This window comes from Ylistrum balloti, unplaced genomic scaffold, assembly GCF_031769215.1.
Source record: "Ylistrum balloti isolate Yb309-2 unplaced genomic scaffold, AGI_CSIRO_Ybal_v1 Utg370714, whole genome shotgun sequence".
NCBI classification, from domain to species: domain Eukaryota; kingdom Metazoa; phylum Mollusca; class Bivalvia; order Pectinida; family Pectinidae; genus Ylistrum; species Ylistrum balloti.
Window position 1 is genome coordinate 460,390 of NW_026782426.1, and position 72,089 is coordinate 532,478.

Below are 72,089 nucleotides of genomic sequence, written 5' to 3' on the forward strand. Positions count from 1 at the left end.
CAACTTTAACACAATATGCTTGAAATTTCTATGGGAAGAAATTACAGATTACTGATAGTTCTTCCCATCCAAAAGTAATGAACAGAGAAAGTCAGACAAAATACTGACAGGAGAATCGTTATACCAGAGAAATAGAATATATCAATAGTTTCTAAAAGTATCTAAATTCCGTTATGAAAACAAACCAAACGTCACATTAAATATAAAAAAAAAATAATTTAAAAGAATATTACATATTGAAACACTAAAAATACAAAATACATGAGATCTACAAAGTAGCTAGGTTCTCTACAGTAAAACACACAAATCTCGGGAGACAACTCACTAAGGTTTACCCTCTATAGGGCTTAACGATAAGTTAACAGCAACAGATATTGATATAAACCTCCTAGGATCTGAGAGACTAGTGCCAATGTGAATGATGGAACAATAAGTTTCCTATGAAACAACTCCTTAATGCTTGTTTATTTGAACATTTTGTATAATCTTAGAGATTAGACAGGTTCTACTGTTCCCATGTGATAAGGTAGAGGATTTGGATTTGATCATTAAGATTTATCGACAAGCATTTCTTTTATATTAAGTAAAATCAACAAGTATAATAACATTATGCTCTGAAGCGGATGTAACTTTAAGGCAAACGATGTCCTTAACACTTATTTTTCTGTTTGGCTGTCTGAAAGTGAGTGTATACTTAGTATAAATAAAATTTCTGTTAAAAGTAAATGGTAACATTGTCCTTCATAAATGATGTTAAGTCATGAATCTCATAAAATCATCCCCCACACATATAACTACATTTACTACAGAGCTACAATACAGATAAGCGCACTTCATCTAAATATGTTAAAACACGTTAAAAAAAGGCTGATCTTTTGGGGTACAATATGTTCTACCAAATAAGAAAAAAAAAATCATTTTATAAATGCAGAACTGACATCACAACTTTCAGATCAGAAATTATGATGACAAGACAATGTTCATGTGTGTTCATTAAAATACTTTTCAAAATTAAAAACAATGTACAACTTAAGCTATTTGGATCATTATACTATAACTCTGGGTAAGTGCACTTCATTTAAAAATCAACCTCAAGTAACATTATTCTATTAAACTTTGTATTTGAAAACCATTAGATTCTATGAAAAAACAAATGCTTTTTCTTTCAACACAAAAGTGGAGAGGTAAAGTTTACAGATTCAAACTGTTGTTCTTCACTATTGCACATCTGTAATTTAATATATAGAACCTTTCAGTGACTGGGCTGCTATTAAAATAAAGGAATGATATGCATAAAAATTTTACCCAAATTTTGTCTGTAGTGGAGCACTGCCACTTCCTATATACCTATCAGCATTATCTGACATTACATAAACTGTATTATATCTCACATGCCATCCACTATCACAGTAACTACAGATTTTAACACAGTGAGCTGTATTAAAAACCGTACAAATAGGCAATTAACATCACTAGTTTTAAATGATAACAATTAGATATATTGAACTATGTTCAATTAAATGAAAAAGTGTATTTGTCATTAACCCTGGTAAAATAATAACTGTAATATACTGTTAAGCTAGAGAGAACTTCTCTTTAGCTCAGCTGATGGAGTGTAAGACTGGTAAAACAGGTGTCCCAGGTTCAAGTCCTTGCAGAGGCATTGAAATAAATAATCACCTCCTTTACAGTCAGAAAAAATGAAGTTATCTAGATATTTTTTTAAGGCTGTGATCAAACTAGCATGTTTACAAATGTTTACACACATACTCCAAACACACATAACTCATAGTAAGTTACACACATACTCCAAACACACATAACTCATAGTAAGTTACACACATACTCCAAACACACATAACTCATAGTAAGTTACACACATACCCTAAACATGCGTAACTTAGTAAGTTACACACATACCCTAAACAAACACACCTAACTCATAGTAAGTTACACACATACCCTCAACACACATAGGTCATAGTAAGTTACACACATACCCTCAACACACATAGGTCATAGTAAGTTACACACATACCCTCAACACACATAGGTCATAGTAAGTTACACACATACCCTCAACACACATAGGTCATAGTAAGTTACACACATACCCTCAACACACATAGTAAGTTACACACATACCCTCAACACACATAGGTCATAGTAAGTTACACACATACCCTCAACACACATAGGTCATAGTAAGTTACACACATACTCTAAACACACCTAACTCATAGTAAGTTACACACATACTCTAAACACATATATCTCATAGTAAGTTAAATGCAATAAAATCTTAAAAACAAACAGATAATTATCACTAAATGATCTACAAAAAAACTTGTTTCAAAATGAGACATTTAAAGTAAAAATAGCTCTGTTTAATATTTAAACTGAAAGATAAATAATTATTTTCACATAATGAATTAGACAATCTGACCTAAATTTGATCTTAAAGCTTTAGAGATTGTAACTGGCTCAAACAATACTGGGATATATTAATATTTTTTTATATATATGTTGTTCACATGGCAATACAACTAGTTTTCTGATTATATACACAATTAGTCAATTATTTTTTTTTAAAATTGATCAAGTTTAACATCTTGATATTTGATTAAAAGATGATAATGGAAGTTTTCTAAGACTTCTTTGCACTAAACTTTATCAAAAATCACCAACAAAGGGAATTTTACTTGAATTTATCAAAAAACATGTCCTTGTTCAACCTAGCCTGACCTAAATATGGTTTACACCACATGAAATTTTGATATGTTGTTGTCAGTTTTTATACAACACAGCACACATACATAGGTAAATTGCTTAGACATTACAAAAAACACATGCAAATGCCCTCAGGATTGAATTATTCATAGTGCTAAATCAATTTTTAATTTTCAACAATATTCAACCAAATCAAATCTATTTTGAAAATGCAAACTAATTCAAAAATCTAACATATTTGTTAAACACTGTGTAAACTTGGAAACAGACAGGGACCGGTCTAAAGCCAATGCTGAAAAAATTACCTCATTCCCACCACCTTTCCTCCGTCAATGGGTGGAATGAAATACACTTCTAGGTGCACTCTGTTTACGTGGTAATAAGTTTTCAAGGAAAACACAAATATGTAACAGAAAATTCTGCTTTCATAAAAACTTCACAAAACAGTCAAAATATAACTTTTCTTAATCATCTACAAATTTGTGTCTAATTTTCCTTGCCGAGTGACTCATCATATGACATGGAGCCTTTCCAGATGCATTCCAGTTCTCCAATGAGCGTCTCATACCGATATGCAACGCGAATGTCTGCCACATTTGTCCGACTGACGTCATTTCCTGCCACGCCTTCCTTTGTATAGTTTAAGCCCAGCCAGTGTTTCTTCACCTGTAAACAGTTCAAACCTTAATGCTTGAACAATATAATATTAGAAATTTGGTACTATTTTGAACTTTGGGTGACTTAATTCAGTACAACTGTATCAAGATATCTTAATGGTTTAAAATATGTGGACAAGAAGAGACTGAAAACAAACTGGTATTAATCACTGAACAACATATGGGAGGCCCACAGCAGGCATCATGGAAGGACAACTGTGACAGTACAATCAGTGAATTCAGCTTCCTCAAGAACACAAACCATGTTGAGTAAGAATCCTCATAACAGACACCTCTAACTTAATCCTCAACTGAGGTTGCAAAGAGTACCCCTCCCCAATCCCTTGAAAAAATTTCCCACCTGAACTTCATTGGGAGGAGGAAGGGCATAATATGATGAAAACAGATTGTCACTAATTAATAATTCTTTAATTTTGTGGGACACTTATTGTTATGATACCATTGTATCGACTGTTAAATCCACATTTTTAACAAAACAAGTTTGGAGGAAAAGAAAGATAAATTTTAAGGTATCATGTCACTATAATTGTTCCATTACAGATATCACAATACTATTTGTGTTACATTCCAATGGAGTACCACTATAAGCATAATGCAATATGATAATTCACAACAGTCGAATATGACAAGACAAAGAAATCTCAGCTGTCTCCTCCCCACCTCCTGGTCAGTGTAATGACTTACATCATGTCCAAACCCACTCATCTGGACACTGTTTTTGGCTATCTCACACATATCACAAGAACTAAGTTTCCACACCTGGGCAGCAATACTGTACTCTTCCATCAATGCTTCCTGAAATGAAAAAAAAACATCAAGATACATATAACACTCAAAAATACATTGCTACAGGATATGGGGAAAATTATCTGACCAATTTTAAACAGGAATGGAGAAAATGGGAAAGACTACTTCAGACTCTGTAGTGAAATTTTAAATAATTTTTGGATTATTTTCTTTTTTAACTTTGTTAGCTGAATGTATCAAAAATGAAATAAAATAATAAAGCCCCTGTCAGATCCTACCGGCACCATACTCATCCTCTCCCTCCCTCTCCTTCTTCATCTCTCTTACTGCTACTTTGCTCATTTTTTCCCTTTTCTCTAAAAACGGTACACTATAACATAGCACTTACTTTAGCATCAATTTTAATGTCAGGCTTTCATTTTTTACTCTATTTACATTCCTTTGTACCTAAGTGAAAATGGCCAAGTTAGAGTGGAATGTTTGATGTGTTATGTTTCATGTATTGTTGAAAATCTTCAAAAATTAAAAAATTATATATAAAAAAAAAAAAAAAAATTTGGCAAGTAAGCCAATAGGATTCTTACAGAACACATCCCCAAGGTTTCAAGGAGATCTCTTCAGCAGCGTTAAGAACATTGCTGTAACTAAGACAAGAGGTCCGTAGGCCTTAAAGGTCATCTGACTATAACAACTTCTATATATAACAACAGCAGTATTAGTAACAATAATTACTGAATTATTACAAAAGTTCAGAATATTTAAGCAAATAGCAAAAAGCCGTTCCTCTTTTGAGATGACGTTGAAAATGTGTTTTTCAGACAGCAGCCATATTGGATTTCAGACTGACCGAATCATCTCAGAATCATTTCAGTTCCAAGTTTAAGCTCAATCCAACTGGCAGAACATGAGAAGTTTGAAATAGTTGTTGTTTGCCGAAACTATAATAGCACAATCATGATTCAAAATGACTTGTCATAATCACAATATTGAACTTTTGAAGGGGGAAAAAAAATACTTTATCAGCTTTCTTTTCTTAACATCTCACCAATTTTCATCTCATTGGCACTAGGACAACTTGAAAAGAAGTTTGAATGTGTTTTTCAAGATGGAAGCCATATTGAAATATTGACTAGAAAGATAATAACACTTTGTCAGGACCATCTCAGGTAGAGATAAATTTCATGTGGAGCTTGTGAAATAGAATAAAATTTTTTCTTGGAAAAGATGAACGTAAGAATGGATCAGTGACAAAAGAATGAACGAATGGACCATTATCTAAGAAACCAGTTTTTACCGTAAAGCAGATGTAAGTTACCTTTGTGAAGTGGAACTGCAGTGGGTCATCAGTGGACAGGGAGACATTGAGTCCACGGGCAAAATATTCCGGAAGTGGGTTACGATGGTAGTTCAGGAAAAGAGAGTTGTTGCTAAGCGGTGACATGGCAATGCCTATCTGAGCAAGATAGTAAAGGTACTGCAGCACAGGTACCTGTTAATGTATAGAGATTGTCAGTACTCGGTAATCAAATGTCAACATATAGAGATTGTCAGTACTCAGTAATCTACTGTCAACATATAGAGATTGTCAGTACTCCGTAATCTACTGTCAACATATAGAGATTGTCAGTACCTGGTAATCTACTGTCAACATATAGAGATTGTCAGTACCTGGTAATCTACTGTCAACATATAGAGATTGTCAGTACCTGGTAATCTACTGTCAACATATAGATATTGTCAGTACTCGGTAATCTACTGTCAACATATAGAGATTGTCAGTACTCGGTAATCTACAGTCAACATATAGAGATTGTCAGTACTCTGTAATCTACTGTTAACATATAGAGAATGTCAGTACCTGGTAATCTACTGTCAATATATGGAGATTGTCAGTACTCAGTAATCAACTGTCAACATATAGAGATTGTCAGTATTCAGTAATCAACTGTCAACATATAGAGATTGTCAGTACCTGGTAATCAAATGTCAACATATAGAGATTGTCAGTACTCAGTAATCAAATGTCAACATATACAGAGATTGTCAGTACTCGGTAATCTACAGTCAACATATAGAGATTGTCAGTACTCTGTAATCTACTGTTAACATATAGAGATTGTCAGTACCTGGTAATCTACTGTCAATATATAGAGATTGTCAGTACTCAGTAATCAACTGTCAACATATAGAGATTGTCAGTATTCAGTAATCAACTGTCAACATATAGAGATTGTCAGTATTCAGTAATCAACTGTCAACATATAGAGATTGTCAGTACCTGGTAATCAAATGTCAACATATACAGATTGTCAGTACTCAGTAATCTACTGTCAACATATAGAGATTGTCAGTACCTGGTAATCAAATGTCAACATTTACAGATTGTCAGTACCTGGTAATCAAATGTCAACATACAGAGATTGTCAGTACTCAGTAATCTACTGTCAACATATAGAGATTGTTAGTATTCAGTAATCAAATGTCAACATATAGAGATTGTCAGTACTCCGTGATCTACTGTCAACATATACAGAGATTGTCAGTACTCAGTAATCTACTGTCAACATATACAGATTGTCAGTACTCGGTAATCAAATGTCAACATATAGAGATTGTCAGTGCTCGGTAATCAAATGTCAACATATAGTGATTGTCAGTACTTGGTAATCAAATGTCATCATATAGGGATTGTCAGTACTCAGTAATTAACTGTCAACATATAGAGATTGTTAGTATCTGGTAATCTACTGTCAACAGATAGAGATTGTCAGTGCTCAGTAATCAAATGTCAACATATAGAGATTGTCAGTACTCGGTAATCAAATGTCAACATATAGAGATTGTCAGTACCTGGTAATCAAATGTCAACATTTACAGATTGTCAGTACTCGGTAATCAAATGTCAACATATAGAGATTGTGGTAATCAAATGTCAACATTTACAGATTGTCAGTACTCGGTAATCAAATGTCAACATATAGAGATTGTCAGTACTCAGTAATCAAATGTCATCATATAGAGATTGTCAGTACTCAGTAATCAAATGTCAACATACAGAGATTGTCAGTACCTGGTAATCAAATGTCAACATTTACAGATTGTCAGTACTCTGTATCTCCTGTCAACATATACAGAGATTGTCAGTACCTGGTGAACAATCCTCAACACTAGTCAATAGTACACTGTAAGTACACTAGTAGTCTGATTCAGTACATACTTTTTCTTACATGAGTCACAAAAGACAAAAAGCAATATTTCCTTTGATCAAATCTTATTCGTATCTGTTGTACCTTTCTGAGCATGAGACCATGAGAGATGTTCTCAGCCAACATAAATCCCGAAACAAGATGTGTGATGTTGCCTGCCTCTCCACAGTGAGGTCTCAGGTGAAACATGCTCATTCCACGCGATCTGGATCAAGAAAGATACACTTAATATGAAGGAAACAACTTCAAAATATCATAATATAATTTCTTACGACTTTTCATGTCATTTTCAAAAGACTCTATATGACCAATATTCAAACGGAGCATAATATATATATATATATCATATTCATTTAGAAAAAAAATCATTAATTTACTTTAATCGTTACTGGGTACTTTTGTCATTTGGTAAAGAAACACTCTTAAAACATTAAAAGTCTATTTAGGTAAGCAAATAAAACTATTTACTCTAAGTCTATTTCCTATGTATATCTAAATCTGTTTGTGACATAACTATCGTCTTTTAGTTCAAAATCTGATTTACTTACTTATATATTTTGATTGAAAAATTTCATGATATTCTTATCAGAAAAAAAAAAAGTATTGAAGTACTTTTGAAGAGGAACCTGATTACCAATTGTTACATATCCGACAACAAGCCCAGATAACCTCCGAATAAAATCGGACACATGGGCTTATTACAGGACAATAATGATTACCTTGGTATTTCTACAGAACTGGAATATGTGATTACCAGATCATCAGACACAAGTTTATTGCTGGATAAATAGGGGGAAAATACTATATGGGCAGTGATTATGCTTCTAAATAACTTTTAGAGAATAGGATTTTGTGATTGGAGTATAAACCTTTATCTGGTGGTCGGGTGGCGCAGTGATAACGCACTCGCCTTTCACCTAGTCGACCGGGGATCGATTCCCGGAACGGACGTGAAAAGTAGGGGGTCACCTTCCCGACCACGTGGGTTTTCCCCGGGTACTCCGGTTTCCTCCTAAATTAAGACCCCTTGCACGCTTAAATCCAGGCCAACAAGTTGACATAACTTGTTTTGCAATTGTTGTTAATAAATAAAGTTTATATAAACCTTTATCTTAATATGTGTTGTAAGAGAAAGAAACAAACCTGCGAAACTGATTGAGCACGGTAATGTTAGCATACATAAAAAAGAGATAATAATTGTATGGGGGATTATCCTTTTGTGTCCAGTCCTCGGGCAGTGGGGTGTCAGGGTCAAATTTAATGTGTTCTGCCTTCGATTCATCATCTACCGAGTCAAATCCAGATACCTATGAATAAAAAAAATATTTATTTTTCTCAACTTTCATATCTTGATGAACATACATATAAACAGCATGATTAATATATGGAAATTTCTGTTTGCCTAGTGCATTGATTTAAGCACTAAAAGTATAAAAAATAAAAATATTTAAACATATTTAGGAAGTCATCTTTGAATTTCAAAGTATTTTATAACCATGAATAATTTTTGTTTGTTCAGACATACAATGAGCATTGAAGGATATAAAAGTTCACAATAAACTTATTTGTTCATTACTGAATGACAGAAAATGTTACACATACTGGTACTATGTTATTAAACTGAAGCTAAAAAAACTGACAATACTTCCTTAGTGCTGAAGTGTATTCTGAATTATCCAATCAATTTGCTGTAATCATGGTTCTTATAGAAGAAGACTTAATCTGTTCCTAATTGAGGCTACTCACGTGATGAAGGAAGGCAAACAACTCTGGATGTGAGGCTGGGTCGTTTGTCACCTCAAACAACGGCATGAAGATGTTGTTAAGGATATCTTGGAAGTTCTGTACCAGGTTGTTGCTTCTGTACACGTCACTGTTAACACACAATCAGCATGCATTAGGATAAATTACATGTCATACAAATCTTATTTCTTATAGGATGAATCCTGCTGTTAACCAACACACTAACATCAGCATGGAAGTATGGGGTGGGCTTATTACAGGACCCCAGGGGGCCAACATACTACTTCAGCATAGAAGTATGGGGTGGGCTTATTACAGGACCCCGGTGGGGGGGGGGGGGGGGGGGGGGGGGGGGCAACACAATACTTTAGCATGGAGGTAGGGGTGGGCTTATAGCAGGACCCCTGGGGGCCAACATACTAATTTAGCATGGAGGTAGGGGTAAGCTTATTTCAGAACCCCAGGGGGCCAACACACTACTATAGCATGGAGGTAGGGGTGGGCTTATAGCAGGACCCCAGAGGGCCAACACACATGGAGGTAGGGGTAAGCTTATTTCAGAACCCCAGGGGGCCAACACACTACTATAGCATGGAGGTAGGGGTGGGCTTATAGCAGGACCCCAGAGGGCCAACACACTACTTTAGCATAGAGGTAGGGGTGGGGGACAAGGTGAGGGGGGCCCAAACATATTATCTGAGCAATGAAACAAAGCTTATTATAAGGCAATGATATAAATTTTTTTGGCATTAATTACTAGACTACAAGAGATGGATGGGAGTTTTTACCTGGCTGGGCTAGATATCAGATAAATGTATTCTGTTACCTTAAACAAGGTATAAAGTAACTTGCTAAAACAGACAAGAATGAAATCCTAAAGCTCACCATCCCAATTCATCAATTTGTTTTGTGTTACTTACTACAGTCGAGGGACTTGAATGAGCCACCTGACGTTGTCCGAGTACACTTTGTGTTCCACAGCCCACTTGGCTAACTTGTCCCATTCGTCCCTAGAACGCCCATATATGGACAGCCTATACTCAGCATTCTGATACTTGCTTTCCTCTAGGTCTTCCATTACTTCCTGTACATATAAAATGGACACTCCAAAACTTTAGATAATTAATCTATAAAATGTTAAAATCTGATGATAACAATATCTGGTATACATTCCAAAAAGGACTCTTTATCGTAAGTGACATATTTTCAAGTCCTTTTTTGTTACTATTATTTCAGGCTAACTGCCAAATATCAAGCTGACAGTCAGACACTTGTTTTGGATTATGTGTCATAAAGGTAATGATGAAATCTAGAAAGGATCTTTGACGGATAGACAGACAGATGGATGGACAGACAGATAGATAAATGGAAAAACAGACAGATGGACAGACAGACAGAAAGATGAAAAGACAGATAGATAGACAGACAAACAGATGGATGGACAGACAGATAGATAAACAGACGGATGGACAGACAGATAGATAAACAGACGGACGGACGAGCAGATGGATGGATGGATGGATGGACGGACATGGATGGACAGACACATATAGACAGACAGATAAATGGACAGATAAATAGATAAACAGACAATAGATAAACAGGCAGATAGTTATAAAGACAGATAGATGGACAGACAAAGAGATTTTATCCCCCTTTGTTATACCATTGTATCACATGTAAAAGCTAATTGATGATATACCTTTATGACATGTGCAAAGTATTTCCCATTAATATAGTTGTCAGTCTTGATGAAGATTTCACGCAGACGGCTCTGCCCGATTGGGTTGTACTTGGCATTGAATTTGTCAAATCTGTGGAAAGTGTTCCTGTCCTAGAGAGAAAAAAAACAGAAAAATTTTGATTTTCAAGGACAGGTCATAGGCCACAATTTGAATGTAAGTGTGAACAGCAGTATAAAAGTTTTAAACAATGGTAGTTCTGATATCAACTCAAATCTTCGTAATTACAGCAGAATATGATATCTTTATTAACTTGAATGTTTAACGATTATCAAAACTTCTATAACTACACTCCATTATACATATAAACATCAGTACCACTTAGGTTTTCTGGTGTTTGTTCATAAAAGAGTTTTCAACAAAATTAAGATATTGTGAAAATGCCATCAAATTGTTGGCATGACAATAGTATTTTTTTAAATACATGGCTGGTATGAAGTGTTTGGTATTAAACCAAGGTGTTGGCATTGATATAAACTGTGTTACGTGTTATATAATAATTAAGTGCGTATGATCTAGAATAATATAAAAATCACTAACATAATACAAACATCCATGCAAGTTACAATAATGATGAAAGTACAGTAAGCTTAAGTTTTCTGCAGCAACAAAATGACACCAGAGAAAGGTGCCAAAAAAGGAAATCAAAGAAAAATCTGTTTTAAAACAACCAAATTCTGATTCAATTTTAACATGATTACCTCCCCTGACTATTAAATAGTAATATGCCCTGATACTATCATAAATGACTGTCTCTTCTAAACCCTCATGGTCATTTCCAAGATCAATGTCTTCTTTACCTACTCCATTTAAAGCAATCAATTCTGTACTTCACATAATCGTTTTGTCAAGATTATTTCAGATGCACTGTTTAAACAAAACTGAGTGTTCTTCTCTTCACCCAAGGATGGTTCAAAACAAATTTGAACAAAACTGAAACATTTCAAAAGGAGAAGGATTTTAAAGAATTTGCTTATTCCCCTTCTCTTGGGCCACACACATCATGCCCCAGGGGACTGAAGCCCAGTGTTCAGACAAAACTTCACCCAAAGATGCTTCAGAGCAAATTCAGACAGAACCCAGGCATTCATACAGAAGTAGAAGGATTTTACAGAATTTGCTTCATTCCCACTACTAGGGACTGAGACCAACAATTTGTACATTATTGATTCCCTTCACCAAAGGATGCTTCAGATCTATGGTGAAAACCAATTCAGACTTTAAAGCCCTTTGGACCAGGAGAGCTGAAAATGATTACATATCACTTCTATAGATCAAGTTATCTCCCCTGGCCATCAGCCATAAAGTCACGGTACTCACTGCATGCACATCCAGCTTGTCTACACTCAAATCATATGGCTCCAGATCAAGGCTCTCAAAAACCTGAAATTATCAATTTTTTATTACCAACAGAATTTAAATCTGATAAATTTGAGTTATCTCCCCTCATATCTCATGCTCATATCTTCATCTTGTGTGACTGCAAACTGCAACCCAAAAGTTGATTAGCAACTGCTGAAAAAAAAACTTTAAATAAAAATGACTGAGAACGAAATAGAGGGGTAGAAAGTTTTGTGAATAAAGAAGCTGGCACAGGAGTAAGTGTAATCCCTCATGTGCTGCCTTGTAACAAGCTTTATTGTATAGCCTATTCTGATACTGTGCTTTTTCACTGTGTTACCTAACTAGTTCTAACTATATTGACTGCCTTCAAGAATATTATGTTGAGATGTAGTAAACATTGGAGTAAATAAACTCATGGTAAACTATCATCACCAATCTTAAATAATAAAAAATCCCCTATTGCTGTTAAACTCAATAAAGAGGACAATGTGTTTTAAATGATTTTTATCAATTACTTCCGGGTGGATAAGTAATTTACACTCGCTAATGACTAGCTAGGTACTGGCTGCAGGTCAGTGGTTTATCTGCAGGAACTCCAGCTTTCCTCCACCTTCCCAAACCTGGCACAACCTAACGACCCTTGCTGTTAATAAACCAAAATAATCCCGCTTTGACCAACCCTGGGGAACAGCAGGATGGGCTGTAAAGATTGTTTTAAGGTATGAGATAAAAAAAAAGAACATGAACATGCATACACTAACGACAGTTAACAGTGGAACCCTGCATCAGTGGTATAGTAAGAAATTTCTAAGTACATGCCAAGAACAAGGTCATCAAATATGCATTTATTCAAGCTGTAAAAAATTTGAAACGACGTGTGCTGAAATTTATCTTCAGCACAAACACAGATAATTTCTGTATTCTGTAGAATCAAGCAATAAGTCTGAGCATGATAATAAATAGATTCAGAATCTATATCGTTGCTCCCTAGGATTTTTGAAGGGTGGATACAGTAAATTGCCTGATTATAATATATTGGTATATTTAAAACTTTTCCAATTCATTGGGCTGAAAATTTAAATAAGTTCAAAAGCTGTTCAAATACTTGTTTAAATAAATCAAAAAATTGGAAAATGATGATTTATGAAGTAAAACACAAGGTTCCACTGTTATTGTTTGTGTAATAGCTGATCAGCTCTGTATAACGATGAGTACGTCTATCAACCTACATATACTCTTCTCATATCTTTTTTGGAATAAATCGATAAAATTGAAAAAAGAAACATTTATTTAGTCAATATTGTTGACCAATATCTAAAAAAAGTGGAAACGATCTCATCAATTTTTCAAATTGAAAAAAACTTGCGCTTGAATAGTGTGTCCCATTTGATATCTACTTCTATAGTATACAGAGTTGATCTGGTGTCAGAGTTTCTAAACATGCAACTAAACAGCATAGTAAAACACATTTTGTTGGTCCCTCAGGTCTGGTAGAACTTACTGCATGTACATCAAGCTTGTCAACACTTAAATCATAGGTTGTCAACTTCAAACTATCACACACCTGCAAAAACAACACTAACTTATCATTAAGATCTTTTCTTAACACATATATGTTTTTATGATAATTTTTTTATCATTAAATTGATTTCTTTTGCTGTAAATTAAAATCTCTGCATTGTATGTTGCACAATTGATAAACATTTTGAACATTCATGAATCATTATGTTATAACACCAAAATATTACAAACATATCAACATATCAACATCAAAAACAAACTGAGTCATCAAAAACAGAGCCAAGATATTTTCAAACCTAATGCTGAAAATAGAACCAATTTCAAAATACAAATTTGCAGTATTTGAATAACAGAGATTTAGTCTCTGAAAAATTCTCTCGTAACAAAGGTTCAAAGGTCTGGATATAAATGAATACATTACGTAAATATTTTGTTAAGTTCAACCAGACCAATTCTCTAAATGTCCTATATACGTCAATTATGGGGAGAAAAAATCCTCCTCCCCAACCGTGACAAGGATTAAATTTTTCTCTAACTTATTGCTCTAGGATTTTCTCTTTCAACCATCATGCTATTGACCCAGAATTTACAGATTTGTCTTTGTTTAATCACATTATTTCTCCCTACAAAAAGACCTAATAAACATCTAATGTAAACCAGGACTAAATATCACAATAATATATAAGAATACATATATTATCAAAAATAAAAAGCTTTTTCATTTCAAAAGTGGTCAAGGGTACCCTCTGACCATCAGCTGAGCTTTGACTGATGACCATTGAAAAAGAGGTGAAGAACATGGTGGAGGTGATTCTTTGTTGTGAATACAGATTAGATCTGTCCAGACGTTCATGAGATATCTTGACGTAAAATTTTTTTTTATCACAAAATTGGTCAAGTCTGACCTTTGAACTTGACCACCAAAATCTTCTTTAATCAGGAGTAGACCTTGGTGGGGTGATGCTAGAAAATGTCTGTTTAGTCTGGTAAGACCAGATTTCAGTAGAGTATAAAGCTGATGATCAGAATTTTAAGGAAGAAGATTGCATGAAGCACTATTGAAGAACTTAATCCAACGATCAAAAAACTCATGAAGGAAGTAACAATTATAGGATGCATTTAAGTTGCAGAAAAAAAAATTAAAAAAAGATTTAATTGCAAATTTTTTTCATGAAAATTTGTGATAATTGATAACAATCCAGTTATGCTGATAATTTTTCATACCAACCTGTTTCAAGGTCATTTCTTTTTTGTCCTTATCCAAACAAACCACATCTTCAGAACGTGTGCGAATCATTTTCTTGATGAATCGTAACAAATGTTTCTGGTTCATGCAGGAAGATGCATGTACATGGGTATCCACCTGTAACAGGAAAGTGTGTTTCAGTATAGTTTGTGACAAAAAGATTAACCTGTGCTTTTTATTTAGTGTTCTGGACAAGACATATTGCAACTGGCATGTTTGTTCTCGCACACAACCAGGAAATACCTGGAAGTAACCATTGCTTCATCTTATCAATTTTACCGTATTTTACCGCAAATAAGCCCCCCCCCCCCCCCACCCAGTTTTGCGGTAAAATAAGGTAAATTACAGCAGGACGTGGTACAGGCCTACTGATTGTAAACAAACAACCTGGAGAATGTCCAACCATACATTTAAGCCTTTCATTACTGATTCTATAGATTAAATACAAAAAGCTTTTATCAATATTCCAGCATTATTTGTTCATGAATCCAGCTGAACTTAAACTTTATAAAAAGACTGCCGTAAAACAAATCCCATCTTCACTTAATTGTGTCTTTGTGTTGTTACCTTACGTATGTTGTAGAAATCGCGATGTGGAACCTCTTTCTGTGCAGCTGATTCTTTCAGTTCATTCAGCAGAATATGCAGCTGATATTTTGCAGACAGGTAACTCAGACGTCGATAGGCAAATGACTTCCTGTAAAAATTTCAACATACAGTACGGTAACATCGCACAAAGAATAGTACATAGTAGGTGTTAATAGCGGTTTCTTATATGCTTCAAGAGCTACAAGGCACTTAAATTTTTATAAGGAACCTGTTTGCAATAAATTTAGATAATTGTACTTACAAAGGGCCATCACTGATGAAAGCATACATCATGTTTTGATCGGCAACAAAACTTTCCACATCAGGATACGGCCATTCAAACGGCTCTTGTCTCTCGAATGCGTCTTGGTCTTTATAAACATAAGGCACCCCATCTTTCATCTTAATGACACAGCCAACTTTCTCTGGTATCACTTTAATGTGGAAAGGGTCTCCAGACATAGGCGGTGGGTTGATTGGATGGTCAGCAGCTGATAATAATGATATAATAGAACAATATATCACATTTAGCATGTAATGTTGCTATTATCCTACAATAAGCCCAAGTAGCAAACACATTATTTCTTACTTTATATCGGGGATGGCCTTATAACAGAACAAGGAAATAGCATTAATTTAAAATTTTGATAAACAGTTGTACATTTAGTTTCTAGACATGGGCCTATCACTGATAGAATAAATATGATAAAGACATGGGCTTATCCCTGACAGAATAAATATGATAAAGACATGGGCTTATCCCTGACAGAATAAATATGATAAAGACATGGGCTTATCCCTGACAGAATAAATATGATAAAGACATGGGCTTATCCCTGACAGAATAAATATGATAAAGACATGGGCTTATCCCCGACAGAATAAATATGATAAAGACATGGGCCTATCCCCGACAGAATAAATATGATAAAGACATGGGCTTATCCCTGACAGAATAAATATGATAAAGACATGGGCTTATCCCTGACAGAATAAATATGATAAAGACATGGGCTTATTACTTATAGAGTAGATATGATAAAGATATGGCTTATTGTAGAATATTGGAATATAATTTTTAGCACACATGTACTAAACTGCAACAAATATTGATTTACTTGTTACCAAGAATGGGCTTTATTGCTTGGAAAGACAGATACTGCATATACAAAGCTATACATATCATTTATATCATTCTTTAATTAATCATGTATATAAGAAAACAAAAACAATATTGAAATAACCTTAAAATAAGTTAAAAGGATCAAGATTGCATTAAATTTTTTCAAAAAAAATTACCTCTTTAAATATTAAAAAAGGACATGAAGGAGTTATATAAAAAATACATACATATATCAAAATACACATTCAAATGAGCTTAATTTTACATTACGATCAAATTCGAATACATAGCAAGCAAATACTCTGGATATATAGAACACACCACATCAAGCCATAAACCTAAACAACAGGCCCTAGGTGCCTGTATCGCTTACCTAGCTAATTGAGCAATTCGGCCATTTAACAAAAAAAAATTTAAATACGGCATATAATTTCTGAAATAATTTCCCTATTGGGTCTAAGCCTTGTGGTAAAACATAAAATTTACTTCAGATCGAACTTGGATAATATCCTTGTATTGAAGACAGATTGTTAAGAACTAACATTTCCCCAATTGGGCCTCACCATTCCCACCAAAGGGGCCTGAGTGTACTTTTTATGCAGAAATTATTACTCTTTATTTAGAAATACTTTAGACCATATTTGAATAAAATCCAATCACTCCTTCAGTAGGAATAGGATTTCAATGAATTTGCTTATATCTCCTACTAGGCTGCTTCCCATTCCCCCAACAATGCTTCAGACCATATTTGGGCAAAATCTTACCATTCCTAAAGGAGGAGAAGGATTTTAAAGAATTTGTTCTATTTCCCTGATTGAACCCTCCTTTCCCGCCCAGGGAATTTATACCCACCGATTATACAAAATTTGTTCCCCTTCGCCCAATGATGCTTCTGAAAAAACTTGGTCAAAATCAGCTTAGCTGTTCATGACTGGTAGCAATTTGTAGAAACAATTGACTGATGACCATATGGACTGACGGATGGACAGACGACAGATGCCATGGTATGCCAAAAGTTTACTTGGCTCTTTGGACCAGGTGAGCAAAATGTGTTCCTTTTCCCAATCATATGTTATTCTATTGATCTGAAACCCATCCATCAACGAGTAACTTAATGCTTCACAGCTAGGTGGACACTAACATTTATAAATCTATACAGTAAGTCTTCTGTTCAAGAATTATGAGTTTCTGGAAAATGAAATAAATAATGATATTACTACAAAATGATAAAATTTAGCTGTATTCAATAATGCCAGTTGAAGGTTTTAACTAAAGATAAAATTTCGCTGTACTGAAATCTGCCAGTTGAAGTCTTTATAACTAACGCTACAGCACATCACTCTTAATCTCTCATTTCCAAACTATTGCTGAGATAATTATAAATATACTGAATAATAAAGGATTTTTCAAACCAGTCTGTTGAAAATCTGCACAAAGACAGGATTGTTGATGCAAGGGGAGACAACACTGTTATCAACAAAGGGATTTAACTCTGTTTTCATTTCCATAACTATATTTTTAGGCTGAATGACATGTGAGTGAAGGTATTGTAAGCTTTGTAAATGTTACTTATTGCCCAGGGATTCTTTGGAATGGAAAGAGGAATGAATGGACAGGAGATGAACAGCAAGCATATTCTTTCCCACAAGCATTAACCATGTGACATCAACGTAGGTATAAACGACAGACCTCTGACAAAATTGTCCTCGGTCACCTCACTATGTTATATCCAATGACAAAATTGTATAATCACTACACTGAGAAAATTAATTTCCATACATCATACGTTTTTGCAGACTTGGACATTCAAAGCTGATGCTAACATCTTTTAATCAAGTTTTTCTGAGCACAAGCAATTTTCTCCATTTAGCTTTAATTAAAAAAACATTATTTGAATGGGTTTGAAAGATAAACTTTTCGATTTCTTAACATGTTATATACAGAAAATGTACATCAAACTTGATAATTCTCTTGATTTTCCACTATCAAGTTACCAAAGCTAACTGATACAGGATATCAGATGACCCCTGGGAATCAGCTTGTGCCATTAGGGGATTTTGATGAATTTCACTTTGATATAAGAACCCTTTTACAAAGGACATACATTGCTATCAGAGACCTGTCCCTCACAAAGGACATACATTGCTATCAGAGACCTGTCCCTCACAAAGTATTGATAGCAGAGACCTGTCCCTCACAAAGGACATACATCGCTATCAGAGACCTGTCCCTGACAAAGGACATGTATTGCTATCAGAGACCTGTCCCTGACAAAGGACATACATTGCTATTAGACTCCTGTCCCTCACAAAGGACATGTATGGATAGCAGAGACTTGTCCCTCACAAAGTATTGACAGCAGAGACTTGTCCCTTACAAAGTATTGACAGCAGAGACCTGTCCCTCACAAAGTATTGATAGCAGAGACCTGTCCCTCACAAAGGACATACATCGCTATCAGAGACCTGTCCCTCACAAAGGACATACATCGCTATCAGAGACCTGTCCCTTACAAAGGACATACATTGCTATCAGAGACCTGTCCCTCACAAAGGACATGTATGGATAGCAGAGACCTGTCCCTCACAAAGTATTGATAGCAGAGACCTGTCCCTCACAAAGGACATACATCGCTATCAGAGACCTGTCCCTCACAAAGGACATACATCGCTATCAGAGACCTGTCCCTTACAAAGGACATACATTGCTATCAGAGACCTGTCCCTCACAAAGGACATACATTGCTATCAGAGACCTGTCCCTCACAAAGTATTGATAGCAGAGACTTGTCCCTTACAAAGGACATGTATGGATAGCAGAGACCTGTCCCTCACAAAGTATTGATAGCAGAGACCTGTCCCTCACAAAGTATTTATAGCAGAGACCTGTCCCTCACAAAGTATTGATAGCAGAGACCTGTCCCTCGCAAAGTATTGATAGCAGAGACCCAGTCCCTCACAAAGTATTGACAGCAGAGACTTGTCCCTCACAAAGTATTGATAGCAGAGACTTGTCCCTCACAAAGTATTTATAGCAGAGACTTGTCCCTTACAAAGTATTGACAGCAGAGACCTGTCCCTCACAAAGTATTGATAGCAGAGACCTGTCCCTCACAAAGTATTGACAGCAGAGACTTGTCCCTCACAAAGTAATGATAGCAGAGACCTGTCTCTCACAAAGTATTGATAGCAGAGACCTGTCCCTCACAAAGTATTGACAGCAGAGACTTGTCCCTCACAAAGTAATGATAGCAGAGACCTGTCTCTCACAAAGTATTGATAGCAGAGACTTGTCCCTTACAAAGTATTGACAGCAGAGACCTGTCCCTCACAAAGTATTGACAGCAGAGATTTACAAAGGACATGTATGGATATAGTATTGACAGCAGACCTGTCCCTCACAAAGTATTGATAGCAGAGATTCCCTCACAAAGTATTGATAGCAGAGACCTGTCCCTCACAAAGTATTGATAGCAGAGACCTGTCCCTCACAAAGTATTGATAGCAGAGACTTGTCCCTCACAAAGTATTGATAGCAGAGACTTGTCCCTCACAAAGTATTGACAGCAGAGACCTGTCCCTCACAAAGTATTGATAGCAGAGACCTGTCCCTCACAAAGTATTGATAGCAGAGACCTGTCCCTCACAAAGTATTGATAGCAGAGACCTGTCCCTCACAAAGTATTGATAGCAGAGACCTGTCCCTCACAAAGTATTGATAGCAGAGACCCATTCCTCACAAAGTATTGACAGCAGAGACTTGTCCCTTACAAAGGACATGTATGGATAGCAGAGACTTGTCCCTCACAAAGTATTGATAGCAGAGACTTGTCCCTCACAAAGTATTGATAGCAGAGACTTGTCCCTCACAAAGTATTGATAGCAGAGACTTGTCCCTCACAAAGTATTGATAGCAGAGACTTGTCCCTCACAAAGTATTGATAGCAGAGACTTGTCCCTCACAAAGTATTGATAGCAGAGACCTGTCCCTCACAAAGTATTGATAGCAGAGACCTGTCCCTCACAAAGTATTGATAGCAGAGACCTGTCCCTTACAAAGGACATGTATGGATAGCAGAGACCTGTCATGTATAGATATCAAATACCTCATAGAAGTGGGACATGATGTTAAAGTTAAGAGAAGTTTCAATATTATGATTAATTCCTTGAGATGGTTATGATTAATTCCTAAAATGTTATAACAATTTAAGAAGATAACCAGCACACAGTGATAGTAATATTTTTACTAGAATCTAAAACAAACTTGGATAGGCAAAAGGTGATTTTTATGAAGTTTCAGTGGATGTCACCTACCTGACGTTGATTCTGTATGAAGTTTAAAATAGCAGTGAACATAGGCAGTCATTTAATGTACAGATAGTGTATGTTAATTTTGTCAGGGGAGATAATCTGACCACCTGATAGCAATTTACAAAGAAAAGTCAATTTTGTGCAAATCTAATCAATTTTGCAAAAACAATTTAACTATTCAGAGTAACTATAATCTGAAACTGAAAACCTGTCAAATCTGTCTCTAAAAAGATAAGCTTTAGAATACATATATCAGTACCAACACTCTTGCATATAACTTGATAAACATTTAAATAGTTTTCAAAAAATAGCCTAGATAGCAAATCCATTTCCAAAAACACAGTCAGGTCAATCAATGCAGTTATTCATTTTGACAAAATCAATCTGCCAAAAGGTGTGTTTAATGCTGTTACAAAAAAAGTAAAATCACACTAGGGAAAAAATGCAAAGATTTAAAATCTCTGTCCTACCGGTGCATGGCCACGACACAAACATGGCCGTGTCCTTCTCTACAACAAAATATGACCACAGAAAAGCTTGCAACAACAGGTTAATTTTATCCAGCCAAAAATAAGAATCAAGCTCGGACAGAAATACCACATTTTCGTAAGTATATTATTAAAAAATTTGAAATTTCTTAAGCAGACATTTACTTATCATGCACATAAGAAAATCTTTCAGTTTAACACGGAAATTAACATACAATGAAAATCCTTCTTTATAACTTGTAAAAATGTTTTTATGATTTGTAATAAGTTTTGAAAATTATAACCACTTCTATAGAATATCCTATTTTTATCTTTATTATTCAGTTCAAAATGATATAAATATTTTGTAGTAATTTTTCTTGAAGATATGATCAGATAATTTCTCAATTTGCCCACACATACCTTCTGCAGTCTTGACATTGGTACAGCCGTACCCTTCCTTGATGCCGTGAAAGTCCTCTTTGTCTTCAAGGTTCTGTAGAAATCTGGCAGTGATGTTTGGGAAACTCTGATGTGACATGGCCATGTATTTCTCCCGGATCATCAGAGCCTTCACTAAACTCTTGGAGGCCTGCTCCAAGTCCTTCAGGGGAACCTAGAGCAATCACGGAATTAATTCTCACAGAGTGTAAAAAATAGAAAATGTTGATGAAACATGACTGTCTGCTCCTTTGGCCTTTGGAAATCAGAACAAGATCAAGTGTAGAACTATGTTATGACTCTATGGGGTTTTTTTATGAACCAAATCTATTGATAGGTTTACAAGATACCGTATAAAATCAGACCTGTGATAAAGACCACCTGTCTGGAGAGGCCACTTATTTTTGTTTCCTATGTAATGCCATTCACAATAACCTCTATATGAAGGCCACCTGTGTATAAAGGTCACTTTTCTGTGCTCCAGTAAGTGACCTTTATAGAGAGGTTTGAGTGTATATGACATAAGGAACAGGACAACTGGACAGAATGAATAGATCTGGGGAAACACTATATATCCTTCTACAAAGTTGCAAGCAACAAAAAAATAGGAAAATTCAGTAAAACATTACATAATATTTTTCACTATTTTCCACCTTCCTGTATATTACACATGACAATTCAGGACTTGTGTTGAGTATTTTTGTAGGGCATCAATTGATATCCTTTACTTGTGGGTTTGACTGTATTTTATATTGTCTGTTTTTGTAGGGCTGTCTGTCAAGAAGTCTGTAACCTCAGAAAGGAGAGGATATTTATACTACACTTGTGTAACAGTTCAGCAGGAGAGACATCTCATGTATAATGGGTTCATCCAATGATTTAAGATATCTTCACAAATTCCAGATATAATTGTGTGAATCCCCACATAAGTATAGTACTAATTACCATTACGGACAGTCAGACGGACAGTGACAGACAACCTACCCCACTCGTATCCTCCCCACTGATGCTAATTCTCTGGAAATCAGGAGCGAGGTCATATTCCTCCTGTACCTCAGGAAACTCCATAAATACATTTTCAACGTCCGTGCTTGGCACCCGATTAATTGGGGCATGTCCTCCATTGTCACGCTCATGGCTCCGTGCAGAACCACTACAACACAAGGCATAATGTAATGTTATATTTTGGAACCAATACAGTAACATGCCATTGGTTAATACAAATTTTATAAAGAATAAATCACATTTTGTTTTTCTAACATGATTTTAATATTTGTTTTCTATATCTGCCTTGGAATTGGACACAAATAAGATTCACCAAAATATTGACTTCTTTAATTCTTAAATGTTTTTCTTGTTAGGTTAACAAGTATTTCAACCAAACTAATCATGCATAAATTTATTAGACCATAACAAATTTAAAATCTAAAGTTTACAAAAATTCCTTTTATGGTTAATTAATATGTCAGACAGACCAATATAATATTTATATATAGGATCAAACTACTTGGTGATAGAATTTTGTTTGGGAAATGGCAAAAATTTACTTATGCAAAAATCATTGTTACAAAATACAAATTTATATCAGACTCTGGTCGGGCATTGTGATAAATAGGAACAGGTTATTTACAAAACTAACTTATACAACTGAAACTGATTGGGCTCAGAAAACCTTTCTTCTCTTCCATCATTTCAATTATTAGGAAAATACCCTATTTCACCTCATTTTGGATAATTATTTACATGTTTAATATTAAATGCTTATTATTGTTCAAAAGGTTTGGTCAGAGCACTTTCCATCTATTGACTTCCTAATGATCAAATTCTCATACTCTGTTAAACCTTATCATATGTTGTTCTAAATTTTAAATGAGATTTTCCTACTTCCTAGGAGACAATAAAAATCATTATTTTCCAATATAATTTTTTTGAAATTTTGAAAGATTTTTTAAATAACTCTAGTCCTTCTACGAGTTGTTTTGCGTTGAGGAAATATATCTGTTAATTAATGTCAATATTATAAATATCACTATGTGAATTAATCTATCATTGTTAAACACTGGTAATCATATTTTTTCTTCAATGCTTCAAATTGTGTCATGATTTTACCAAAAGCTTGAAGCAAAAGAATTAATTTTTCACATAAGTCAAGAAATGGACAATAGTTTAAGTGACTTTTGGGATATATCCGAGTCCTGAACTCATGATTTTCCTGTGGGACTAAATCTCTTAGTAATGGGGTTCATTAGAATTACAGAAATGATGTTCAGAACACACCTGACAAAAAACTCTACAAAACTTACTGAGTTTATTTTTTCTATTTTTATTTTCAAGCAATACCGGTAATTGTACATGTCCTTGTTTATTTATTGTTTACAACTTAACTTAAAACACAAACAGAGTAAAAAAAGATTTCCTCAATAATGTCAACCTTTACACTTTACCTAAAAGTTCCAATTTTCTGTAATTATAGATGAATACTATTTGAACCATAATTATCCAAGTAGCACTTAAATTCAAAATTTTGAGACAGAACTTTCCTGAAAATGATACAAAAATTATAACATTTTGTTCAAATCTAACTGTAGGACCATAACCATAAATCAGCCATGCAATTACCATCTCCAGCGTGCAGAATATACATTCCCCAAATATCAATACATGCATAATCACAAAATATCTCCAGCATGTACAGATATTCCCAAAATATTTATACATGATCACAAAACACACTATCTATAGTCATTATCAAGATACTATCAAAATTTTCGCACAAAATGGCCATGCTAAACAAAAACTCATGACATTTGATCAATGCAATCAAAAGCTTGACCATGACGCTATCAACTGATGACCACAGGTGGACACAATGTTGACGAATTAAAATCTTCAACGTACAAAACTTTCATTAAATAATCAAAAAGAAAATACTATCAATACGTCAATTATATCAATAAAGTAAAAATTAACTTATCTGAGAGATACTCTAGACAATAATTGTGCATTTGTATTACAACAAAAAATGTTGAAATCTGCTCTTTGTAAATGTCTCTCCATTTACAGTCGTTACCAGTCAGAAAATCCTTCAGACATTTCCGTGAGATTTCATGATCGCACAGCGAGCTCTCAAATCACTATATCCGTGTATTCTACCTGTGACTTGCTGTCACGAAAACATCACACTTTACATGTAAATGTGTTTTACATATCTAGTATTTTCTATCTGATGTACATTTGAATATACAGAGTGGTCAAATGTTTTTTTCCCTGGCAGCCTTCTGAATCTCACATAACTTTGATTTGTATTTTCAGTGAGGCCCATTTTTATTAATATCTTTTAGTCGTTTCTGTATTCCCTAAAAGTGTTTCTTAAAAGACACAACAGAGCTTATATATAATGTTATATTTCCTTAAAAATCAAATGGACAGTTTTCTCAGAAACTTAAGTGATGCATATAAGGGGGCTTTATGGCCTCAGGTGATAAACTGCTTCAAATATCTCACTTAACATTCGGAATCAGGAAATGTATTGACAAAATAAATTTTTTGGTGGTAAAAATGTGCAAGTTGAGTTGCAATACCTCTTTCTCGAACAATCAATTTAATTATAGTTTACAGCACAGATTCATTACCAGTTAATATCACTCACTTTGAAGAAAGCCAGTTACTGAACTTAATCTGTAGAATAAATATATATTATAAAAGTTGGTACATACCACTGGCCAAATATAAGTCCATCAATATCCTTCATCCCTTTCCTTAGAACTCACAAAATATTTCTGTTTTAATAAAACGTAACCGTTTAAAAAAGTTGTTTCTGTCCAAATTTCTGAATAAGAATAATTAGATTTTCCAAAAAATTCTACCTAGGAAGCAAAAAAAACCCACTTCATGTATATGTAGGTAGTAACTGATGAGGAAATCAGCCCAATTCTACCTTGTAACAGACTCATCCTCTAATTTACAAAAAAAATTAGGTCAATTGATAAACTGATATGATTCAAAAAGAAATATTCATTTTTTTCCCTTTTTTTACAAAAAGGAACAATAGAGCCACCACGAACTGTAGTGTTATTATGATAATCCTTTATCGTCAAATGTCTACAGCCACAAATAATGAAGACGGAAACTAATTCATGAGAAAGTAATTACCGATTGATAAACCTTACACAGAATTATCCCCAGAACTGTCTCACTTGATTACTGAGAGCATATAGTATCAATTTTCTTGTGTAATGATGGTACATACATACGGTAAATGTGATATGTTGTGTTTGTCGTTATATACACCTCTTGTAATTGTTAACAAGACTCCTGAAGAACAGTGTTAATAGCAAGTTATTTCTTGTCTTAAATAGACCAAATATGGTTATTTTTTTTCATTCAGACTAAATGAAGGGTTTGATTAAAAGCTGTGCCCTGCACGACAAATATTCTAGAAATTAAAACAGATTTATTCTATCATTTTTTGTTTTAACCATACTTCATACATAGATAAAATATGTTTCTTAATGTCAAGTAAATCTAATTTTGAGTAATCATGATGTGAGCACATTTACCGTAATGTGCAGTCAATGCCTTCCAGTTAATTAATTATTGATGGATATATATACATGAAATTTATCTACATGCTAATCAGTGTGAGTTGCTGTACATCACGATCAGCTCCAACACATATAAAATGTACAGGAATTATCAGCTGATATTGGACAATGATCATCGTACGATGACAGGCTTCCTTGATTTCTATCATGTAATTTAGCCTCATTTGTGACTATCAGGATCTAGCTGTCATGCTGGTAATATAACACTGGGTGGATGACCGATAAATATTAATACTCCACTCTAAACAGGAGACTCCAGAGGAATCCTGGCTCTCACCTGAGTTCATGTGCTAAAAAGAAATGTAGAGTTCAACCTCCAACACATTTACTTTTAACAAAACCTCAAAATTTCTCCACGACAGGTGACATTTTAAATATTCAACAAACTCAAAAAAATTTCAGCTTTATATACATATCAAACATTACTATCATAATAATCCTAATGATTTTAAACTACAGGCTTTTAAAGAGCAAAAAACAAGTTTACCATAATTTTACAATAATGTTTTACATGCAATTCAAAAAGCACATGCATGAAAAATGAATTGAAACCAGACAAAATGATCACCAAATTTTCATGCTCTCTCACAATAACAAGTTGAAAATAAATGACCATTTATCTGGCTAAATGTTCATCAACATTTGTGACTACAAATAGTCTTGTGAAAAAAGAAATATGAAATTATATTATGCATTGTAATACAATAAAGTTTTTCAGTGAATTTTAGAATATAATTCCATTTTTCAAAATTGAATGAAAATTAAAACAATTTTTTTTTTCTGAGTCAGCCAGTTTTTACTAGGAACCAGCTAGACCACAAAGTTATAATCATTCTTAAATCAAGTAAAATAAAAATATTACAGAATTGTTTAACATTTTACATATCCAAGCATTTCTGGTCAAATTAACAACATTCACAAAGATTTTTTGATGCTTTTTTTCATATTCATGATAATGCATTTAAGGCAAAGCCAGATAAAACCAGTGTACAGATATATATATATATAAATAGAGGCGACATTAAAATTTACCTGTGTTTCCAGATATACTTACCTAAAGATTATAATCAACTAACAGGTGTGATTAAAACATGCTTGTACCAAATCATAACAATCTGCAATCTTTGACCCAAGCCCAAATATTATAGGAAATATAAAATTTGAGTACAATTTTGTATGTCCATATCAGTGATTCCCAGAAACACAGGTAAGCTTTTTTCAGACTTTTGGCGATTTAGTGTGACAAGATAAGATATACAAGGATTGTATGTGTATGTGTGACTCACTTTTTACCATCCTCACTCTCATTAACTAGCTGATGATCTGATGCAAAACATCTGTAAGGCCAATGAATCCAATATTAATATTCACATCCAACGGAGACAACTATTCCATATCTATCATTAAAGAGATACTTTATTTGTGCTTTTTGATACTGTAGCTGAATTCAAGTATCTCTGGTAACTTGTTTGTAATGCCTGAACACTGAATGTGTAGAGAAACTGGAAATAAAGCAATGGTAGATGCTTACAGCTAGGATAATCCTAGATTATCATTATCCGGGGTGAAATTTGGCATTTTGGAAAAAGTGGATGAGATTTATTTATAAAAACATATAGCAAACAATGAGTTAAACATTTTCAGTAAAAGCATGGGTAAATATTGCAGCAGAGTGATCTCTGTTACAGCTCAACCTCAGATTTCCTTTGGTCTCATGTAATCTGCAACCATAGTGGTCAAAATTTTCGCGAAAGTCATTATTTGGAAGCATGCATGCACTGCCTCTGTTTTTTGACATATCATTAATATCTGTGTTAAAATGGAACTTTTTTCAACATTCTTAGGATCAATAAACTAACCCATTCATAACAAATCATTATCTATAAACCATTATGCAAAGGGAGATAATTCAGTGATGTTACAGAGCAATGAACTAACTCATTCATAACAAATCAATATCTATAAACCATTATCCAAAGGGAGATAATTCACTAATATTACAGATTCATGAACTAACTCATTCATAACAAATCATTATCTTTTAACCATTATCCTAATAGAGAAAATTCCAATATGTTACACACCAAAGGGAAACACTCCATTATAGTACATATCTAATCATTACACAATCCAATAAAACTCAAAATTATGCAAGGAAGGAATCTAAGGGAGACAATTCAAATTATTATTTTCTCATAAACAATAAAGACTATCTGATCATATATACTTTTTTGTTTTTGTTTAATTTTGCATTCATAGTATTAGTGATGACAACACATTCCATATTTGATATCTCCAGTCTTGCAAGACAGATCACTGTTAGTAGTAAACAGATGATTAGCACCAATTTGTTTTCCATGATCAAAACATAAAGTAAGACAAAAATGAAATTAAAATACACACCCTTTTTGCTGATGCTAATTAACATGTTCAAGTGTTCATTTGAAACACTTTCTAAATAATTATCGTTTTAATTATTCTATAACTTCAAAGTATATAAAATTCTGGTACATTCAATGAAAAATCAGTCAGTGTTTATATACCAATCTTAAGTAACCCTATCTTATTTTATTTTTAACATCAGGAAATTTTAACCTGGTCTTGACAGGTTTTTCTTTAAGAAATTGGTGCCTGGATTTTCTAACCTATAAAATTCCATGATGCAAGAAGAAATCAAAATGTTGCTTACCTATCTACTCTAAATTGTGTGTAAAAGGAGAAAATATCAATGATAATAACAATAATGGGATATTTGATCCAAAGCTGGTGAAGGTAATGTTCAACCCTGCAGCGCAAAGAAAAACTTGTTTACAAAGTAAAAAATTATTTAAAAAACATTGTCATTTGAATGTCAGAAAACATTATTTTACTCAAAGAATAATTGATACTTGGAATAGTCTCCCTCAATGGGTAATTTCATCACTTAACGTTCATGATTTTGAAAAACACCTAGACGATTTCTGGAAAGATATTGAACTGAAGTATGATCATACAGCGTCTTATATCTAGTCTAATATTATGTTTATATTTGTAATACATTGTATTGATGTGAATACAGAGGCAGAAATGCCTGTGTTCACTATCATCCTATTAAAAACAGTAACAGTAATAGAGTAAAAATAGTAACAATAGCATATATATCATATATCTTATGGAATGTCTGGACAGGTATATTGGAGGTATTACTTCATGTGTACTACTATATGCTTCAATGAGATCAAATACAGGTACATGTATACTTCATATATTTAAAATAACATTGTGATGTGTTACTTTTAAATATCATATGTAGCAATGCCACTTTGTCTTATAATGTAGATGTGTCTTTACAGCCATTGTAAAACTATATTTGCTTTCGTAAGCACCCTCTTGGTGGGACTTATCATGAAATATATATATAAATCATAACCAAACCAATAAAATGAAATCTGTTACAGATCTTAAGTTCAAAATCTGAGCAGGGTGTATAACTAGATCAACAAGTGCTAACATAAATTAATATAATCTGGCTTCTTTGGAAAAAGAAAAAAAATGCAATTTAATGACTTAACTCAATTTAGCATGAAAAATAGCAACAAAACACAATAAAGGTACTTCATATATTTCTGGATTCTTTGAAGCATTAGACGGTAATTTTATTTATTTATTTTTTTCAATTTGATGTATTACATATTGACAAACAAAAAAAAGTCACCAGCATTTTAACTTTAACATAACATATTATTGGTCAGTAATAATGATCAATATCCATGCCTATATAATTGAGTTCCACTTTGATATGGTTATCAATACATGTATTGGCAGGAAGGTGTTTCTATAGTAACAACATCAACAATTGATTTCACTTACAGCAAAGCTACAGGTTGTCTAGGATACTTTATATCCAGGGAAATTAATCACAAATACAGACTTGGGGCAAATTCTTTATTCAAAGTGTGTGGGGCCTATGTGTGCACAGATTATAAAGAAAGGTCTTTTTTTATTCAACTAAAACTAAAACACAAATGTCAGCTTTAATCATGATTGCAACAATATTCATACATTGAAATAATTGTTTTGTGATGTTTAAAATTTATTGTACACTATATATTATGGATCCAAAATGATGTGGGTACAGAAATCTTGGTATGATGAAGGCATATAAAATTCATGTTTATCACAAAACTCTATTAAGCTGTTCTATCATTTAACAGATATATTGATATGCCAGGCTATGTAAAATCCATAACTTATCTATAAAAACCACCCAGGCTATGTAAAATCCATAACTTGTCTATAAAAGTCACTCAGGCTATGTAAAATCCATAACTTGTCTATAAAAGTCACCCAGGCTTTGTAAAATCCATAACTTGTCTACAAAAGTCACCCAGGCTATGTAAAATCCATAACTTATCTATAAAAACCACCCAGGCTATGTAAAATCCATATCCTGACTATAAAAGTCACTCAGGCTTTGTAAAATCCATAACTTGTCTATAAAAGCCACTCAGGCTATGTAAAACTTGTCCATAACTTGTAAAATCCATACTTGTCAAAAGTCACCCAGGCTATGTAAAATCCATAACCTGTCTATAAAAGTCACTCAGGCTATGTAAAATCCATAACCTGTCTATAAAAGTCACTCAGGCTATGTAAAATCCATAACTTGTCTATAAAACCACCCAGGCTATGTAAAATCCATAACTTGTCTATAAAAGTCACTCAGGCTATGTAAAATCCATAACTTGTCTATAAAAGTCACTCAGGCTATGTAAAATCCATAACTTGTCTATAAAAGTCACTCAGGCTATGTAAAATCCATAACTTGTCTATAAAAGTCACTCAGGCTATGTAAAATCCATAACCTGTCTATAAAAGTCACTCAGGCTATGTAAAATCCATAACCTGTCTATAAAAGTCACTCAGGCTATGTAAAATCCATAACTTGTCACTCAGGCTATGTAAAATCCATAACTTGTCTACAAAAGTCACCCAGGCTATGTAAAATCCATAACCTGTCTATAAAAGTCACTCAGGCTATGTAAAATCCATAACTTGTCTATAAAAGTCACTCAGGCTATGTAAAATCCATAACTTGTCTATAAAAGTCACTCAGGCTATGTAAAATCCATAACTTGTCTATAAAAGTCACTCAGGCTATGTAAAATCCATAACTTGTCTATAAAAGTCACTCAGGCTATGTAAAATCCATAACTTGTCTATAAAAGTCACTCAGGCTATGTAAAATCCATAACTTGTCTATAAAAGTCACTCAGGCTATGTAAAATCCATAACTATAAAAGTCAGGCTATAAAAAAAGTCACTCAGGCTATGTAAAATCCATAACTTGTCTATAAAAGTCACTCAGGCTATGTAAAATCCATAACTTGTCTATAAAAGTCACTCAGGCTATGTAAAATCCATAACTTGTCTATAAAAGTCACTCAGGCTATGTAAAATCCATAACTTGTCTATAAAAGCCACTCAGGCTATGTAAAATCCATAACTTGTCTACAAAAGTCACATAACTATAAAAGTCATTCAAGCTATGTAAAATTCATATCCTGACTATAAAAGTCATTCAAGCTATGTAAAATCCATAACCTGTCTATAAAAGTCACTCAGGCTATGTAAAATCCATAACCTGTCTATAAAAAGACTGTGTGGCAAACATATACCTATGAAAGTCATCATTTCAGAAATAAAACAAGAATCTTGATTGAGTACCATAGAGGAATACTTGTGTTTTATTATATTTAGCAATCAAACAACTGCAGAATATGGGGTCACAACACAAATAATATTTTATAGCATTTCAAACTGCAAAAAAAAAAATATTGTGTCACCTTACATTGTCAAGGTGGCCTTGCATTGTGACTTAGCCAATATTTTGACAGCCCCTTTGATCATGACTTGTACAAGTGGTCTATATTGAGGATATCATTAATCATTTCACAGGTCAAATTTTTGAGATCATGTTATTACTCTGAAAATTAGTGAAAATATCATCTCTGCAAAAATAACCAACCTGTATAATAGAGAACCTGTTATACAACTATACATGTAGAATGGTTACAACTTATATTCACCCAGCTGTTATGGCCAAATACCTGTTACAAATCAGTATGAGAACAAAGAAGACATATGTGATAACAATATGGTTATCTATAATTATTTAACCTGCAATAAAACCTACAGGTCTAACAGTAACTTCTAACGTGTAATTCATATTTGGTGAGCTTATTGCTTGTAGAACTGCAACTGAATATCAAGATCACTAATAACTAGACCTGGACCAATCAATTATATGATAAAATATTATGGGTTGAATAGTAAATGCCTGCACTGAAGGCCATTTCAGCAACTCCAATTTCATTTTATAGTGATCAATCAGTTGTCTTTTTTTATCTATAAATGGTAAATTTTCCTTCCACAAAACTTTATCTGAAATAAAAAAATTTGAAAAAATCCCAGAAAGAAATAAAAACATATATCTCAGGCTTAAGATAGGATCTAATACAGAACCTCAGTGCTTGTTTAGCAATCTTAAAATACAAATATCAAAATGTTATCTGCATAACAAATTTAAATAAACAAATGATTGTCTATAGATGACTTCTGCTTAATGAACATATAACATATGCATACTATAAACAGATAGGATTCCAGTTTGCATTTTCCATACTTGGTTGTATTCAAATTAAAACAGAAATTGTGTAGGAAATTCAAGTCTGTCATGGTAAAATATTTATCTCTCTTTATTTAAGTACATGTTTTACTGTTTGAGTAAGCAACAAAAAGCCAATGTTTCAATTGCCAAACTGAAAGAGTGGAAAGAAGTAAAGCGTAGGTAGGAAAGGAGGTGAGAAAGGAGGTGGGACGCGAGGACAAGAAAGTTGGTGAAATGCTGCTAACATGGTGAACACTGCTGAAATGCTTCTAATTACCTACCCCTCAGATTCCTTTGGTATGTTCAGGTTTAATTTCCTGTTTCAGAAATAGAACATTATTTTCCTGAAGAAGGGCCAGATGATATGCACATGTACCATTTATTCAAACCTTAATAACAGATCTCGTAACCATCACCAGTAGTTCGCTGTCCTTTGTAAAACATATGCCAGATTGTTATAACAGATGAAAAAGTAGGAGTAAAGACAACGACATGGAAATAGAAAATGTTTTGTGCACAAGATATGTGAGTAATCAGCTCTACCCACTTCTGCACATTGGGTGTGTTCCATAACAGATTCTGCACACTCCTGATTTGATTGTATCACAGAAACACCCCCAAAAAATGCAAGTGTATTATAGTTCCAAGACTAAGTCACACAACATAAGCAAAGTGGGAGTAAAACTGTATTTAAGTCATCAATTTAGAGTTAGTAAGTGGCAAATCAATCAAATATATATAAAAAAGAACAAACACTGGCCACTGATTGTAAAAAAATATATATGAGATCAGGTGAGCACAACATTGTAGATATATGTTCATTATCATACACACACGAGACATATCGCATAAAATCAATCTTCTTGCCTTTGACAATTCATCATGTAGCATATGTAAGTGATTAAGACATCACATATCAAAGCTATGTGTGTTAATGTGACAAAAACAAAAGTAAAATATCTGAGTTTGAATGCTGTACTCACCTTCTACTGTACTGTCTCTCAAAATAATTCTTAGTCTCATTCTGTTCTATGGGATAACTGCCTAATTCATATGGGGCAGAAACCTCGTTAAAGGGCACCTGTCCTTCAACACTACGGTTGAATATTTTGTCTGCAAGTTCTTTAAACTTATCATCCATTGGTGTGTGAATATGCTTTGGGAACTTCAGCTTGGCTGGTGAAAATGATGGAGACAAAAGTTCCTCTGTAATAAAAAAAGAAGCAATATTCATTCTTACATCAAATTAGATAAATATTATTGACCTACGATTAGGATACTAATCCTACAAACAAGTAACATACAAAAGTTCCTTCTCTAAACTCTAAATCTGTCCAAACACTGTTTGAATGGAACAAACTGAATGATAGTGTAAGTATGCGCTATGTACACAGAAATACAAAGGAGTGGAAAAGAAGTTCTTATAACACAACCAATATAAGATTTGAGTGTGAAGTTTCGATGATTACTGTATTTTCCGGGCTATAAATCACACCCAAGTATAAGCTTCAGGGCTGGTTTTCAGTGATTTTTTTCCGGTTTGATCCACATATAAGCTGCACAGGAATATAACTGCATGCTTTCTTATGATGTGGTAACCATTATGTTGACCAAAGTTTGTTGATATAACAGACAACAAAGGGCAATTTATCAAGATTGTCGGTGAATTATTGATGTGTTTGAAAAAATGTAAAATAACATTTATCAAACTCATTTGGCTTGGGTGCCTTCAAAGATTGTCTACGAACAGAAATAGGGACTGATATTATGTATGGTTTACGAAACAATCTATCAATTGGTGTCTGTACTGTTGAATACTAACGAAGGCCCTTGCGTTCTGACCAAATTCTTTTAGTCCCATATTATTTCTTGTAAGTTACATGAAGTCATTCTTATCGTAAACAAGCATGGCGGTCATTCTAGAATTTGACTCAATGATCTATCGATCCCAGGATGCAACAGGCTATTGTAAACTTCCGCAATGGCTTCACAAAAGTTCAGAAGATATTATTGTGATTCATATTAAAAGGTATGATAAATTAAAAACTTGAGAATGTTTTATTTCATTTCAATCTTAAAATCACCCTGCATACATTTGCAAATTACGATTTTACATGATCTGTTCCAGTCACAAACATGTGATGTACAGGTACTCATGAAAACCTTGATACCAACGTTTCGTACTGGTATCCTTGATTGAAATCACTATTATTTATTCTTTCTGGAAGCATGACACGTTACAGCAACCAAAATGACCAGGGTGCAAGGTCACACAGGTCCATTCTGTCATTTTTGTTCATCCACATATAAGCTACACTGATTTATAATCCACATGTCTGACTGCCAAGGAAAACAGACACTGTAGCATCTCTGTAGTAATGAATCTATCAACTTTTTTGACAGGCCTTTGATGTAAGGGATGACTAATTGTCCTTTCTTGTTTTCTCCTTTTCCTTGGTGTTTTGTCTCTAACTCTTTTTGCTTCAACCGAATTCATTGTTATTACTTTCTGGATTGCCCAAACAACGTATCCACATGTTTTCATGGTGCTATGGATGTGATTTTGATCTTTCTTCTTGTCTTGTTCTCCTGTGATAATTGTTTCAAATCTGCTGAGTGAGATTCACGCAACGCCCAACTTCTGGTGTAAGGGGCATCTTTTCTGTATAGACCAATATTTTGATAGTACCTTCATCATTCTTTACTAATAGAGTTTCAAGGAATGGCATAGCAACATTGATTTCTTCCTCACAGGTTAAACTGATGCTGTTAGTGGCATCTAGGTAATGATATGCTCAGTCAAATCTTTCTGTGATCGTTTGTTAATTATTTGAAATATGTCATCAATACACCACTTAAGCAGACTAGACTTGCATTGTACTGAGGCTGTGGCTATGGCTTCTTTCACCAAGTGCTCCATGATAAGTGCTGAGGAATTTATATATCTAAACTTTGTAAGGACAATGTTGTGTATAAAACAGCATTTTAGCGCAGGGAACTTTATATTTATTTTTAAACTGCAGCAACACGCCATCTAATGTGAAAAGAGTGAATAAAATGAGTATAATGACCTAGTAACATTTCTAAAAGATGTTCATGTATTGATTTATGTTGTTGTTGAAAGGTATTGAATAAATGAAAAATAAAGAACTATAGTATTTTTTTGTGTCAAATCATTATTCTAATTTCTATATAACTGCAACTCAAATGCAACAAAACCAGAACATTTCAATACGATGTTGTTTGAAAATAAACACAAAACACCTCATCGATGGAATATGTGAGTGACTGAGCTTAAAAACCATTCAAAGAAATTAGCTCCAAAATATAAAAAAAAATTGTGTAAACCCTTTTATAAAGGTACAACTTGACTATCATTAGTATTTAAAATTCACACAGTAAATAAAACCTTGGGGGAAAATAAAAGAAACAGGATATTAATATGCTATTGTGTAAAATTGCTGTTAATCATGAATAGATAATAAGATTTGGTTTATTATCCGCCACAAGATTTATTATTGAGGCCATCATGCCTTAACAACACTACTAATATTGCACAACATTATCATGCGCTCACGCAATGATGTTATAACAAACCTGTCACGGTATGTCTTATATTAGCTAATACAAATTCATAGAAAAAAAATGTCCACAGGGTCATAAATGAAAACTTTGCATCAACATCCTCCAAAATTAAAGGTAAAGTATACCAAGCAATTAGGTCTGAAAATATCATATAAACAGAAACGTATTCTTAAATTTTTGTCAGTCAACTGATCATGACTGATCTTCTGTCACAGGAAATGGTTTGCACACGAATAGACGAGTCGGACTGGATGTGGATGCATTAGTTTCTAGACCAACAACGCGGAACAAAAATATTTTCCCTGGTACCTGAAGGTCTTTTCTTCAAATCGTCTTCGTCGTTTTCCATTGTGCGTACAGGATTTGCTCTCTCTACAGATAAGTTGTATAGGGTCTGTCACTGAATATTCACGGATGCACAAACACAACTGTCAACATTGATGGAGAGTTTCAACTAAAGGGGAATAACTCGTGTAGTAAATAATTGCGTTGTAATATTACAATTAATTTTTTGAATTCATGACCAATAAATGGTTCATAAAAAAGGATAAAGTTTCATATATTATGGCTTTACAGATGACACATTTTCATTAGATTTCTATTATGGTATTTATCGTATAACGTATTTGCAAAATTGTAAGGTAATTACGTTTATGTTCTTTAATACGGGTTTGAGAGCAGTGTACAACATTCCACCCTGTCCTGATCTGGATCAAGTGAGCGTTTAAAATATTGTGAGGATCTCCAAAGCATATCGATAACAATGACAATAATTAATTCTTTCCATGTGAATGCGACTTTCGTGCATGGACTGCTATTAGTGTTGATCTAGCTGAAAATGTCTATTCGGAAACTTTGCTCTAACAGGCTGATCCGTCCGTTGGATAAAACGTTTTGTAGTAAGTTTCGTGTGTACTAGATATTCAACACGACTCCTCAGTGATAAATTACATGAGTGATTTGTGACAGGAACTGGAGCACCGGCAAATCTAGTTATATAGGGAGATTTAGCTATAAAGTCAAATCTGCCATTACGTATAGAGGGCAAATGTAAACAAGTAAGCCATTCCTGGTCGCGATCATGGTGTACACATCGAAAAAATGGACGGCGAATCTAATGATTTGGTAGGATATCAGTTCCAGCGAGTTGGTTGAATTTCACCAAAATTAGCATTTGTAGCCAAATCTACCTTAATTGTCAGATTTACCGATGCTCCAGTACCAGACTGAAGCTTTACCAGATTAAAGATAACATGACAGAAAGAAGCTATTCAGATACTTTGACTTGACGAGTTAGACATTTATTAAAAAAGGCAAAGCCTTAAAAGAGTTAAGCTTTATGATTACTGAAACAGAAGATTTGGTCTTAAACAATGCATAAATACAGTATACTGTAATCGTCATAATGCATTGCTAAAAATCTTAAAAATTGCATTTAGTATTTGTTTGTCAATTCTTATAACGTGATTTTGTCTTGTTTTGTCTTATTAGTTATACACTATGTTACTCTTCTGGTACCAGAGTACATTTTTTGTATTTGTGAAGTCAAAACCATACTTGATATTCCAGGGTTTTCAACCATTTTCACTCTTTGCACACCTGGAACATTTCATGGCACAATTGAAGGTTCCATCTTGTGGACAGGTTCCTTTGATGTACATGAAATGAATCTTGAGGTCACATGACAGTTTGTTGTACTGACTTTGAAGTTGCATTTTTCTTTCTTTTTTGGAACTTAACGTCCTTGTTCTGGTTATAACCGGGCCTAGAACTCTTGAAGTTGCATGTCACTCCTTTGTAATCTTTGAAAGGCGCATGTTGACCAGTGATTGGTCAGAATTGCTTCTCCTAAGACCGACCAAAAATCTTCACTTGTGCCTTCAATTTTGCCATGACCTATTGTAGGGGAGCAAGAGAGCCAAAGTGATCGTAACCCCTGGAATAGTCTGAAGTTGTTTTAATCAAATGAAAGTGTGATACAGCTTGCACCGTTACGAAATCTTTTTGAACATTCATATAAGGGAGGTAACTCTAATCTCTGTGACCTAGCTGCTTGATCTCATTACAATATTTTCCAGTGGTGATTGAGTGAGATAATTTCCCCATAGAGTACTGTTTCCAGTTTTGTAAAACAATTATCTGTTTAACACAACTGCACTTGTGGTATTGGAGAGCTGCATTCTTGATATGTAATATATGTATATATTACAAAAGTCATAGTCATCCTGCTGTTAAATTGGCAATTTTCACCTGTACTTATAGGTGATTAAGTATTGACAGTTAATAACTCAAATTCTGTAATCAAAATATTTTTAATGGAGTAAACAAGTTAATACACATTTACATTTATTATGCATATACATCATTGAAATTTGACAAGACACATTTGAATATGAGATAAAACAACAGGATATATGTCTAACAAGTCCAAATTGTTATTTTAGCATTTAAACAATAATTGTGGACAAAATTGTCATTATCTGTGCACTGACAGAGAGGTCTGCTCTTTAAAATGTTAAAACAAGACTTGTCTCATAATACCAATACACTTGCTGAATGTTCCACACCTTACTCTGTTTTAACCTATGTTTGTGTTAGCCACACCATCTTAAGTCACATATCTTATATAGTCAGAAAGACAGATAGCTAAATGTAAACAAGAATTTCCTGATCTTCACTTCAATTCTTTTGATGGGTATGTGTATTTAGAATTAAAAAACAGCAAAAGTTACATGAGAACATTAGTTTTTGTAAGTGAAATAAACCTGATGTGTGTGTTAATTTTCCATTGGTTTATTTTTGTAATAGTATTCATCATAACTTTGCGGAAAAAGTTTGAATATTAGGAGATCTTGTTAAGTCACATGGTTTCCTTACTTTTAATTTCCATTAGAATATGGATAGATGCAAAGGTAGTATGTTTGTACTGAATTTTGAAACTTGACATTTCTATTAGATTGCAGAACTTTAAAGAAGACCACTCAATGTGGTCTGACATCAGATATGAGAACTCCAATCCTTTAAGATATGAATGAAATAGGCAACCTGGGCATGGGATGGCATTCAAATGATAATTGTTGAAAGAAATTATCACTTTCACGTGCACAAAAATGTTCCCAGACTTATTGATCTTAAACATTTATGTTGTTGTTTTGTATTGATAGGATATTATTCTCAAAGAAAGCTGACAAATGCAGAAATAAGAAAGAAAAGAAATGCCCTGTTTGAGGAAGAGAAGGCTCGACAGCTTTCACTGGTGACACGGATTGAGAAAATAGAGGTGAAATATGAAGGCCATCCTGAGCCATGCACCTTGATCATGAACAAAGGACTATCAACTCCGTATCACTGCACCATGCGTAAGCTCATTCTTTTTTTTTATTCAAATTCAATTTCTAAATCTGTAATTAAATTCTCTAACGTGATGGAATAGGAAATAGTTTATTTGTAGATTTAAATTACCTGGGTAGGGGGTTAGATTTTGACAGTATGTCACTGTTAATATAAGTGGGGCATCATGTTATTTTGCTTTGTATTTTTCCTATTTGTTAATCGTCTTTCAAATATACATTATGATTATATTGGGTGTTACTTTTTGAAATAAAATATGCTTTAAAATTCTCTTTGTCTGCTTAAAAAGGTTATATCCTATTTTGTCATAGTAAAGAACAAAATATTCCATTATTTTGTACAGACCTGCAGGAATTGTTGATGGATCGTTCAGTGGTGGCGAAAGTCAACGGTCAGTTGTGGGATATGCACCGTCCTCTTGAAGAAGATTGTACTTTAGAACTTCTACATTTCTTGGAAAAAAAACCATTTGCTAGTAATAATGTAAGTAATCCAAATTGCTAATAAGACAAAAGTTTTACTGCAATGTAGTGGAATTGTAGTTATCAGGAATTGTGAGTATTAATGACCTGGTGAGGTGTTATTCTGAAATCTGTCCTTCTGTCCATCAGTCCGAAATCTCTCTGTTGGTCCTCCATCCATCAGTCCAAAATCTCTCTGTTGGTCCTCCATCCATCAGTGTGAAATCTCTCTGTTGGTCCTCCATCCATCAGTCCAAAATCTCTCTGTTGGTCCTCCATCCATCAGTATGAAATCTCTCTGTTGGTCCTCCATCCATCAGTCCAAAATCTCTCTGTTGATCCTCCATCCATCAATCTGAAATCTCTCTGTTGGTCCTCCATCCATCAGTCTGAAATCTCTCTGTTGATCCTCCATCCATCAGTCTGAAATCTCTCTGTTGATCCTCCATCCATCAGTCCAAAATCTCTCGGTTGGTCCTCCATCCATCAGTATGAAATCTCTCTGTTGGTATGAAATCTCTCTGTTGGTCCTCCATCCATCAGTCTGAAATCTCTCTGTTGGTCCTCCATCCATCAGTATGAAATCTCTCTGTTGGTCCTCCATCCATCAGTCCAAAATCTCTCTGTTGGTCCTCCATCCATCAGTCCAAAATCTCTCTGTTGGTCCTCCATCCATCAGTGTGAAATCTCTCTGTTGGTCCTCCATCCATCAGTCCAAAATCTCTCTGTTGGTCCTCCATCCATCAGTCCAAAATCTCTCTGTTGATCCTCGATCCATCAGTCTGAAATCTCTCTGTTGGTCCTCCATCCATCAGTCAGAATTTTCTCTGTTGGTCCTCCATCCATCAGTATGAAATCTCTCTGTTGGTCCTCCATCCATCAGTATGAAATCTCTCTGTTGGTCCTCCATCCATCAGTATGAAATCTCTCTGTTGGTCCTCCATCCATCAGTATGAAATCTCTCTGTTGGTCCTCCATCCATCAGTATGAAATCTCTCTGTTGGTCCTCCATCCATCAGTCTGAAATCTCTCTGTTGATCCTCCATCAGTATGAAATCTCTCTGTTGGTCCTCCATCAGCATGAAATCTCTCTGTTGGTCCTCCATCCATCAGTATGAAATCTCTCTGTTGGTCCTCCATCCATCAGTATGAAATCTCTCTGTTGGTCCTCCATCCATCAGTATGAAATCTCTCTGTTGGTCCTCCATCCATCAGTATGAAATCTCTCTGTTGGTCCTCCATCCATCAGTATGAAATCTCTCTGTTGGTCCTCCATCCATCAGTATGAAATCTCTCTGTTGGTCCTCCATCCATCAGTATGAAATTTCTTTGTTGGTCCTCCATCCATCAGTATGAAATCTCTCTGTTGATCCTCCATCCATCAGTCCAAAATCTCTCTGTTGGTCCTCCATCCATCAGTGTAAAATCTCTCTGTTGGTCCTCCATCCATCAGTCTGAAATCTCTCTGTTGGTCCTCCATCAGTATGAAATCTCTCTGTTGGTCCTCCATCCATCAGTATGAAATCTCTCTGTTGATCCTCGATCCATCAGTATGAAATCTCTCTGTTGGTCCTCCATCCATCAGTCTGAAATCTTTTTGTTGGTTTTCTGTCCATCAGTGTGAAAATCTCTCAATTGGCTGTTCTTCCATCAGTTTGTAATCCCTTTTTCTCAGTAAAGAATTGATTTATGTCGACGTTTGCATGAATGTTGATTTGAATCAGGATAACCCTTTAGTTTTACAGAATCAGTTGTCTACTTAGTTAAAATTTATGAGACATATTGAGCCGCTATTTGGTCACAATGATCAGACTGAAGTTTGAGCTAGATACAGCTTTAATCTCCATTGTAATCAGATGGAGGATTTCTATCTTTGGTTTTTGGTTAATTGTGTCCTTCCATCCTTCCACTATCTTGTCCATCCCCCCCAATCTGATACACAACTAATCAGTGAAATATTAATACTAGGGATATACCTTAGTGAGATGGTGTGATGCCTATCAAAAGTAGGTCAGTCTCACCTACATCAAAGAAAAAGTTTGTCTGTATCATCTACAATACTAACCACAGGATCTTAACATTTAAGGTGTGAGTTATCAAAAGTAGGTCACTGTGACCAAAACTTTATGCTTGGGATATGGGTCCATTTTGGCTGAGACAGTGTGTGTCATATCAAAAGTGACTTGATCTACATTTTGACCTTTGACCTACATCAGTTTGCAGTTTCTGTATATTGTTTATATAGTAATTATTCTGGATAAGCAGTTAAATACATCATTGTGCTAAAATAACCAGAAAGTGATAATGCACTGAAATTTGAAATAATAAGATCAAGTATGTTGATAGTTAAATGTGTGATATACAGCAACAAAAGTTAAAACAAATTGTTTATAACTGGTAATTAATTTCTTTTCTTTCAGACATTTTGGCGTTCCATGTCATTTGTACTTGGTCACATTTTAGAGACGGGCTTCAAGGAAGATATCCGAGTGGACCTGTGTTCATTTTCTCGTCCAAATGGTAAACAAAGTTTTTTTTTATTATATTTGTGAGTTGATCTGCTGATGTAATCAACAGTTTAGATTTGACTGAGGTACATAATGTTATGATAAGTGTCCAGCACAGCCTTGTTTTATAATTCTGTATTACATATAAAGGAGACATTAACCGCTAACCACTGAAGAAGAGAATTGGTACAAAATGACACATGATGGTGTCTGATTCATGCATTCTTTAGACAACAAAAGATATGTTCACATGATGAGGTTTTATAATTTTGTGGTGTTTTCTCCTATTTTCCAGTAAGAAGTGGAAGTTTTGTGTATGATGCAAATCTTGGCACTGCTACCACAGACTACACAATAAATGAGGTGATTATTACAAATGACACAATCTAGAGGCTTCCATACTATATAAATGTTGGTAGAGTTCTCACTGTAGATACAATCTAGAGACTTCCATACTATATAAATGTTGGTAGAGTACACACTGTAGACACAATCTAGAGACTTCCATACTATATAAATGTTGGTAGAGTTCTCACTGTAGACACAATCTAGAGACTTCCATACTATATAAATGTTGGTAGAGTACCCACTGTAGATACAATCTAGAGACTTCCATACTATATAAATGTTGGTAGAGTACCCACTGTAGACACAATCTAGAGACTTCCATACTATATAAATGTTGGTAGAGTACCCACTGTAGACACAATCAAGAGACTTCCATACTATATAAATGTTGGTAGAGTACCCACTGTAGACACAATCAAGAGACTTCCATACTATATAAATGTTGGTAGAGTACCCACTGTAGACACAATCTAGAGACTTCCATACTATATAAATGTTGGTAGAGTTCTCACTGTAGATACAATCTAGAGACTTCCATACTATATAAATGTTGGTAGAGTACCCACTGTAGACACAATCTAGAGATTTCCATACTATATAAATGTTGGTAGAGTACACACTGTAGACACAATCAAGAGACTTCCATACTATATAAATGTTGGTAGAGTTCTCACAGTAGATACAATCTAGAGACTTCCATACTATATAAATGTTGGTAGAGTACCCACTGTAGACACAATCTAGAGACTTCCATACTATATAAATGTTGGTAGAGTACCCACTGTAGACACAATCTAGAGACTTCCATACTATATAAATGTTGGTAGAGTACCCACTGTAGACACAATCTAGAGACTTCCATACTATATAAATGTTGGTAGAGTACACACTGTAGACACAATCTAGAGACTTCCATACTATATAAATGTTGGTAGAGTACCCACTGTAGACACAATCTAGAGACTTCCATACTATATAAATGTTGGTAGAGTACCCACTGTAGACACAATCAAGAGACTTCCATACTATATAAATGTTGGTAGAGTACCCACTCTAGACACAATCTAGAGACTTCCATACTATATAAATGTTGGTAGAGTACCCACTGTAGACACAATCTAGAGACTTCCATACTATATAAATGTTGGTAGAGTACACACTGTAGACACAATCTAGAGACTTCCATACTATATAAATGTTAGTAGAGTACTCACTGTAGATACAATCTAGAGATTTCCATACTATATAACTGTTGGTGGAGTACACACTGCAGACACAATCTAGAGACTTCCATACTATATAAATGTTGGTAGAGTACACACTGTAGACACAATCTAGAGATTTCCATACTATATATATGTTGGAAGAGTACCCACTGAAGACACAATCTAGAGATTTCCATACTATATCAATGTTGGTAGAGTACCCACTGTAGACAATCTAGAAACTTCCATACTATATAAATGTTGTAGGTAATTAGAGCCGATGACTTCGATGATTGAGATTAACTTGAATTACATATTTTCTAGTAGCCAAAGTGATTCATCAGATTGTATTTGACATGACACCAGTAGATTATTTTCTGCTGACTGTCTGACTTTATTTCATATTAAAAATGTTACTTTTTCCCGCAGTTTGTTCTGCTGTACTAACTTTACGAAAATAAATTTGATGGCAAAAGGAAGAATGTAGAATTTAGTTTAATTCCATGCTTGTAAATAAATGCACTGTTTTGAAATGATATCATGTGATTTTTCCCAGAGTGTGTTAAGAGGCTTGAGTGCAATTGGATATCGACTTGGTGCACAGAAGTTACCATTTGAACCTCTATACGTGGACGTAGCTCTTGCGGAAAAGATGTTTGTGGATAATCCATATAAGCTTCAACAGATTCCGAGTATTGCCTCAAAGTCCGAAAGTAAATCACACGTGAAAGTGTATCGAATGGGGGAGCACATCGACATCAGCAATGGTCCTTTGATGTCATCTACCTCGCATATATCCAACTTCAGAGTCACAGCGGTCAGTATACATAATCACAATAGTCAGTATACAGGGTTACAGCAATCAATATAGAGTTACTGGTCAGTATAGAGGGACACAGTAGTCAGTGTACAGGGACACGGTGGTCAATATACAGGGACACAGTGGTCAGTGTACAGGGACACAGTGGTCAGTATACAGGGTCACAGCAATCAGTATAGAGTCACTGGTCAGTATACAGGGTCGCAGTGGTCAGTATACAGGGACACAGTGGTCAGTGTACAGATACACAGTGGTCAGTGTACAGGAACACAGTGGTCAGTATGGTCAGTGTACAGGAACACAGTGGTCAGTATGGTCATTGTACAGGTACACAGTGGTCAGTGTACAGGAACACAGTGGTCAGTATGGTTAGTGTACAGGAACACAGTGGTTAGTATACAGATACACAGTGGTCAGTGTACAGGAACACAGTGGTCAGTATGGTTAGTGTACAAGAACACAGTTGTCAGTATACAGGGACACAGTGGTCAGTATACAGAGTGATTTGTATAAACAGTAATATTAGTCAGGAAAATATTTGGTCAGTGTATGGGTCTTGATCCCACTGACAGACTTAAATGTCTCTATAAAGACTTGATCTGCTCGCTAAAGCAGATCCATTGGTAGAAAGGCTGAGATTTTTTAATTTATATTAATCACCATTACTGTATATTGACAATTTGGTGTTTCATCATCACTTATTTTATTGTTGAATATATATATTTATGATCAGGATATTATGTCCAAATTTCAAAAACCCAGACAAGTTATCCTCATCTGTAAGCTTAAACAAATATTTATCAGTAACCTGGCTTTGGTCAGTCTGTATTTTATGTGAATCCAGTAACATTCAGTGTTATCAGTACGAGTCTCTTGGTAAGAGTTTTCTTGATGGCTCAGGGTCTGTGATATTGTTGCTAATTACTCCTGTAAACCTGTCAAATGCCATGTAAAAAAATGACAAATGAACAAAAATTTCAGTGCGACTGTCATTAATGATTTTCTACAGATTCACCCCATCATGACTGGCTATGGGATGTTACACAGAGTTCAGGGTTTGGCTATACCGCACCCTCTGAAGGTATGTATTAATTGGCTCCCTGTATAGAGGAATATATTTTGGTTTTGGTTAATGGATATTAATTAACATCCAATCAACAGCAAGGGACAATTGAAGGACAGCCTCCTGGTGTATGCAGAGTGAATGGATGTGTTAAATGCATTTTTTGGGAGGGTTCGGTATGTGTAATTGTAATAGTGCAGAACTGAAGCCAACTTTATAAAGCTAGCTTACTCTAGTACATTTGTGTACTGCTGAAGGCCTTATCAGCACATCCCACCCAGTCACATTATACTGACAAAGGGAAACCTGTTGTTTCACTACCACAAAGCATTTATCATTAAAAATGTGCCAGTTACTGTTGAACATAGAGCATTCACAAATCAGTTATGAATAATGAAAGATTTCCGCAAAATATCTGTACAAGTTTTTGTAAACTTGTGTTGATAATGAATAGTTTCCCATGTGTGATATGATATAGAAAGGAAGAAACCTAGTAAGATTCTGTCCTTCACCAAAAGAAGTAGTCCTGCACAATGTAATTTTGAACATATTTGATAACATGCATGTAGTACCTTTATTTTAACGACTACCCTGTAACATTCTTCTGTATTTCAGCTACATCACTGGGCATTTGATCTACTTGATGAGCGTGCCTCAAAATTGGTAAGTTGTATGTCCCCAGGGGGGAAGGGAGGGTGGCATGCTCTCTCCCTATTCCTCATCAATATTAAATATCATATCTGGGCAGATTTTTTCATAATATCATATGTTGTATATTATATTTCTTGTAAATTTTCACTGCAAACTGCTGCACCACTCATAACAATATCATGGTCAATGGTGACTATGTCCTGAGTGGAAGTTATACATGGTGAGAAATTGAATTAGGTGACTGGTCACACGGTACAGTGGCTGGCTATGTCTTATCTAAACCCAAGTGTAGCAGACAGGCACCTCGCATACAATCATTTTTTTCTATGATATGCATAATTGTCAAGGAAATTTCTTCTATATAAACTTGAACCAATTAAACTGTTGAAATAAAAGGAAAATAGTGGGAAAACACATTAAAACATCATGATTTGCCAATAATCATATGTGTAGGTTGTCTGTGGATATGTGTTCAGGATTAGAACAATTCATGATATGACACTGAAATTCTTTTAGTCTTCCAATGACTGATTTTCACAAATCAGAGATGTAGCTCGAGAGAAATTTGTCTTATTTCTTAAATTTCACTGTTAGAATTAGTGTTTGCATCATGTTTTCTTTTCAGAATGTTGAGGCTGCATATCCGTATCTTCGTCAGGAGGAGGAGAGTGAAATATTAATGAAAGAATAGTCGTCAGAAGTCTCAAATTTGTTGTTAATTAAGTGCATCTATTAAAAGAATTACATATACAGAATTACAAATTGTTTGTGTTTTATTCAATTACATTGTAATCATGTTCAGTCAATTAAAGTAAACGATCTGAAAAAATGGGCTCTTTAAACTGGTATTCAGGGTGGTCGTGTAGCACACTCGCCTTTCACCTAGCCGACCGGGGTTCGATTCCCAGAATGGACGTGAAAAGGTAAGGGTTCAGCTGCCCTACCACGTGGGTTTTACCAGGATACTACACTTACATTCGGGCCAAGAGTGATTAGTATAAGTTGATATAACTTGTTTCGCAATTGTTGTAAAATAAATCAAGTTTATAAACTGGTATTCTGGTTACTGTAAACCAGTTGTCAAAGACTGGGAATTAGAATAGTTTTGTTTATGATAAACATATATATTTGCAAAACAACAAGTCCGATATGCATGATCTTATCTGGATCAGCCACTGGAATTGAACCCATAACCTTTCAGTTAAAAATTCAGGCTAACATAGCCTTTATCTTTTATATCATCCCCAGCATCCCCAGAAGTGAAGCAATTAAGCAAAAGTAATTTGATTGGTCTAGAGGGGGTTTCAGATGAAAAAATTGATTAATAACAGAGTGATATGTTCTTTGAAGATTTCAAAAGAGCGCAACCTGCAAAGCCAGTACAACATAATATACTTCAAAGGATCAAACTTGTCTTCTCATCTTATTCAAAAGGTGTCACAAAAGGAATCTTCAATTTTGCTCTGAAATGTTTCAAGGGTGCAGCGGGCCATAGTAAGCATAACTCCTGTAGTATTGAGGATGATCTGTATATGAATTGGTCCCTGAACAGACATCCAAACATCAGTTAAGTAAACAAATTTGGAACAGGACCCTAGTTCTGTTTAAAATAAATGTTCACAAAACAAAAGACCAATGTACGTGATCTTACCTGAACCTTTCAGACAAAAATTAAGATTATCATAGACTTTATAATGGAATTAAGTCTTTTATGGATCTGACATCCAAACTATAAATCCGTTCAGGCTCCCATCTTTTCTTGACAACTTCTAGCTTTATTCAGAACAGTCTGGAATGGGTGTGGAATTTTGCAGATATAGTCACCATAGGCTGACAGTGTGCACCTGCACTAATTTTTTTTATTCACACCTTTTTATTTTAGCCATTCCCTTTAAATATTATTACCCATTTTTATTGCAGTTGTTCACCTTTAAATATTATTGAAGACTGAAATTTTTTGGGGCATTTCCTCATCCAAATTATTTGAAGGAATAGTTAATTCAGTCCATATTGATCATGGACTCTGGTTTATTAGTCAGCTATCCAGGTGATAGTTCTAGTTACTGTCATCTGAATTTTAGTTTTTTGATGACCAACCTTTACAAATTTATTTCATCTTAAAATTTGCAAATATAGATCACATGCAAAGAAATCTATGTATAGAACTATTGTGAATACTGGATTCTTGTTTCTAGTAAACAAATCATTGTTGGAGCTGAGCAGAGACTGAATCACAACTTGTACATACACTCTCTATGACTGTCTTTAGTTGAAGAATAGTAACTTCTGCAGCATGTTCGAATATTCCACACTTTATCGTAAAGCACTCCAGAGACAGGAAGTGATGTCATCTACCCAGTTCCTAGTTCTCATTGTAACTTAATCTTGGTAACAAAATTAGTTTAAATGTAACTTCATAAAACAACATTTTGTATGAAGAGGCACTGACTAGAAATGATAAAGTTTGGTAAGATGAGTATAAAGAGGTGTCAAAGCTTTGCTTGTGAAAACTTAATTTCATGCAATATTGCCACAACACTTCAAATACGGTGAAGTCTAAGATTAAGAAACGGCTAAAAAATTTAACATGTTTTATCTGATTAACAGCTGATTTTGCCATTTTTTAAACAATTGAATTTTTTATGAATTGAATTTTAATATTGTTGACATTTTATTTATTTTTTTTTTTTCTATGATTTTTTCTTGCTTAAGAAATTCGCTTAAACTTCACTTCCTCTTAATCAAGAGGATCATGTTTTGGTAGAAATTCCTGACAAAAGTTTAAAAAAAAAAAATGATAAAAGATGATCACATTAATATTTCTATTCACCAAATCGTAGATGTGACCATTTTTATCAGGTTTGTAAAATTTGCATGAGGTGAGGAGTTCACAACCTGACTTCATTAATTATTTGCAGATATCTTCACCAAGATCTGCTAAGAATAAAAAGCATGAGAAACCATGAACCATTTTTCAGCATTTGCTGATGATATCGCTAAAATCTGATATGCAAAAATTGAAATATTGTTAATTTGGACTTCAAAACCGTTCCTTAAACAGTCATAAATTCTCATACATGAAAGTAAAATATCTCATTATTAAAACTTAAATAAACAGACTATATTTCAAAGCATTTCGGTGAAGGAAGTATCGATGTTAATTATTCAATATTCTGTCCTACAAATGCATCAAAAGCTGAAATGTTAGATGTTTGAATGCACGTAGCAATATTTATGGTATTTTTTAGGTCCTGAGGGTTTATATTGAATTTTTAGGAGAATCTGTACATTGATGGTCTCGCAGGAGAGTTTAATTATCTTTTTCAGTGTTACACAAGAGGTTGGTGTTTACATTTTAATGTTTTTATTCTTATTTCCTTGATCCTATTTGAAGCATAAAAAATCCCGAATGTTGATTTTGGAGACTTTTTTTATTACAATTATATACATGTACTAGTCCATTTAATACCAAAGGATGATTCTGTTTCAATTAGTTTGAGATTAAAGCATGAGATGGCTTGACTACAACAGCATCCAATATACAACACATGAGATACTGAATCTACCGTAACATGCACGCGGTTTGTCCGTGTCAATATCCATTAAGGTCGGTAATTAACTAATCTTATGGAGAAAAGAACCCAGGGACCATTACGACCGTTTGCTGGCCGCTTACAAATATGCATAATATACAAACTTTAATAAGTTATTATTAACAATTCCGAGAGAAAATTCTGGTAGTCCAGTGTGAATCTATGTTCGGGTGCGGGAACGACGTACAAGCTTTCATATCACATCGCCGATTATGTCCCTTGTTTGCAGCGCCACCCTACGTCATCGTCATAACAACCACATGTAAATAGCATTGGGAACCATCTTGTGAGAGTTGGAGACGAAAAACACTGTATGTGCTAAATAACACCGATAGATTGTGATTCTGTCGGCTAGTCAAGAAAGATGGTAAGTTGAATACATTATCGATGGTTTAAGTTCTCGGAAAACATAGATATACATTGTTTATCTGCGAATTTGTCAAGATTGAATGCCGTTTATTTCTTTTTGGCCAGGAAGGATTGTCATTGATGATTGTAAATTTCGTGTTGACATTGTGTGTTGATATGCTGATGGACTATCATCATGTAGGGCTTTTAATATCATCTATATTACATTAAGTATTTGGAAGTTGTTACTGTTCTGTTGGCCACATTGTCTTTTGATTAAATCGCCCTTTGCGTCCTCACATTTATCTTGTGGGATGGAACGTTGACGACAAGGTATGAGTATACTTACTTACATACATGTGTGTTGTTCGCGGGGTCAAAATAAATTGTCAGAATCCTTTGGACATACGCTTACGATTTATGTATATATGCTATCTTTTTACAAATTAGACGGATTAACTGGGTAGTTAAACCGCTACCAGAATATTATTGTAATAGGGAGGAGTAAAGAAAAACACAGTGCCCCCGGGCGTGTACGAACTACAACCCTTCGGTCTCTAGTCGGACACTCTACAGCTCGACTAAAGAGAAATTCCCATATACAAAGGCTAGTAGGGTAACCTGTACTCTCAACTTCTTCTCTGCTCCCTCCTTCACAAAGTCTTTGACTCCGAAGACAACAACAACTCAAGTTCAATATCTCCAAGGAAGCATCTCAGTCTCTTGTAGCTTCTATCCTCGGCAGTTTCAAATTAGCAACAAGTTTAAATGTGTATACAGGGCTCTCACTTCCCATTTTGGGACTGGGGCCCGGGGCCCTTAGAATTGGGAAAAATATTGGCGTTTTCCTTAAAATTGGGAAAACTTGGGGTCTCAATTGGGAAAAAAGATACTATTTTGCATTGGGAATCGGCCCCAAATCTGGCAGATCGAGAGCCCTGGTTTACTCTACCAATTCACCAAAGTGAAATTTTCCACTAGCTAAGGCTAGTAAGGTGAAATGTACTCTCAATTTCTACAGTACAGTCGCCATTTATCCAACTTTTTTGTGGACACTCGTGGTGACAGCTGATGACGTTTTGTCAGCTGAATTTTCAGCAGTTACTCATTGTTAAAATAAACACTTTGACAGAATTTTAATATCTCTACATTTAGCATATCATCCACATGTAAATTTATATGAAGCTTACATATACATTCAATGACTGTTAAGTAAGGGTATACAATATGAACTACAGATCTGGCATTGAATCTTACAGTCCATTTTTGTCAGGGAGTAAATTAAAAGCAGTTAAAGGATATTCAGTTCCACTCATAACAATATTTCACATTAAACTCTTATTTGTAGCCTGGCAGTGTAATCTCAGCGGCTGGAAGTCAGTCTTCATCAGCCTCATCAAGAAGAGGTAAAACTAAGAATTACAGGACTGTAAGCAACCATTCACAAGTAGATGAATCTTTATTTGGTGCCCCAAACCATGTCTCCAAACGCCAAGAATTGCTTCAGGAAAAATGGAGCAACCAGGACGTTTCAATTGAACAGATGGCACACGAAAGGAGTGCAAAGAGGAAAAATGGCAATGGAAAGAAAGGAAAAGAAACAGTTCAAGTGATTACAAAAGATCTAATCCGAAATTTAATGTGAGTATTGGCAATATTTACTGAAGAAAGAAAAAAGAAGTGTATGACTTGTACACTATGACAACGTATACGTATTCCAATAACATCCTGGAATTGATTTTGAATTTATCATGATACTGATAAGTGAATTTGTTTTTCAATTTTACTTTATAAATTTGCAATGTACATCCCTGTATAATTTATCAAGAGAATGTCAGTAGCATTTTTATCTGGGAAGCGGTTAGGAAAATAGAATTTATTGAAAATGAAAGGGAATGGTTCAAAAGTAAGGTGTTTTTGGAACTTGTCAGCAGTGAAACATTGGTGTAGGCTGAATCAGTAACCCCCATATCTATGTCCTACTGTCTAGCTGTAAAACCAAAGCATTTAAATCAAATTGATGGTCTAGCTTTTACAAATCCTTGGCTTAATTTAGACTATGTACTCTAGTGATGCTCTTTGTGAAATTGTTGATTTGTAAGTAGGTAACAATGTAAGTGATGTGATTTGGATGTGTCCTGGAAAGCTAGATAAGATAGGGAGATGTTTTCATTCATTTCCTGTCTACATGTGATGGAATTTTATAAGATATCATGTTAAGATGTCTTCAAATCTGCTTCATGAAGATTTTATCTTAACTCATAATTCCCTTATTACCTTATAATACATAGTAATTAAGTACCATAATAACAACTTCTTACAGTAAAGATCAAAATGTCTACCACTTCAATTGATCATTTTGTTTTTCAGAGTTCCAACAGCAGATCCGTCTGGACAGTCCATGGTCCTGTCACGATATGATTTCTACAGGATCCTAAAATCAGCAGAAGTTTTAACTAAAGAACAAAAATTAGCTGAACAGATGCGTATTAAGGAAGAGAAACTAAGAGAAGAGGTAAAGTATGATCGACTAAAAATGAGAACATAAATATCCATGTATTCAGGGTTGTTCAAGATAACACAATATATTTTCCAGTTAATTAAAACCTTCAGAGTATCAGTATATGCCTGTATACATGGATCCCAATGTAAACACATGCATTTCAGTTTACTGCTAAAAGTTGTATAGGGCAAAAAGTGTTTTTAGAATGTATAATGTAAAATTTATATTTTGATCAAATATAGGAAAATAATTAGGTACCTGTACCAAACCAATGATTTAGTAAGAAAAACAAATTATTTTATCAGTTTTGACATAAAACAATCAATTAATAGATTATCTTTATCCTGATCAATTCCAATTTTATATATTAAAGTATCATCCCTTTTTTTTTTGTAAAGTTGAATATTGGTTTGTTGTTCCAGGAGGAGTGCCAAAGACGAAAAAATGAAATGAAGGAGTACGACATGGATAGGAGGAAAAATGAGAAACTTAACGATTTAGAACAAGAGGCAAAAGAGAATGCAGAACACTTATTGGCCAAGGCTAATGAAATGAGACAGGAACAGGAGGATGAAATCAAACATCTTAATGAGGTATGTAGATCATGTGGGACAACGTAAGTAATGACTAAATTGTCTGGAGCTATGATAGCTCAGTGTATACAGGGTTGACCTATGTAACTTCTGATGGAGATCTCAGGTTTATGGTCCAATGCTCACTACCTAAAGCAGTTCCTGTTTGTCAGGAAGCTAAGAAACGGATCAATCTGTGCTGACATGTATCCGTTGACAGGATATTTCACCCTATAAATTGATTTGAATGGTATATGACAGACCTATCATATCTTGTCCAGTGAGGTAGCCAACAGCTCCTGCAAGGAGACCCTGTCTAAAATAGAACCTGGCCGTTCACAGGGTGATAAACCGGGCCAGCATATATAGATTTCTGTCTGAGATGTAATTCTATACTTTCTACATCCTGTTTGATTCGTTGGGACGTAAAACAGATTATTCAACTAAGTTTCCTATTTTTTGACAAATTCTGTTTTTTTCATTTTTCAGCTTATCTTGAATGCTAAATGCCATGCTATTCGAGATGCTCAGATTCTCGAGAAACATCAGATTAAGGGTGAGATGATCACTGAAGAAAAGCGTCTAGACTCCATGATGGAGGTTGATCGACAGAACGCCATTAAGATTCAAGAGGAGATCGAAAAACAGAGAAAGGGGGAGCGATACCTAGGGGCTGCTAAACTCCTGGACCAAATCCAGGAGAATGAACAATCACGTTTGTTTGAGCTGGAGAGGAAGGACATGGAAAATGTACAGATGCAGAAATACATTGAGAAAATGATGGAGGAAGACAAGACAAGTCTTGAGAAGCGTAAAGTTGAACAGACTAATCTCAGGGTAGGTTCGAGGAGGCCCCAGCATGCGTTGAAAACTTTCAAGAATTTTTCAAGTTGTTGTATCATTTCGAAATATTTTAGAAGATTGCATGCCATAAACAACTTGAAACTTTCTTGAACAACAGTGAAGACTGATAAATTTGGAATCATTTATAGTTAGTGAAACTGTTTAATTGGATCCCTAAGTATATTGATGTTTTTCAATATTTTCCAATGCTTAAATATATTTTAGGAAGAGCTAAACAAAGCCAACGAAGAGATGATTCAAAGGAAGACTCTCAGAGCTGAGCAGGAAAGAGCAGAGGAGGAGAAGGTCGTGGAGTACATGAAAAAGAAAGCTGTAAGTTATTTCCAAAGTAAATGATTGGTGTAATCACTGTTTTTCTACCACCACTTCAAAGTTAACAATGAGGGGAATGGGTTTACATGCTAATCAATCAGTCTGTGTACAAAGTTTGTGTACAAGATGTCTATTTAAACCATAGCATTACAACATCAAGTTCTACACTGGGTTAAATATTGATGGTTATTAGTCAAGGTCAAAGGTCACACTTGACCAATTTTACATTAAAATGCTGTGGTACAACATATCTGCTGATGAACCAACAGATCTAAAATATGAGCAGGGAGTTAAAGTAATATCTATGTGAGCCCCTACTAATTTTGTTTTTATCTTATGCTTAAAACATCCTTGTTGATTTATAAATGCAGCATATCACAGACTGAGTTTACTGACGTCCTTGGCTTTTAAATCCAATGGGGACACTGAAATGACACAAACAAGTTATTCATCATTTACAAATATTCTTGATTTGAAGCTAAAATTTCAAACTGTCTAAGAGACTTTTTGATAACATGATTTTTCCAGGCCTAAATTGTTAAAGCATTAAATGTTCATGAAATATCCATCTTAAAAACCTGTCATTATTCATATTTTAGTATACATGTGCCTAGATAATTCTATTTTACCAATAGCTAATTTCTGTTATCAGGAGAGAGAGGCTGCCTTTGAGAAAGAACAAGAACGTATCAGGATTGAAAAGGAGAAAGAGACTTCCCGATTACGAGCACTTCAGGAACGTGCCAGGGATGAACAAGCTGAGAGGGACGCCCTGCGAGCCAAGCGTGCCCAGGAACAGACCGAAAGGGAATGGAGGAAGAAGGAGGCAGAGGAAATGCGCAAAAAAGCTGAAACGGAAGCCATGTTGATTGACGCACGTGCCAAACAGATGCACCAGAAGGAACATTTCTTAGCTGTCCAGGCACAAAGGGAACGCGTCGAGTTCGAGAGAGTTCTTCGGTGAGTATGCTCAAAATTGACAAAGATTTCATGTCTGCAAATGTTTTTATTCCTCTAGTTTCAAGTTTAACTTCTGAAATTGTTGATACGTAAATTAGAAAAGAGAACATGACTACAGTATTAGGACCAAATAGCATTGTTTTGAAAAAGAAATCTCTGTTCTCTCATTTCATTCTTCTTACTTCAAGTAACAATTTTTTTTTCTACTTTTATCATTTTTGAAAAAGGAGGGTGTATACGTCAATACTTTGAAAATATTTTCACAAAAATGAATTGTTTTCATCAGGCAAAGATAACTACTTGGAGAATTGACTATTATCTAGGAGTAGATATTGCTGAATGTATGGAAACAAGTTCAAACTCTCAAAATTTTCTTGAAATTACACCAAAAAAGGTAATTTAGTAATTTAAAAGATATACGAAGAGTCAAAGAGTTGTCTGTATTTTTACCAAATAGAGCTCAGAAGGAACTTGTGGAGAAGGAACGTCGAGAGGAGGAAGAATCTGCCAAGAAACGACATGCTCATGCTGATGATGTTCGACACCAAATTCGCCAGAAAGAAACACAGCGTATTATGGAGCGTAATGCATTCTTTGAAGAGGGTGTTAAATTGGACGAGGAAGCTCGTATCAGACGAAACAAATTAGAGGAAGTGAAGAGGAAGAAGTTAGGAGAGTTGAGGTGGGTTTTACTCCTAATTAGTAATTTTAGTCTAAATCTGTCAAAAAAGGTCTGTTCATATTCTGGATTATGTAGACCACAGGAGACAGGAATTTCACAGATGCTGATGGAAAATGCTAGACCTCATTTTTTAGCTTTGATACATTGATGTTTAAACAGAGAAATAACTTACCAATGGTAAGTTTAAAAGATTAAAAATTATTTGTGGCCAGATTTGTAAAATTGATGGAAAATATGTTTAATTGAGGACATCATGTTTTATCTTGTGATTATTGAGGATATTAATACAGTATCAAATGAATGAAAAATTACTTAGAAACATGATATGAATATTTTTGGAAATTTGTCAACAGGGCTGCTGGTATACCAGATCGATATGTCACTCATGTGGCACATAAAGTTGATGTTGTCACAGCATCATAGATATACAACCATTGTGGGGCATTTCCTCCAATGGGAGGCGGGGTTAGTACTGTTTGATTGGCACATGCCAAGGTGCTTTTGGGTGTGGCTTGATATAATGCACAATTCAATTTGTTTGAGTTTTTCTTTTGTCACATTTTTTGTGTATTGTACCAATGTACCAGATTTAGTGGTGACCTGTATCCAGTTTTTCATAATTCACTTGTGATATTTGGAGGATAAAGCACAAAATTTTTTTTGTTTACTTAAATTTTTGTCAGCAATACAATCACTTTGCATGAAATTTATAATTCTTTTAATAATTATCACATTGAATGCCCAGTTATCATATAGTAATGCACATGTGTGAGTCACCATTCAGAAATTTTCCTCAATTTTTTTTTTTTTTTTTTTTTGCCAAAGTGATTCTCCTATATTTGTAGCAAAATATAAAGAATTGTTTTACAAAACTGTTCTTAAAAGTTAAATATTTTGGTTTAATGTATCCTTCATTGTATCAGATTTTCTGAAAGAGAAAAAAAAAATTAAAAGTTAAAAAAAAAAAAGACCCTGATTTTATTTTGCTTTGGCATTTTTTTCTGTGTTGTCAATTATTCAGTTCATTTAATAGATTAAAATCTGCAGTTTAGGGAATCTTATTCCCAAGATTGATGTTTTTAAATTATCAGCTGAATTAACACTGATTTTACAAAGAGCTTTTTTAGCAAGTCTTGTTATGGACAGTGCTAGATTACTTGTAAGCCAATGGAAACTACTACAGTACTATGTGTGCATGGCATTTTGTGGGTGCTTGGCATATTGGGTGTCTTGGTGACTTTATGTGTTCTGAATATATGATTGGTTTTGGTGTATACGTTTATCTGATTTAACACTGTGTAAACTTAACCAGCCATGTACAGTGTGATTATACATATGTATTGTGTGATTTATTCCAAATACGAATGTTATACTCAAGGGTAAGATTTTTAGTTTATTCGCATGAAAAAGGTTTGTGTATTTGTGTATTTGTGTACATGTATTCATATCTGGAATATCGTGAATTTCTGAAAATCTCCTCTTAATGATGTGATCAATATATCATTATGAATGTCACCCCAAGTCTCCATCTGAAAAGAATTTGGTCTTGAAAAAATGTTTACCTGAGGGACCAAATTTATTAATTAAAACATGAAATTTTAAATGAGATAATTTGGGGATGAAGGAACTGGTAGAAGAGGTTTCTGACTTATTCGTCACAGAGATGTGGCCATACCTAGTAAACATGAGCATAGTTTTTAACAGCTTAAGATCAATTATGTCGGTGCTATACTGCTCATGAAATAAGAAGTTTGACAGAACAGAAGCTTTATTAAATAACGAGAAATTTTAACTATATTTTGTGTGAAGAAAAATGTAAATAGAAGCATCAGTGTTTTTTTTCAGCAAAATATTTATGTGTTTTTTTTAACAAATGTAGTTATTGCAACATTTGTGTAAGCTCAGTTTTTATTTGTGATATTGTTTTTATTTTCAGAAATGCTGGAATTCCAGAAAAGTATTTGGCACAAGTGGAAAGAAAAATTACAGCACCCCAGCAAGTCAGTGCTTGAGGAATACCTTATAAACTGTCAAACAAACTTTCTAAGGATTAAGATTAAGATATAATCCACACCTATGATATACATTCCCTGAGGAACAACAAGAGTGATATATTTAAAATTTGAAAAAATGGAAACCCCTTTAGAGTTTAGGTTTGTTTATTTCAAGTATGAAGCTCACAAAACTAAAATTCAGGTTACAGAGTATGAACACCTCAGATATTCAGTTACAAGAATGATGGTCAATTCAAATCATACGTATAATAAAATCAAACTTGAACTTAACATTGAAAGTGTTCATCTTTATGACTTTCTTTGAAAGAGTTCGTCTAACATACTTTTTTTTTCGGTATTGTGTGTATGAAAACGATTTTTCATTTCTGTTTACTATACATAAATTTAAGTGTTAGGACTTTCGTTAAGATATCACCCGTTGTTGATGAAACCGTCCACCATTTTTATGTGTATATAGGATTTTTAGTTAGTTCATTGTGAATATCATTCTGTATTATCATCTGTTGTATACAATTAAACAATTTTTATAAACATTTCCACTCATCGTGCAGCAGAAAATCAGTAAATCAATAGCTATAGGCATATCTGACCTTTTTTTTTCTGAATTGCTGGAGTATATTTCATTTGATATATTCTTAGGCAAAAAGATGTTGTCTGAAGGAATATTGAGGTTTTTTAAAAAGGAAGACATGACCCAAATTGTTGATTCATTGCTGCAGATCATTTTTATTTTCCAGCACACTGTAATGATTGTGTCCAAGTGCATTGAAGCTGTGATATATGTTTATTTTATTATCATGTGATATTTAGTAAGGACCAGACTAGTGTGCTCAGTTCTCAGAGTTTTATTTTGAAAGGCACTGACACGTTCATGTTGAAATACTTACATTAAACATGACATTTTACCTTATGAATGCAATTTAATAGCCAAATATGGTAATGTTTGTCATCATATTGCGGTAGAAACTAATAAACTCATGTTTTGAGGCGATTTAAAAAACATTGAAAAGTTGCTTCATTTTCTGGGGTTTTGACTAGATGTTAAACATTTTCATCTAGAAAGTGAAATGAAGAAATATTTGAATATATTGATGCTAACACAGAAAAATAACATTCAATACAGAGGTTTAACTTTTTTTTTGCTCGATATTTAATCTTTGAATTTCGGATCATCAGATAGTGTTGTTCTTTAGACAGTTTATCTATAAATGCATGTTCAAATATAAACGTGTGTTGGCATTAATTAGAATAAAGAATAGCATTACGTCAATAATTTCTTACCAACATTTTTATAAAAGATACAGAATGATGGTTTGAATACCAAAGAGGGGTTTCTTTTTAACGAGGAAGATACATAACGCTGTCAATGCTTATAATTATACATATATATATGGTATGGATGTTCAGAATGTACAGTCACATGTCACTTGAAATTCCCTCTTTGTACAAAAGTGAATAAAGAACTATTTATTATGATGATTTATGATTTATTCATGGCGATGTACTCTGTCCAGTATGATTAACCTAGAATGTAACATGAATTATATGGTTATTGAGATTTCCTTCCTAAAATTACCCGTGAGACACCCTATATCAGCCAAACAGGCAATCCAGAGAAATGTTTCTGTAGAAAGAACAGTTTTACAAGGTGGGATACAGAAATTACCCAATTTATGATATTGTACAATTTGGGAAAATTGGAAAAAACCGTGTGTAACAATCATGAAGTTATGCTGTAGACAACAGGATACTGTGTGTAACAATCATGAAGTAAAGCTGTAGACAACAGGATACTGTAACAATCGTGAAGTTATGCTGTAGACAACAGGATACTGTAACAATCGTGAAGTTATGCTGTAGACAACAGGATACTGTAACAATCGTGAAGTTATGCTGTAGACAACAGGATACTGTAACAATCGTGAAGTTATGCTGTAGACAACAGGATACTGTAACAATCGTGAAGTACAGCTGTAGAAAATGGTTGGTACTTTTAGGACATAAGCTGAAGCCGCAGAAAATTATAGGAAAACTTTAGATGGTCAGAATAAAAAATAGAATTACAAGATTGAATCAGTTTTGTTATGAAGGCTTGGAAATATAAACAAACAGGACCATTGTGAATCATTATATCTACATGTACATAATAATACGGAATGATCACAACACAATTATCAATGTTATAATACCCATTGTGATAAACAGAATACAGTGCTTTTATGCACTATTTTTACACCATTTCCAACACCTTGTAGTAGTGGAGCCCCATCAGTGTGTAATAACTTGTTTTACTGTGCCCTCAGAGGAAACCATTGGTAAGACATACAACACGAAAGAAAGAAAATGATCAAACAGGTTTCATCAGACAGATGCAGAGCAAAGTGTCTTATAGATATGGTATAAACATTATAGCTGGGTGAAGTTATCTGCATGTGCTGTGAACAACATTTGAGTACTGTCCACTTTCCTTGTATACTTGCATAGTCTCCTCTCTCCACACATGACTGGCACCCAGCACAGACCTGGTTCCCTGGTAAAGGTCTGGTCTTATTGATAATCTACTTCCGATGTCCATCTTGCATACTCTAATGTAAATATTCCATTAGTCTTGTACTAAGCCATACATCTGTGTTGCAGGTTCTTGTCAAATGTCTACTAAATATTGTATTCATTAAAATGTGCATATTGAAGCCATGCCTGTAGTCATACTTGACTTATCGCTACAGGTATAGTGTTTTTAGGGGCTAGTCACTCTGAAGAACATTGGACCTACTGAAAGTGTCTGGTGGGAAGATAAAACTATGAGACAGGGACATCAGTATAATTTCTGTGGCAGAAGCCAACTAGGTTTTACCATCTCAGCACTCCTCATTCATATGTCTCAACAGTGCTAAGATCAAAACTACCTGACAACAGAGCTTGTTTGTACGTCATCCCAATATAATCTCACTAAGGAAATTTCTGTGATATATCACTTGTTTTACAGAAATGATACGATGAATGGCTTTTAAGGAACATGTTTTGGTCATATTCAACATCATTGATAGAATGACATTTTTTTCTGAATATTACCATTTTTCGGAAAATTATATTGGAAGCCCATTGATCTCGTGAATAATGAGGTTTGTTCGACTCCAGGAATGGAGTAGGGTCCCATCACGGGAAGTTAGTTTGTAAATGAAATGGATATCCTTACAGTGAATGCTTGTCAGGCAACCTTAAAGCTTATAGGTCTCCTTTTTTGGGTGATCTTACTTGGCCTGAAGTAGTTGGATTTTCATATGAAATCTGATCCCTGAAACCTTGAATATCTGTCACTGTAATATCTTTTAAAAAAATTTGTGGGGCTATATCAAATGAACCTACCACAGAAATATCATAATAGTCATTTTTGTTCATGATGAGAAGTTATTTGAATGTTTTTAAGTAATTTTACTTGTGTGGCTTTGAATCTAGGTCAAGGTCTCTTTTCACAAACTTTGTTGGGCTTCATCCCACAAACCTAACAGCCAGTCATGACCGGTTACCAACCGCTTCTTTTCGAGCAGAAGTCATTTAAAGAAAACTTGACTGACCCACAGATACCACGATACATCAGAAGATCAATTCAGGTGAGCAGAAAATTCATGAATAATCCATCATGTTAGAACAGTGGACTAAACAAGAGGCCAATGGGCCTTAACGGTCATCTGACATAAAATACAAGATTTCAAACTTTGAACTTGAGAAGAAGTCGAAAATGTGTTTTCAAGATGGCGGCCATGTTGGATTTCGGACCAACCCGAAATTAACAAACTTTGGTCAAGATCATGTCATGATCATTTCAGGTAAGTTATAGCTCAATGAGACATGTAGAACTTGAGAAGAAGTTGAAAATGTTTACAATGGACGACGGACGCCAGACGCCGCCGGACAAAAGGCGATCGCAATAGGTCATCAGACCCTTCGGTCAGAAGAGCTAAAAACTGAGAACAAAATATGTAAAAATTCAACATTTGCTTTATTTATACAGCTAGTGTATTTACATAGAAATCTGCTGCCATTTTACATTAAAAACATCAATATGAAAATACTTACTAAACAAAAGATTTTGTACCACAATACAGAACAGATCAGAGAAACAGTTGTGTTACAGGTGATTTTCAAATAACGTAAGAATTAATTATTACAAAATGTATGGTCCAAATAAACAAAATTTAATGCATCAATTGTCTCAATCTCTGAATATACACTTAAGTCAACCTGATGGAAACCGACAAAGTTTTAGTCTATGTAACTGGTTACGATTAAGTTATTCATCAAAGTTTAAGTGTGTCACATGACCAAGTTAGAAATAACAAAAGCACGTTCAGGGGTTAATGCACATATCATAGTAACAAAATGGACAGTATCAACAGGGGTCTATAAGATTTTTACTGTATATATCTTGTCAATCACATCAATTCCTTATACAAACACAAACAAGTAAAAAAATGTTTAGAGAGCTTAAAAGGCACTTAATAGAAACTTTCAGGCTTTCATTATTGTAATAGAATTTTTTAGATAGAAATATATCTACAATAAAAATATCTGATATTGAAATAGAAATATATAATAGGCATGAAAAACAAAATTATATAGTTTATCTGATGAAATTAAACACTCTAGACCAGCTAGGCATTAATTACAATAGTTTGTTCCCCTACTTCAGATACTGGAGAAATTCTAATAAAACATTTCTCTCATTTAAACACTGAAAACACTCTTCTAAGGTGAAAATTGGATACCATTGGTTCCTTATTCAAAGCAATGTCCTTTTCAACAGACCAATGTACAACAAACAGGAGCAGTTTTTAAATATTAAAAGTAACTATATTTTTCATAAGATCTCATGGCTCGTATTAAAACAAACATTTTCTTCTATATCAATTTTGATTTTGTTTTTGTTTTTTCGTATTATTTGTTGTTCTTATCATACCCACAACAAAGTAAATAGTACACATCTTAAGTCTACAACAAATCAATAAATATTTAAACAACATAACTATAAATAAACATCTTTATTATTGTATTCAATGTACAGTAATATATATCTCGTAGATATTTATAGATTTACCAGTATCTACCTATATAAACAACACTTCTATTCCTGTCATCAAAATAAATATATAAACATAATACTGATTTCTAGACGTTGATTTTTTCTTTATAGATATTTTCAGGTTCAGTCTGAAGAAACAATAAAGACAACAATTGCAACAATCAAATGAAATGGTACAATGCTGTCGCCATGACCATATGTCTCATCACCATAGTGACAAAACCAATCCTTTTTTGTTGTTTTTATTACAAATGAGTTAGGATAGCAACAATGTGACCAACTTTTTAAAGCAGCAGAAAAGTTTCAAATATGAAATGTATATGTTACTGATCCCTTACTATGTTATTTTCATTTTACATATTTCTAGAAATATCAAAAATCTCAAATTTACTATGTATATCATCATTCTACAGATTAATGATTTTCCATTTTCTAAGCAACATGTAAATAAAATTCACATAAAATCTAAGATTTTAATATAAAAGTACATATGGCACAGAAATATAAAATTAAGACAATGACTTAAAATACAGCACTTGAAATCACAGACCCATGGGTCCTACATTGCTAACCTGTAAATATACACCCTTAAGTCTCCATGTCACAGTATGGTAGCATACACCCTTAAGTCTTCATGTCACAGTATGGTAGCATACATCCTCAAGTCTCCATGTCACAGTATGGTAGCATACACCCTTAAGTCTTCCTGTCTTATGATGGTACAACCCTTAGACATCCATTTATAGATAATTACAGATCATAGCACTTTATTATCTATCAAAGGTTTCATCTCAAACTAACTGCTCATTTCCATTGCAAAACTATCAATCCTTATTCACAAGAATCCATCTAAACCCAACTTCATATGAATTCTAAACAGGTCAAAATACCAGTACCTGACAAATTAACATGCAATTACTTTATGAGAAACAGTTCTTTACATATAATCAAATTAAACAATTCTTATCTAACACTTAATTGTGATATAAAGTATTTCTCTACAAATATCAAGATGTCATATTACAGTAATTCTTGTGAGTTTGAAAAACTTTCAATTCACTAGAGAAATTTGGAGTAGACTTTAAGTCTTCTCAATCAGATGTAATTGATCATCAATTTATTTCAAACTTGAAAAAATTCCACATCAACAAATTGAAACATTCTATAATATACCAACTATATATAGATCACTTAATAATAGCCTTAAACATTAACACTAGAAATATTTGTAAAAAATGTGTATGCCCTCACCCCTTCATCTATGAAAAAATTAGCATGAGTCTTAAACACCTACTCAAATTCAAAAAGAAACAAAATGGTGAGTGCAAGAGAGAATTGGTGAAACTTTTCCATTCAGAAAAGTTTGGCAAAGAAAGTCAAAATTTTAATAAGAAGTTACATAAAAAAAATTTGCAATGACTTATTGACAGGGGAATAAAAAATTAAAACATTTTGTTAGATTTAGATACATAATCAAGACAAGCTGGACACACTATATTAATCAAACTTCTGACGTGACAAGTTACAAAATTTGAGTCTCATTGCACTTAATATCTACAATGTACTTAAAAGAGATCAAAACTGATCTGGTGTCATTTATGTTTCTGTCTGAACTTTTGTACAGAACAAATTTGTGAGGGTGGACATGTTGCTAAACACTGATTTTTTTACCAAGGTTTTGGTACACCCACAATCTCGGATAAACAAACGTATTGAAGAGAGGCCATGATGGTTGGACTAGCTCAAGCCTGATTCACAATTGCATGTGGGAGTTATGCTCGACAGAGATGTTATACTGAGGAAAACAGCAATCTTCACTTTTTTGTGTCAATACTGCCCATTATAACACAAGGGAGATAACCCTAATGTACAATCTATCCCTGCGGATACACGAGACACGACTTAATTTTCACATTACTCCATTTATCATCCGGGGCGGATCCCCATTGAGAGCAGCATTGAGTGTGTTTAAAAGTCGTTGCCAGTTTTCAGGCTGGAATTCAAATTTGAGTCCCTCAGCAATCTTGATGCAAGTACTGCCGTCCAATGTTTGAAACTTTATAAGGTTACGAAGCTTTTCTCCGGGCTCAAACATACTAAGCATCCTCTCAACTAAAGGAGTGTCCCGTTTCTCTATTGCATACATCAGAGGTGTTTTGCCATTTTTCTTGTCCTGAAAAATGTCAGTTGATATGGTAACGTATTCTGTTTCACATCACATATGGTTAAAGATATCTATGTGTTTGAACAATTTACAGAAAATAACTTCTTGAATTTCAGGCCAGGAAAACATTAGGAATTTGTCTTTGTAATAGTATTCATATTAGAAAAAAATTGAATTTCAGTACAAAATTGAAATGATAATGCACCCAAACTTGACTGTACCTGTGATGTAGGGTCGGCTCCAGCTTTCAGCAAGGTCTCTATGATGGGTATACTATCAATGAACTGGCCGTTCTTATTCTGACGCCTGTGAGCAAGGATGGCACAATGGAGAGCTGTGTGACCTAGAGAAAACAAATCATAATTTTTTCTAAAAAATTGGAAAAATATCAAAATAACTTAATAAGAAAAAAAATTGTATCACAGATACAATTTGAACAATAAAGGGTAATGATTGTAAACAAAATTACAAAAAAAAATTAAAAAAAACCTTCATCAGTAAATGATGTACATGTATCATAAAAAAAAATCAATTTTTGTTTGAAATTATTTTTTCTCTTCAGAAAGTGTTATTACAGCAGCAGTATGGGGTAGATCCAACCAAACACGGGTTGAATTCCACTGAAGTCAACAAATAAAAGTCTTGAAACATCCAAACTTCACATACCTTCTGAATTAACAATATTGAGATTGATGGCTGGAGATCGGAGAAGTTCCTGAAGAGTAGACAAATAAGAATGTCCGTTGGATGAAGCCACATGCAAGGGCGTTTTCACCTCTCTAGATTTGCCATCGCCTGAACACACCTGTGTGACATGAGGAATTTAAAGTAATTACAGGTAAATGACAAATTAATTACAACAAGTTCAAGAGTTTAAATTTTTTTCAGGATTAGAAATATACATTAAAACTTTTTAAGAGTCCTTGGTTTTGCTTCTTTTTTTTTTTTTTTTGGGGGGGGGGGGGGGGTTGGAAATTAACAGCAAATAATTGGAAAATACATGCAAATAATCCAAAAGATGAACATGTAAGAAAAACTTTCACACAGAAATGTATTTTTATTAAATTCTGAAAGTGAAAGTGAAAGTAGCCTCTACCTGAGCCATTGAGCATGGGTTGGCATTTCGGGCAATCAGACTGTTAACCATCCTCGGCTGATTGGCTACCACAGCGAGATACAGTGGTGTCTAAATGTAGAAACAGAAAGTAAAGTAACCATACCAAATATAGTCACAAACACTTGTTGACTATTATCAAAGTGAAAGTAGGAAAATGGAAATTTCTTTGAATAATTAAGAAACAAAAATACATAAAGTGTCTGATACATTTTCAAAAATGAATTGATACACTTAAAATGAAATACTTTTTTTTTCTGTTGACATGTCTTATCCTAAATCTCCAGTTCCGAAATAAAACAATTATTTACAATTATCTAATATCAATGAATATCAAGCACAATTAAAATACATTCTATCTAAATGCTTACAAGATTCTTGTTTTTCTCAAAACTGGATGAAGAACTGATAACTTACAAACAAGATATGGAAATTAGGAGAATGTTGGGAAAATTCCCCATTATACCACTTAGTGTGATATTTCTAAGGTAAATTTAGACCGATATGTAAACCTTTAGGAGAGTTTCTGTCCCTTACAGGAGAATTAATTTTGATAACCTTAACATTAATGGAGAGGTTCTCAAGATATGATGATTTTACACCATTTGGAACAGGATGCCCTGGGACTCTATTTGACACACCCCCTCTCCCTCACCAATCCTCCATTCCTGGACATTTTATAAAATCTGGAGGGATCAGATTTAAGGTTAATGTTCAGTAGGAAAATGTTCCTCCTTTTTCTTTCAGATTACTCACCTGTCTCTTGCAGTTAGCAATATCAATCATAACCTCAAGTTTCTCTCTGCAGAGTCGTTCGATCAGAGCCTGGACCATACTGGCATCAGTCTTACACACAGCAACATGAAGGTACCTGTATGATAACACACAGCTCATCAATCAGAGTTCTTGTCAAAGGGACTCATACACACGTAATACTCATTTACTTATTAAAGCATGCTGAAATTTTATTTCTAACGATTTAGAAGTTAAAAAAATTGATAATACAATGAAATATGTACATTTAAAAGTAAATTTAATCTCATAAAATGCAAACCGTTATGCAGAATCATTATAACTACACACTATGTAACACATATCATCCCTGATCAAGACCCCCAAGAAAGACTCTGTATAACACATATCGTTGCTGGTCCAGACCAAATGAGAGACTATGTATAACACATATCGTCTCTGGTCCAGACCCCCAGAGAGGCCCTGTATAGCACATATCATCCCTGATCCAGACCTCTAGAGAGGCCCTGTATAACACATATCATCCCTGATCCAGACCCCCAGAGAGGCTCTGTATAACACATATCGTCTCTGGTCCAGACCCCCAGAGAGGCTCTGTATAACACATATCATCCCTGGTCCAGACCCCCAGAGAGGCTCTGTACAACACATATCATCCCTGGTCCAGACCCCCAGAGAGGCTCTGTATAACACATATCATCCCTGGTCCAGACCACCAGAGAGGCTCTGTACAACACATATCATCCCTGGTCCAGACCCCCAGAGAGGCTCTGTATAACACATATCATCCCTGATCCAGACCCCCAGAGAGGCCCTGTATAACACATATCATCTCTGATCCAGATCCCCTGAGAGGCCCTGTATAGCACATATCATCCCTGATCCAAACCCCCTATGTAATAAAATAGTGATGATTAACTTACGTATCTCCCTCGTCGTCCTGGAATCGAAGTCTATCCCTGGAAATATCTGCCACAGTTCTTCGTGCCATATTCAGCAAGTTCTGTCTGTAAATAGCTATAAAAGGAAAAAGACTTTACACTATGCTACAGGCATATCTACATAACAATCAATAGTTTTATTAGGATCCATTTTATATGCCTACCAAATTATTCTGTAACCGTCTGTCTTCCTCTATCCTTCTCCTCCAAAATCTTTAAATCATGCTCACAGAAGTATACCTTCATAGCAAATGTTATTCAAAGGAAATAACAAATTAAATTTAAATGATTAAATTCAATGATTAAAACACAGTCTGAGTAAGAGAAAAATCATATTAGTCTCCTCTGAATTATGAAGAAATACCGAAGTCTTTTTAATATAAAGGGAGAAAGTCCATGAAATGATTTTGTATTATAATTGCCTCAATCAAGGAAAAATTTAACTTATGAGGCAACAACAATGTAAATCAAATGGTATAAGACAAGGTGACTTACTTTGCTGGTTTAGTCCAGGCTTAGGGACAACAGGTCTAGTTCCAGTCTCATTGAGATTCCTTGTCATTACAGGGGCAGCGTTCGCTGGCTTTGAACTGTCTGGTAAGGATGTTCCAGGTTTTGGAAGAATCTTCTTCAATGGTGGTTTTTGTGCTTTACTTCGAGCTGGCTGGTTCATGTTTTGGTTGCTTACAATGATGATCATTGGTTGCTGAACAACATTCCCCGTAGTCTGTAATCCGTTGGCTGTGGTCTGGTTACCAGGAGGCATTAATACCATCTGGGCTTGGGAGACAGGCTGTTGTGGCAAGACTGGGGTTGTCATGGCATTCGTCACTGGCATAGGCATTGGCGTTGTAATTGGAATCATATTGTTTTGTACCAAGTTGACAGGAATACGATTCTGATTCTGTACAGTGGTCACAACAGTAGGTCCAGGCTGTATGTTTTGAGCTGGTCCAGACTGTATGTTTTGGGTTGGTCCAGATTGTATGTTTTGAGTTGGTCCACACTGTATGTTTTGAGCTGGTCCAGGCTGTATGTTTTGAAGTGGTTTGTTGGTGCATGCAAGGTTTCTGTTCTGTGGTATAGACTGGGGTGGTGGACTAGTGACAACGTTCTGTGGTACTGAAGCAGCCAATGCTGGTGGTACAGCCATCCCTTTATTGCATGCCTGGTTTTTCATATTGTTTTCTTCATTAGATTTCTTCATGTCATCAACAAGTACTTCCATGACAAAGTTTAGCTCCTTCTCATCAATCTGTTCATTCAGTAGTTGGGTACCATGGGAAGTTGTTATTTGTTGGGGTATGTATTGGACATTGGGCTGTCCAATTGATGCTACTGATGACATCATTGGTGCCATGGTTACAGGCTGTTGAGTGATCTGAGTAGACACATTGTTGGGTTGGGACACTCCAGCATGGGGAATATTTATTTGTCTTGGGACCTGTGAAATCATCATAGGGGCTCCTGGTTGTGAGGTGGTAGGAACCATTGACGGATGGCTAGCGAATTGTTGTGATGTCATTAGAGGAGCTCCAGAGCTGGACTGTGTAGGGACCAAGTTTGGTACACCTAAGGGCATTGGTGTTTGATTAGAGGACACCATGGTTTGTGTTCTATTTTGTTGTGACATTATGGTATTAGCAGCCAAGCATGAAGACACTGAAGACATCATGGGAGATGCCGCCTGTGGCATTCCCTGGGAGCCACCAATGTGGGGCGGTGATGCCATAGACTGGTTGGAGACCTGACTTGGTGAGTTCTGGTGTGACTGTTCTTCCCATGTGGTACTGTAGTTGCTATGTTGGGCTTGGTCATAAGCAGGTGAAGCGTTGCCTGGGGGACTGTTCACTGTCAAATCACCAATGATTCCACTGTCATTTGACATGTTCGATGGTGGTGGAGAATTTATAGACTTGACACTTGAACTATCGGGTGAATACAACTGATCAGAATATGGACTCTTTGCCGACTCTGATTCCGATTCGCTTGTGTATGGTTCACGTCTGCCATACATCTGATCAATGTTGTTCGGTCTTGACTGTTGATTATTAACCATACAAACATTGCCATTCACTTTCTGGCTCAGTGCTGTCTGTTGGTAGACATTCTGTGAGAAGAGTCCCTGGTTAAAGGCGTGAGATTGAGAAGACACGTTGTACTGTCCACCATTGTTAGATGGGTAAGGACTGTACGCTTGGTCTGCCAAATCCAGTATGTCATCCTGATTTAAAGAAGGAAAGTTCATTTCTCTTAAGTCTGTAGTCGGTGATTTTACAAGCATCATTCCAAGTGAACTCTTGTCTTTTGTCAGAGAACTGTACTCAACCTGATCTTCTGGTCTCATATATCGTAATGGTGGATCACTCCCATCCTCCTCCCGTCCTCGCTTTTTGTCTTTGAAGGTTTGTGCATTTGCTGTACCATAACCTTTGTTGTAGCCGATGTGTTGGATGCTGTTTGTTGTTGCATGGCCATGAGTTGGTCCTCGCCGTAAGAAGGCACTGTTTTCCTGGGCCTGTTCTGTAGCAATTTCCCTCTTCACTTCTTCTTTTTTTACCTCATAATCTGGAGATGGCTTATCTCCCTTTGAAGGGCTCTCTAAATTTGTCAGACTTTCATGAAGTTCATTGTCTTCAACAGGTTCTCTTTTTATTGTCAGTGCAGACAAATTGTTTGCAAGGTTGTCAACAACCCCATCTGGAAACAAACAAAATTCAAATTTGTGGTAAGTTCTCTGAGCCAGCATATCAAGATTTAAGAAAAATATCATCGGTAAAGGAAATCTTAATACACAAGTTTTAATTTCATATGAAATTTATGCAGCCAATTTTCCAGTATACCGAACCATTGATGAGTCTAACTTACATCGAATGGAAACAAATGTAAGGTTCTGTTTATCACATACCTATAGATCTCTTTACAAATGTTTGTGAAAACATCTACTAAGTAAATCAGATTGATCCAAAGTCTTAACTGGCCATATCCTCACACTATGCTGTATATCCTCATTCTTTGCATGATATAACAATTCATATGAGTTGTTGCTGTCAAAGTTT

General features: G+C 34.7%; 4 protein-coding genes across 7 annotated transcripts in view; 2 read left to right on the top strand and 2 right to left on the bottom strand.

Annotated features, from left to right (window-relative positions):
- Positions 1 to 2,127: 2,127 nt before the first annotated feature.
- On the bottom strand, positions 2,128 to 37,145 carry LOC132557748 (AMP deaminase 2-like). Of its 4 annotated transcripts, XM_060222274.1 has the most exons (19): positions 37,033 to 37,145; positions 34,122 to 34,344; positions 33,420 to 33,455; positions 27,776 to 27,826; positions 22,870 to 23,038; positions 21,868 to 22,060; positions 21,448 to 21,486; positions 15,807 to 16,035; positions 15,524 to 15,653; positions 14,939 to 15,073; positions 12,166 to 12,228; positions 10,806 to 10,937; positions 10,024 to 10,187; positions 9,107 to 9,233; positions 8,504 to 8,667; positions 7,445 to 7,565; positions 5,470 to 5,643; positions 4,092 to 4,202; positions 2,128 to 3,396 (listed from the first exon to the last, which is right to left on the bottom strand). In XM_060222274.1, the coding sequence occupies exons 1-19, from the start codon at positions 37,070 to 37,072 to the stop codon at positions 3,217 to 3,219; spliced, it is 2,481 nt and encodes an 826-aa protein (XP_060078257.1). In that variant the 5' UTR covers positions 37,073 to 37,145; the 3' UTR covers positions 2,128 to 3,216. The 4 variants fall into 4 exon arrangements, with proteins under 4 accessions (XP_060078257.1, XP_060078258.1, XP_060078259.1 ...); XM_060222275.1 differs by lacking the exon at positions 33,420 to 33,455; XM_060222276.1 differs by lacking the exon at positions 27,776 to 27,826.
- A 399-nt stretch (positions 37,146 to 37,544) lies between these two features.
- LOC132557745 (large ribosomal subunit protein mL39-like) lies at positions 37,545 to 47,884 on the top strand. The gene is made up of 9 exons (XM_060222266.1): positions 37,545 to 37,622; positions 39,888 to 40,082; positions 40,418 to 40,557; positions 42,956 to 43,055; positions 43,338 to 43,405; positions 45,152 to 45,412; positions 46,425 to 46,496; positions 47,094 to 47,141; positions 47,755 to 47,884. The coding sequence occupies exons 1-9, from the start codon at positions 37,562 to 37,564 to the stop codon at positions 47,818 to 47,820; spliced, it is 1,011 nt and encodes a 336-aa protein (XP_060078249.1). The 5' UTR covers positions 37,545 to 37,561; the 3' UTR covers positions 47,821 to 47,884.
- Positions 47,885 to 51,015: 3,131 nt separating this feature from the next.
- On the top strand, positions 51,016 to 59,213 carry LOC132557747 (cilia- and flagella-associated protein 45-like). The gene is made up of 9 exons (XM_060222273.1): positions 51,016 to 51,089; positions 52,419 to 52,711; positions 53,441 to 53,585; positions 53,996 to 54,166; positions 54,635 to 54,982; positions 55,214 to 55,321; positions 55,974 to 56,281; positions 56,739 to 56,963; positions 58,900 to 59,213. Exons 1-9 carry the CDS (start codon positions 51,087 to 51,089, stop codon positions 58,973 to 58,975), a joined length of 1,677 nt encoding a protein of 558 aa, XP_060078256.1. The 5' UTR covers positions 51,016 to 51,086; the 3' UTR covers positions 58,976 to 59,213.
- Positions 59,214 to 62,959: 3,746 nt separating this feature from the next.
- The window catches only part of LOC132557742 (uncharacterized), a 10,289-nt gene continuing 1,159 nt past the window's right edge, over positions 62,960 to 72,089 (bottom strand). Inside the window, exons 2-8 of the mRNA XM_060222262.1 lie at positions 69,526 to 71,730; positions 69,013 to 69,106; positions 68,093 to 68,207; positions 67,319 to 67,408; positions 66,889 to 67,027; positions 66,444 to 66,565; positions 62,960 to 66,231 (exon numbers count right to left, since the gene is read on the bottom strand). Of these exons, the coding sequence (XP_060078245.1) occupies positions 65,968 to 66,231; positions 66,444 to 66,565; positions 66,889 to 67,027; positions 67,319 to 67,408; positions 68,093 to 68,207; positions 69,013 to 69,106; positions 69,526 to 71,730 (3,029 nt within the window). The 3' untranslated portion in view covers positions 62,960 to 65,967. The remainder of the gene's footprint in view (positions 66,232 to 66,443; positions 66,566 to 66,888; positions 67,028 to 67,318; positions 67,409 to 68,092; positions 68,208 to 69,012; positions 69,107 to 69,525; positions 71,731 to 72,089) is intronic.

Bases quoted from the DNA above. Each gene is read 5' to 3' on its own strand.
- LOC132557745 (XM_060222266.1), top strand. From the start codon at position 37,562: ATGTCTATTCGGAAACTTTGCTCTAACAGGCTGATCCGTCCGTTGGAT. The intron at 37,623-39,887 runs GTAAGTTTCGTG...TTGTATTGATAG, and splicing joins GTTGGATAAAACGTTTTGTA to GATATTATTCTCAAAGAAAG. The intron at 46,497-47,093 runs GTATGTATTAAT...TCTGTATTTCAG, and splicing joins CTATACCGCACCCTCTGAAG to CTACATCACTGGGCATTTGA.
- LOC132557747 (XM_060222273.1), top strand. The intron at 54,983-55,213 runs GTAGGTTCGAGG...AATATATTTTAG, and splicing joins TTGAACAGACTAATCTCAGG to GAAGAGCTAAACAAAGCCAA. The intron at 56,964-58,899 runs GTGGGTTTTACT...TTTTATTTTCAG, and splicing joins AAGAAGTTAGGAGAGTTGAG to AAATGCTGGAATTCCAGAAA.
- LOC132557748 (XM_060222274.1), bottom strand. From the start codon at position 37,072: ATGGAAAACGACGAAGACGATTTGAAGAAAAGACCTTCAG. The intron at 15,074-15,523 runs GTAACAACACAA...TTCCTGTTACAG, and splicing joins ATTTCTACAACATACGTAAG to GTGGATACCCATGTACATGC. The intron at 7,566-8,503 runs GTTTGTTTCTTT...TTCTTGATCCAG, and splicing joins GTGCTCAATCAGTTTCGCAG to ATCGCGTGGAATGAGCATGT.